The sequence below is a fragment of the Eleutherodactylus coqui genome, chromosome 8 (genome assembly GCF_035609145.1).
Source record: "Eleutherodactylus coqui strain aEleCoq1 chromosome 8, aEleCoq1.hap1, whole genome shotgun sequence".
Taxonomy (NCBI): Eukaryota; Metazoa; Chordata; class Amphibia; order Anura; family Eleutherodactylidae; genus Eleutherodactylus; species Eleutherodactylus coqui.
In genome coordinates this window covers 183,057,415-183,129,503 of record NC_089844.1, presented here as the reverse complement: position 1 = coordinate 183,129,503, position 72,089 = coordinate 183,057,415, and the positions used below count along the sequence as shown (strand labels likewise).

General features: G+C 46.4%; 1 protein-coding gene across 1 annotated transcript; it reads right to left on the bottom strand.

Moving 5' to 3' along the window:
- Positions 1 to 41,389: 41,389 nt before the first annotated feature.
- Positions 41,390 to 42,352, bottom strand: LOC136577412 (olfactory receptor-like protein OLF3). Its single transcript, XM_066577309.1, has one exon. It carries the CDS (start codon positions 42,350 to 42,352, stop codon positions 41,390 to 41,392), a length of 963 nt encoding a protein of 320 aa, XP_066433406.1.
- Positions 42,353 to 72,089: the final 29,737 nt, after the last annotated feature.

Below are 72,089 nucleotides of genomic sequence, written 5' to 3'. Positions count from 1 at the left end.
AAGAGAGGAACACCAGTATCGGGACCTGGGGAGAAGCTGCAGTGGAGTGGGATGGCACCAGAGAGGTGGTGTATACTTTAAAAAAAAAAAAAATTCTGCAGCCAGGGCTGATTTTCAGGGTGGTATTGTGAGCAATATCGCATGGACCAGCGATGCAATATTGCAGCTATGTTCTTGCAGCAATGCTGTGTCACCTGTGTGAACAAGGCCTTACAGTCATGGCGATAGTGAACATTACTGGAAGGTGATATATGATGTGCTTGTGACAGATAAGCCTCAGGCAGAGAAGACATTTGCATCCACTGTCACCATAAATGATTTACCGTAGGTTTCACAAATAGAAAATGTTGGCCACTTTCTGATGGTTTAGTACAAATCCTTTTTGAGCCCATATTACAATCCCGACATTCAATAGAACCAGAGTTGGAACACTCAAATTTTAGTTTTGATGAACAGAAGAGAATATTGCAGCCATAAAAAAAAACAAAAAACACCTGTTTTAGGCCTGGATGGAAGAAGCCTTCTCTAATGCATTACTTTTTGGAATTTACAGAATTAGCTTTTATCGGGGATGGAACATTCTACACCTTTATAATCCACAATTTAATCTGCAAACAAAAACCCATTGGCACATTCCTGTGGTTTTGGCTTTTCTTTATCACACACCTGTGAGCGTATATGTATACGATGTGGAAGGACTCCTCACATCTTACAGTCTTCGCAGAGTACAATATGTTTGTATGAAGGGTCTGTTTGAATACACATTTTAGTAGCCACTAATACAATCTTTAAGCAAAGTTTATAAAAAAAACCCTACGCTTTCATGCCAAATTGCATAGAGATGCCTGCGTGTATAAAGAGCTGCATGGCATTTTGACAATGTGCCAAGTGTCTGCTTTCATAATTTATGTAGTAATGGGTTTAAATTAGTTTTTTTTTTTGTAATTTTAGATTTTATTTTGTAACTAGCTTACCCGTCGCGCGTTGCTGCGAAGACAGACATACATTCATTTATATATATATATATATATATATATAGAGAGAGAGAGAGAGAGAGAGAGAGAGAGAGAGAGAGAGAGAGAGAGAGAGAGAGAGAGAGAGAGAGAGAGAGAGAGAGAGAGATAACAACCAATCACAGCGCAGCTTTCATATTACCTCAGCGGTACAATATATAACAACCAATCGCAGAGCAGCTTACATGTTACCTTAGCTTTATAATATATAAAATCCAATCACAGCACAGATTTCATGTTACATCAGCAGTATAAGAAATAACAACCAATCACAGAGCAGCTTTCATTTTACCTCAGCAGTATAAGAAATAGCAACCAATCACAGCGTAGCTTTCATGCTACCTCAGCAGTTTAGAAAGTAGCAACCAATTGCAGCGCACCTTTCATGTTAACTTAGCAGTATAGGAAATAGCAACCAATCAAAGCACATCTTTCATGTAACCTCATTAGTTTAAGTAGCAACTAGAGATGAGCGAGCACCAAAATGCTCAGGTGCTCGTTACTCGAGTCGTAATTTTCGCGATGCTCGAGGGTTCGTTTCGAGTAACAAACCCCATTGAAGTCAATGGGCGACTCGAGCATTTTTGTATATCGCTGATGCTCGCTAAGGTTTTCATTTGTGAAAATCTGGGAAATTCAAGAAAGTGATGGGAACGACACAGAACGGATAGGGCAGGCGATGGGCTACATGTTGGGCTGCAGCTCAAGTTCCCAGGTCCCACTATTAAGCCACAATAGTGGCAAGAGTGCCCCCCCTCCCAACAATTTTTACTTCTGAAAAAGCCTCATTAGCAAGGCATACCTTAGCTAAGCACCACACTACCTCCAACAAAGCACAATCACTGCCTGCATGACACTCCGCTGCCACTTCTCCTGGGTTACATGCTGCCCAACCCCCCCCCCCCCCGCACGACCCAATATCCACAGCGCACACCAAAGTGTCCCTGCGCAGCCTTCAGCTGCCCTCATGCCACACGCTGGCCTCATAGCCACACCACCCTCATGTCTATTTATAAGTGCGTCTGCCAAGAGGAGGAACCGCAGGTACACACTGCAGAGGGTTGGCACGGCCAGGCAGCGACCCTCTTTAGAAGGGGCGGGGTGATAGCCCACAATGCTGTACAGAAGCAATGAGAAATCCAATCCTGTGCCACCTCCATCAGGAGCTGCACACATGGGCATAACAATGGGGAACCCATGTGCCACACATTATTCATTCTGTCAAGGTGTCTGTATGCCCCAGTCAGACCGGAGTTTTTTATAAATAGTCACAGCCAGGTACAACTCCGCAATGGGAATTCCGTGTGCACCCACAGCATGGGTGGCTCCCTGTAACCCACCGGCTGTACATAAATGTATCCCATTGCAGTGCCCTGGACAGCAAAACTAACGTCAGATTACATGCATGCATGCCCAACCTGACCGGGGTTTTTAATTCATACACACAGGCAGGTAAAAATCCCCAATGTGAAGTCCGTGTGGACCCACAGCATGGTTGGCTCCCAGGAACCCACCGGCGGTACATAAATAAATCCCATTGCAGTGCCCAGCACATCTGAGGTAACGTCAGGTTTAATGCAGGTGGGTTTCGGCCCACACTGCATGCCCCAGTCAGACTGGGGTTCTTTATAAGTAGACACATGCAGTTATAACTCCGTGTGGACCGACAGCATGGGTGGGTCCCAGGAAGCCACCGGCGGTACATAAATATATCCCATTGCAGTGCCCTGGACAGCAAAGCTAACGTCAGATTACATGCAGGTGGGCTTCGGCCCACACTGCATGCCCCAACCTGACCGGGGTTTTTAATTCATAGACACAGGCAGGTACAAATCCCCAATGTGAAATCCCTGTGGACCTACAGCATGGGTATTTCCCAGGAACCCACCGGCGGTACATAAATATATCCCATTGCAGTGCCCTGCTCAGCAGAGCTAATGTCACATACAATACAAATGTGCTTCGGCCCACAGTGCATGCCCCAGTCAGAGTGGTAATATGTACCTTAACAGTAACCGCGTTGGTGGGAATATGGTGGCGACTGCGGACCTAGTAGAGCGGTTTTATTTAGTTGGTTTTCGGAATGTGGCCAGGATTAAGTGGGCCGTGGCGGGGGGATAGTGGGGCTCTCTTGTTGTGTCGGTAAAGGTGAAATTCTTGGACTGCCACCAGACGGACCAATGCAAAGGTATTTGCCAAGAATGTTTTCATTGTTGGAGGAGGAGGGGGATGTTTTTGAGGCACTACGTGTCCTCTCCACGTGTCAGTGGTTATATGCACCTTAACAGTAGGAAATGGCCTCGCCACCATCATGTCTTTGGGAGGCCTCCATTTCCAAACCCCAGTGACATAGCATTAGCAGCGGTATAGGCAGAGCCCAGAATTAGTAACATTTCAGCGGTAGCATTAGGTACAGACCCCAGTAACATATCACTAGCAGCATTATAGGGGGAGCACAGTATTAGTTCCATTTCAGTAGTAGTAGCAGTCCAGACAGGCCCCAGTAACAATGCCGAAGCAGCAGTATAGGGGGAGCACAGTATTAGTTCCATTTCAGTAGTAGTAGCAGTCAAGACAGGCCACAGTAACATTCCCGTTGCAGCAGTTTAGGGAGATAACAGTCTGTTTCACATTTCAGTAGTTGCAGTATAGACAAGGCCCCAGTTACATTTAAGTAGCAAAAGTGTAGGCCAACCCCACACACCTTGCTGTAGCATTAGTGCAGGTGAAGCCCATAAAAATTACTAGGATTACACTGTAGGCGAGGGCCCAAAAAAATTGGTGTACCAACAGTACTAATGTACCTCAGAAAAATTGCCCATGCCCAACCAAGAGGGCAGGTGAAACCCATTAATCGCTTTGGTTAATGTGGCTTAATTTGTAACTAGGCCTGGAGGCAGCCCAGTTAAAATAAAAATTGGTTCAGGTGCAAGTTTCAACGCTTTAATGAGCATTGAAACGTATAAACATTGTTTACAAAAGTAATATGACTGAGCCTTGTGGGCCTAAGAAAAATTGCCCGTTCGGCGTGATTACGTGAGGTTTCAGGAGGAGGAGCAGGAGGAGGATGAATAGAATACACAGATTGATGAAGCTAAAAGGTCCCCGTTTTTTATGGTGATAGAGAACGATGCTTCCATCCGCGGGTGCAGCCTACGTATTGTTTAGGTACCGCTGCTGTCCGCTGGTGGAGAACCGAAGTCTGGGGAAATCCAGGCCTTGTTCATCTTTATGAGTGTAAGCCTGTCGGCACTGTCGGTTGACAGGCGGGTACGCTTATCCGTGATGAATCCCCCAGCCGCACTAAACACCCTCTCTGACAAGACGCTAGCCGCAGGACAAGCAAGCACCTCCAGGGCATACAGCGCGAGTTCAGGCCACGTGTCCAGCTTCGACACCCAGTAGTTGTAGGGGGCAGAGGCATCACGGAGGACGGTCGTGCGATCGGCTACGTACTCCCTCACCATCCTTTTACAGTCCTCCCGCCGACTCAGCCTTGACTGGGGAGCGGTGACACAGTCTTTCTGGGGAGCCATAAAGCTGTCAAAGGCCTTGGAGAGTGTTCCCCTGCCTGCGCTGTACATGCTGCCTGATCTCCGCGCCTCCCCTGCTACCTGGCCCTCGGAACTGCGCCTTCTGCCACTAGCGCTGTCGGATAGGAATTTTACCATCAGTTTGTCCGCCAGGGTCCTGCGGTATAGCATCACTCTAGAACCCCTTTCCTCTTCAGGTATGAGAGTGGAAAGGTTTTCCTTATACCGTGGGTCGAGCAGTGTGTACACCCAGTAATCCGTAGTGGCCAGAATGCGTGTAACGCGAGGGTCACGAGAAAGGCATCCTAACATGAAGTCAGCCATGTGTGCCAGGGTACCTGTACGCAACATATGGCTGTCCTCATTAGGAAGATCACTTTCAGGATCCTTCTCCTCCTCAGGCCAAACACGCTGAAAGGATGTCAGGCAAGCAGCATGGGTACCCTCAGCAGTGGGCCAAGCTGTCTCTTCCCCCTCCTCCTCATGCTCCTCCTCCTCCTCAACGTGCTGAGATGTAGACATGAGGGTGCTCTAACTATCCAGCGACATACTGTCTTCCCCTGCCTCCGTTTCCGAGCGCAAAGTGTCTGCCTTTATGCTTTGCAGGGAACTTCTCAAGAGGCATAGCAGAGGAATGGTGACGCTAATGATTGCAGCATCGCCGCTCACCATCTGGGTAGACTCCTCAAAGTTTCCAAGGACATGGCAGATGTCTGCCAACCAGGCCCACTCTTCTGTAAAGAATTGAGGAGGCTGACTCCCACTACGCCGCCCATGTTGGAGTTGGTATTCCACTATAGCTCTACGCTGCTCATAGAGCCTGGCCAACATGTGGAGCGTAGAGTTCCACCGTGTGGGCACGTCGCACAGCAGTCGGTGCACTGGCAGATTAAACCGATGTTGCAGGGTGCGCAGGGTGGCAGCATCCGTCTTGGACTTGCGGAAATGTGCGCTGAGTCGGCGCACCTTTCCGAGCAGGTCTGACAAGCGTGGGTAGCTTTTCAGAAAGCGCTGAACCACCAAATTAAAGACGTGGCCAGGCATGGCACGTGCGTGAGGCTGCCGAGCTGCAGAGCCGCCACCAGGTTACGGCCGTTGTCACACACGACCATGCCTGGTTGGAGGCTCAGCGGCGCAAGCCAGCGGTCGGTCTGCTCTGTCAGAACCTGCAGCAGTTCGTGGGCCATGTGCCTCTTCTCTCCTAAGCTGAGTAGTTTCAGCACGGCCTGCTGACGCTTGCCCACCGCTGTGCTGGCACACCGCACGACACCGACTGCTGGCGACGTGCTGCTGCTGACACATTTTGATTGCGAGACAGAGGTTGCGTAGGAGGAGGAGGAGGGTGGTTTAGTGGAGGAAGCATACACCGCCGCAGATACCAGCACTGAGCTGGGGCCCGCAATTCTGGGGGTGGGTAGGACGTGAGCGGTCCCAGGCTCTGACTCGGTCCCAGCCTACACTAAATTCACCCAATGTGCCGTCAAGGAGATATAGTGGCCCTGCCCGCCTGTACTTGTCCACGTGTCCGTTGTTAAGTGGACCTTGGCAGTAACCGCGTTGGTGAGGGCGCGTACAATGTTGCGGGAGACGTGGTCGTGCAGGGCTGGGACGGCACATCGGGAAAGTAGTGGCGACTGGGAACCGAGTAGCGCGGGGCCACCGCCGCCATCATGTTTTTGAAAGCCTCCGTTTCCACAAGCCTATACGGCAGCATCTCCAGACTGATGAATCTGGCAATGTGCACGTTTAACGCTTGAGCGTGCGGGCGCGTGGCGGCGTACTTGCACTTGCGCTCATACAGCTGGACGCTGCGCTGAGAGACATTGCTGGATGGGGCCGAGGACAGCGGAGGTGAGGGTATGGGTGCAGGCCGGGAGACGGTCATGCCTGTGTCCTGAGAGGCGGGTTGGATCTCAGTGGCAGGTTGGGGCACAGGGGGAGAGGCAGTGGTGCAAACCAGAGGCGGTGAACGGCCTTCGACCCACCTTGTGGGGTGCTTGGCCATCATATGCCTGCGCATGCTGGTGGTGGTGAGGCTGGTGGTGGTGGCTCCACGGCTGATCTTGGCGCAACAAATCTTGCACACCACAGTTCATCGGTCGTCTGCACTCTCAGTGAAAAACTGCCACACCTTTGAGCACCTCGGCCTCTGCAGGGTGGCATGGCGCGAGGGGGCGCTTTGGGAAACAGTTGGTGGATTATTCGGTCTGGCCCTGCCTCTACCCCTGGCCACCGCACTGCCTCTTCCAACCTGCCCTGCTGCTGCACTTGCCTCCCCCTCTGAAGACTTGTCCTCAGTAGGCGTAGCAAACCAGGTGGGGTCAGTCACCTCATTGTCCTGCTGCTGTTCCTCCGAATCCTCTGTGCGCTCCTCCCTCGGACTTACTGCCCTTACTACTACCTCACTGATAGACAACTGTGTCTCATCGTCATCATCCTCCTCACCCACAGAAAGCTCTTGAGACAGTTGCCGGATGTCCCCAGCCTCATCCCCCGGAACTTTCCAAAGGTTGGGCATCGGTCATGACAAAGTCCTCCAGTGGGAGAGGAACCATTGCTGCCCATTCTGGGCAGGGGCCCGAGAACAGTTCCTGGGAGTCTGCCTGCTCCTCAGAATGTGTCATTTTAATGGAGTGAGGAGGCTGGGAGGAAGGAGGAGCAGCAGCCAGAGGATTCAGAGTTGCAGCAGTGGACGGCGTAGAAGACTGGGTGGTCGATAGATTGGTGGATGCACTTTCTGCCATCCACGACAGGACCTGCTCACACTGCTCAGTTTCTAATAAAGGTCTACCGCGTGGACCCATTAATTGTGAGATGAATCTGGGGACCCCAGAAACTTGCCTCTCTCCTAATCCCGCAGCAGTCGGCTGCGATACACCTGGACCAGGAGCTCGGCCTGTGCCCACACGCTGACTTGGGCCTCCGCGTCCTCGCCCATGTCCACGTCCTCTAGGCCTACCCCTACCCCTCAGCATGGTGTATTACGAGTAGAGCAGAAGCAGAACACTGTAATTAAATGTGCCGCTTATTGGCCTGTGGTTGGAGGCTGACTTCCCTTACGGAACGCACAGCAGAGCCAGGAAACAATTATGCGCAAGCCTGCTGTAACGCTTAGCTGGGTAATAATGAGCGACTACTACCCCCAGCAGACACTTAGTAAACTGAAGACGGTCACAGGCAGCCCAAATATAGTATTTTTTTTACCAATTTTTGTGAAAAAGCACACTCCCTGTGATATAGCCTGTATAAGGATTTCCCTGTTGGAGGATGACTGTGGTTATTTAAAGCACAGTGCAGCCAGAAAAAATTATGCGCAAGGCTGCAGTAACACCTAGCTGGGTAATAGTTAGCGAGTAGCGACTAATACCCCCAGCAGACACTTAGTAAACTGAAGACGGTCACAGTCAGCCCAAATATAGTATTTTTTTACCAATTTTTGTGAAAAAGCACACTGCCTGTGATATAGCCTGTATAAGGATTTCCCTGTTGGAGGGTGACTGTGGTTATTTAAAGCACAGTGCAGGCAGAAAAAATTATGCGCAAGGCTGCAGTAACACCTAGCTGGGTAATAATTAGTGACTACTACCCCCAGCAGACACTTAATAGTAAACTGAACACGGTCACAGGCAGCCCAAAGATTTTTTTTTTAAATTTTTTGGAAAAAGCCCAGTGCCTATATAGCCTGTATACCTCTTTCCCTGCCTCACCAGTACTGCCCCCTATACTCTGTAAAATGACTGCAGCCTGTGGACGCAATGGTCTGCACGCCCGATATACAAAAAAAAACAAAACTGTGCAACACTGCTAAAAGCTGCCTCAACAGTACTGCACACGGTCAGATGTGGCCCTAAGAAGAACCGTTGGGGTTCTTGAAGACGAATATAACACCTAACACTCTCCCTATAGCAGCTACAGCAAGACAGCACTTTCCCTGATCTCTGTCAGAATGCATCTGTGGTGAGCCGCGGGCGGGGCAGATTTTAATACTCAGGTGTCACCTGATCTCCCCAGCCACTCACTGCAGGGGGGTGGTATAGGGCTGGAATGTCACAGGAGGAAGTTGTAATGCCTTCCCTGTCTATTGGCCAGAAAAGCACGCAAATTTCTCAGGGAAGGGAATGAAAGTGACTCGAACATCGCGTGGTGCTCGTCTCGAGTAACGAGCATCTCGAGTACCCTAATACTCGAACGAGTATCAAGCTCAGACGAGTATGCTCGCTCATATCTAATAATTAATGCTTGTGCCAAATTTCAAGTTTCTATGACATGGGAAAGTGAGAGAATTAGATTCCGTAGTAAAATTTGGATGCTAAATCGTTTGTGCTTAGAATTGAATAATCGAGTTGGGACCCATTAGCTTTTCCTATTTATGACATAATCAATGATCGTGCCAAATTTCATGTTTCTACGACATCGGGAAGTGAGAGAATTAGTGGCAATGATGGAAATTGAACGATCTACGTGGGGGGTCGTAACTGTCGATGACGCTCGCACGCGCGCCATTTATCATAGGATAGATGGACTATGCCAGTAATCTCCCCAGGAGTGTACTCAACAACTTCCCAAAGTTTCATGCCAATCAGATGAATGGTATAGTAGCGCATAAAGGACAAACAGACACACACACACAGACACACACGCATACATTCAATTTTATATATATATATATATATACTAGCTTACCCGTCGAACGTTGCTGCGAAGACAGACATACATACATACATTCAATTTTTTATATCTAGATAACAACAAATCACAGCGCAGCTTTCATGTTACCTCAGTGGTATAATAAATAACAACCAATCGCAGCGCAGCTTAAATGTTACCTCAGCTTTATAATATATAACAACCAATCACAGCGCAGCTTTCATGTTACCTCAGCAGTATAATATATTACAACCAACCACAGCGCATCTTTCATGTTACCTCAGCAGAAAGAGAAATAACAACCAATCACAGCGCAACTTTTATTCACCTTAGCAATATAAAAAATAGCAACCAATCACAGCGCAGCATTCATTTTACCTCAGCGGTATAATATATAGCAACCAATCACAGCACAGCTTTCATATAACCTCAGTCGTATAAGAAGTACCAACCAATCACAGCACAGCCTTCATGTTGCCTCAGCAGTATAATATATAGCAACCAATCACAGCACAGCTTTCATGTTACCTCAGCAGTATAAGAAATAGCAACCAAGCACAGCTTTCATTTTACCTGAGCATTCTCAATATCCAGCAATTGTCTTGCGAAACGTTCGGCGGATGCATCATTTTGCAGTTGAACACGCTTGCTCGTAATCCCTTTTGCTTTCGTGCTTGAAATGGAAATCAAGCGATCTTTGTCTGGGGGGGCATAACTGTCAACGATACTCGCACGCGCGCCACCTAACGTAGGATAGATGTACTATGCCAGTAATCCTCCCAGGAGTGTACTCAACTACTTCCCAAAGTTTCATGGCGATCGGATGAATGCTGTAGTAATGCATATAGGACAAACAGACAGACATACATTCATTTTTATATACTGTATATAGATGACATCAGGAAGTGAGAGAATTAGATTCCGTACGTAAAATTTGGATGGTAATTCTTTTGCGCTTAGAATTGAATAATTGAGTTGGGACCCATTAGCGTTTCCTAATTATGACATAATCGATGCTCGTACCAAATTTCAATTTTCTATGATATTGGGAAGAGAAAAAATTAAATTCCGTACGTAAAATTTGGAAGCTAATACTTTGGCGCTTAGAATTAAATAATCAGGTTGGGACACATTAACTTTTCATCTTTATGATATAATCAATGCTTGTGTCAATTTACATCGGGAAGTGAGAGAATTAGATTCAGTAAGTAAAATGTGAACGCTAATTTTTTTGCACTTAGAATTGACTAATCGAGTTGGGACCCATTAGCTTTTCCTATTTTTGACATAATCAATGCTCGTGCAAAATTTCAAGTTTCTATTACATTTGGAAGTGAGAAAATTAGATTCCGTATGTAAAATTTGGACGCCAATTCTTTTGCGCTTAGAATTGAATAATAAAGTTGGGACCCATTAGCTTTTCCTATTTATGACATAATCAATGCTCGTGCCAAATTTCAAGTTTCTATGACATTGGAAAGTGAGATTATTAGATTTCGTACGTAAAATTTGGACGCTAATTCTTTTGCTCTTAGAATTGAATGATCGAGTTGGGACTCATTAGCTTTTCCTTTTTATGAAATAATCAATGCTCGTGCCAAATTTTAAGTTTCTACGACATCAGGAAGTGAGAGAATTAGTGGCAATGATGGAAATCGAACGATCTACGTGGGGGGGCGTAACTGTCGACTACGCTCGCACGCACGCCATTTATCATAAGATAGTTGTACTATGCCAATAATCTTCCCAGGAGTGTACTCAACAACTTCCCAAAGTTTCATGGCGCTCGGATGAATGATGTAGTATCGCATAAAGGACAAACAGACAAATACACACACAGACACGTATGCATTCAATTTTATATATATAGACTAGCTTACCCGTCGCGTGTTGCTGCGAAGACAGACATACATATATACATTTGTTTTTATATATCTAGATAACAACCAATCACAGCGCAGCTTTCAAGTTACCTCAGCGGTATAATATATAACAACCAATCACAGTGCAGCTTTAATGTTACCACAGTGGTATAGTATATAACAACCAATCACAGCACAGCTTTCATGTTACCTCAGCAGTATAAGAAATAGCAACCAATCACAGCACAGCTTTCATTTTACCTCAGCAGTATAAGAAATAGCAACCAATCACAGCACTGCTTTCATTTTACCTCAGCATTCTCAATATCCAGCAATTGTCAAGCAAAACGTTCGGCCGATCAATCATTTTGTAGTTGAACACGCAATGCCTTTTGCTTTCGTGCTTGAGATGAAAATCAAACGATCTCTGTCTGGCGGGCATAACTGTCGACGATGCTCGCACGTGCGCCACCTATCATAGGATAGATGTACTATACCAGTAATCTTTCCAGGAGTGTACTCAACAACTTCCCAAAGTTTCATGGCGATTGGATGAATTGTGTAGTAATGCATAAAGGACAGACAGACATACATTCATTAATTTTGATATATATAGATGACATCAGGAAGTGAGAGAATTAGATTCCGTACGTAATATTTGGACGCTAATTCTTTAGCGCTTAGAATTAAATAATCGAATTGGGACCTATTAACTTTTCCTATTTATGACATAATCAATGCTCGTGCCAAATTATATCGGGAAGTGAGAGAATTAGATTCCGTACGTAAAATTTGGACGCTAATTCTTTTGCTCTTAGAATTGAATAACCGAGTTAGCTTTTCCTTAGCTTTTCCTATTTATGACATAATCAATGCTCATGCCAAATTTCAAGTTTCAATGACAATGGGAAGTGATGGAATTAGATTCCATACGTAAAATTTGGACGCTAACTTTTTTGCGCTTAGAATTGAATAATCGAGTTGGGACCCATTAACTTTTCCTATTTATGACATAATCAATGCTCATGCCAAATTACAACGGGAAGTGAGAGAATTAGATTCCGTACGTAAAATTTGGACGCTAATTCTTTTGCACTTAGAATTGAATAATCGAGTTGGGACTCATTAACCTTTCCTATTTATGACATAATCAATGCTCAGGCCAAATTTCAAGTTTCTATGATATTGGGAAGTGAGAAAATTAGATTCCGTACGTAAAATTTGGACGCTAATTCTTTTGCACTTATAATTGAATAATCGAGTTGGGACCCATTAACTTTTCCTATTTATGACATAATCAATGCTCGTGCCAAATTTAATGTTTCTATGACATCGGGAAGTGAGAGAATTAGTGGCAATGATGGAAATCGAACGATCTACATGGGGGGGGGGGCGTAACAATCGACGACGCTCCAACGCGCACCATTTATCATAGCATAAATGTACTATGCCTATAATCTTCCCAGGAGTGTACTCAACAACTTCCCAAAGTTTAATGGCGATCGGATGAATGGTGTAGTAAAGGACAAACAGACACACAGACAGACAGACACAGAGACACATACATTCAATTTTATATATATAGATATATGTATAAATTGTGTGATAATTGTCATGGTTTCCAGAAATGCAGAATCTTGGTAGAAAAAAGTTAAAAGAAGAAAAGAAACCATGAGCCTGCATGATGTAACTGTACGTCATGGAGAATAAGGGGTTAAGGTTAGTTTATGAAAAATTACACTTTGATGCAAAATGGCATGAAGGTGCCCGTGCTTATAAAAAGAGCAGTGTGCCATCTTTATAATGTAGCAGGTGTCTACTTTCCTAAAATATATGGGTATGGGGTTTGATGTGAGTTTTTTATGTTATAATTTATGTTTTATTTGTGTGTCTAAAATTGCCCTGCTTCCTGGATGTCCAAAAACCCACGGCAGCGGAAGTGATAAAAAAGCAAAGGAAAACATCAGCTTGAGGGTGCCTTCACACTTGCAATCGTGATATTGATGCATTTTTTTTTTTACACAAATGTCAATAGGACTTTTTAATGTTAAAAATGCATCACATGAAAATCACAAAGCACAAACCTGCGATTTCTGGGCGGTGCATTTTTAACATTAGAAAGTCCTATTGACATCTGTGTTAAAAAAAAAGCAAAAAAAACAGCGATATCACGATCACAAGTGTGAAGGCACCCTAAAAAGAATATAAAATTATAATATATAAAACACATTTCTACTCTTAGGGCTTCTACCCACTTGCGTTTTTTTAATCCTGTGATATCGCTGCATTTTATTAATGCGATTGTCAATGGGGCTTTCTAATGTTAACAACAAATCGGGCAAAAATCCCAAAGCATAAACCTGCGATGCATTTTAAACATTGGAAAGTCCCATTGACAATCACTTTAAAAACATGCAAGTGGGTAGGAAGCAGCCCTTAAGCTTTTTCTTTACATTTTCATCATTACTTCTATTTTTCTTACCATAACAAAAAAGGGAAAAATGAATAATAGCATGCCGGTTCCATCCATAATGGCCAACAGGGATGCAGCGATGCTGCGAGGAAAACTGATTGCAGCATGTTCTATCTTAGGACATTCCTGCAGAATGCATCAGTGATTGCTTTTAATGGGACCTTAAAAGACTGTGATGTGCATGCTGTGCGATGTGATGCTTCCTATTGAAATCAGTGGGAAACACTTGCGATACTTTGGCGCACATGAAATGTGCCTGAGGATCACAATTTCACAGAAGTTATGCAATCCATTTTTGAATAAAAGAAAACCCCTTACATCAGCGTGAATAACGCATGTTGCCAAGCGTGATATCAGGACGAGTTTCATGGTCTGAAATCGCGCTCACCCGTGTGATCGTATCCCTAATTAATGTCTGCTTTTGAGCACAGAGGTTTATAGCCATTTCTTATAGATAATGAAACTTGACAAATGATTTTTTGTTATCTTGGGAAACAACAACTTTCTATTCACATCCGTTCCATGACTCCTGGCGGTCTCACCCTGTGTGTACTACTATGTGCACATGTTACACTCATATACAGAGAGACACATAGATGATATCAATATCACATTCAATGAATATTCTATGGCTGACTTTGTCACTCCCTCTGCTTCTGTTTAACCAGGATGTGCTGATGCTATTTCACAATAAAGTATACATTTCACAGTGTGCTAGAGTTAGATCCCACAATGCCATACAACATGTAATACTGGAGGACTACTTGTTGGTAGTGTGAAGCAAACACAAACTGCACCTGAACAATCATAGCAGCAAGAAGTCTTGTAGCCATTAGATTATGTGAAGAAAAGTTACAGTAAATGAGCAATCCTACCTCCAAGCAGACCTGCGTGAATCATGAAAGGATAGAAGATTTATCTTTTTCATTATACCTTTTATAGAATTGCTTGTAGCAGCTACAGTATTCCACACTTGATAATGTACACCCCTGGTTTCAATTATGTCTCCCCTGGTACATCATTAGCAATAAAAAAACAAGCTACATTCAAATATATATATATATATATATATATGCACCTCCAGTTATCCAGAATGTTCCATAAATTAATAGAATAAGTGAAAATAAACTTTGTAATATATGTGATAGGTGATACCAAGACGTTTTGCGCAAACTATACCTATCTGCTTTGCGGTGTGCTGTGTTCATGTTCAAATTTTTAAATGTTTTCATACCGGCAGCAATATCTGTTCCTTGTCCAGCATTATGGACTATCACAAGAAAGCTTTTCCATCTTCATACGTCGTGGAAAGGGGTGTTAACGTGATTGCCAATCTTCTTACAAAAAAAATTAAAAATTGACTGCAAATCACTACAAATGCGGATTTCCCCCGGTTGTCATAACGATGGCCCTGTTTACATATGTAGGTTGCCCTCTGAACTCAGTAGGGACAGGAAGATCCTTTAAAAGCAAGTCACCTGAACCATCTCCTCAGTGTCTTCCTGTTCCTACGGTGGCCGGATGGAGAGCAAGCTTCAGGGGGTACTCACCAAGGGCACTCCGTGCTGTAGATCCCCTGGAGGGAAGGGGTCGGGTCTGCATACAGCTCCAGTCTCTGCATCCCCGCCCTGCGCCACCATGAAGCCGTCAGTCGCCGCGCAGCACAGGTCTGCATGAGTGGGTCAGCATTCCGAGGCACCCGTTGTCTAGTGGCGTGGCATCACGGTATTGCGAGGTTGTCATCTGATGGGCCTGCACCTTGCGGCAGGGCACACAACGATGATGTCACCTGGGACAGTGCGGTGAAGGCTCTACTCCTGCTGGAGGTTATCCTGCAAATTGGAGGAAGTGCTCCAGCATATTAGCTCACGACAGCTCAGCAGTACGTGAAGGAGAGGCAGACCCCCTGCAAACCGTGAGTGGCTATAAGCCAAAAATAAATATGCAATGTCACTGTTGATTTAAATGCATATTTTTCCTTTTTGCCCCATTCTTTGCATGTTTTTCAGACTGATCAAGAGGGCCTGAAGAGCAAAATGGACCCTAAAAAACGGGCCAGAAAATGCGCTATCTGCAATAAAAATTGAAAGATGGTTGCAAAAATCAAAATACATATGCAAAGAATGTACGGGGAAATTCTAGCTGAAGAAAGGGTGGCCTTTAAGACCGATAAGATAAGAAAGGAATTACAAGTCTCCATTGCATCCCTCCCCCATACACAGCCCGGTCCATCAAGATCCTCCAAAAGGTCAAGGTCAGCAGAGTTCTATCTCCGAAGAGTCCTTTGAACCCCTGTCAGAAGGGAAATTAGAGGACCAACTGCCACAAGCCGAAGCCGAGAAAAAAATACTATTTCTCTTCTGACGATATGTAGCATCTCCTCAACGCAGTGAGATAGGCCATGCTGGTCAAAGAGGACTGCCCACCCAGAACCATCCAGGACGAGATGTTTGGTGGGCTCCGGTCCAGAAGGGAAAATATTTTTCCAATAAATAATACCCTGAAGCAAGTCATCTCAGATGAATGGCAAGATTCAGAAAAGAGACTTTCAGTCTTAAAAGAAATCAAGAACAGACTGGAGTTTGCGCCAGAAGATGTCTGCATATACAGGGAAACCCTAAAGGTGGATGTGCAGATAGCCAAAGTAGCTAAAAAAAAACCCTGCTACCCTTTGAGGATGCATCGCAACTTTCAGACCCCATAGATAAGAAGGTTAACGGGCTGATGAAGAAATTGTGGGAAGAGACTTCCTTCACCATAGAAGCCATTATTCCGGCGACGTCAGTAGCAAGGTCCATGGTTCTTTGGCTAAACCAGATGGAGGCCTCAATAAAAGAGTGGGCTCCCAAAATGGAAATAGCTAGCTGCCCTTCCCTCCTAAAGATGGCTACGGGATTCCTAGCAGACACTTAAAGGGGTTGTCCCGCGCCGAAACGGGTTTTTTGTTTTTTTTAACCCCCCCCCCCCCCCCCCGTTCGGCGCGAGACAACCCCGATGCAGGGGTTAAAAAAACAACCCGCACAGCGCTTACCTGAATCCCGGCGGTCCGGCGTCTTCATACTTACCTGCTGAAGATGGCCGCCGGGATCCTCTGTCTCCGTGGACCGCAGGGCTTCTGTGCGGTCCATTGCCGATTCCAGCCTCCTGATTGGCTGGAATCGGCACGTGACGGGGCGGAGCTACACGGAGCCGGCATTCTACACGAGCGGCCCCATAGAAGACTGCAGAAGACCCGGACTGCGCAAGCGCGGCTAATTTGGCCATCGGAGGGCGAAAATTAGTCGGCTCCATGGGAACGAGGACGCCAGCAACGGAGCAGGTAAGTAAAAAACTTTTTATAACTTCTGTATGGCTCATAATTAATGCACAATGTACATTACAAAGTGCATTATTATGGCCATACAGAAGTGTATAGACCCACTTGCTGCCGCGGGACAACCCCTTTAAGCGGAATCGGTGAGATACGGCGCAAAAAACGCAGTTTTGAGTAACACCTCAAGACGGGCACTATGGCTGAAGTCCTGGTCGGCAGATGTAACATCAAAAAGCAAGCTCTGGGCAATACCCTTTCAAGGAGAGTACATGTTTGGCCCTGTCCTGGTTAAAATCCTCGAAAAAGGAGTTCTTATCGCCTGCCCATAAGATGAAGACATCATCTATATATCTTAGCCATAACAAAATCCTCTGTCCAGTGATTGTTGGCCTCCATAAAAAGCAATTTAGCCTCCCAGCAGCCCAGGTACAGGTTAGCATAAGTAGGGGCACACGGGCTCCTCATTGCTATACCTCTGAGCTGGTGGAAGATTTGGCCACTGAACAGGAAGAAATTGTGTGTGAGAATGAATCTCAACAGATTTGCTACAAAGATGTTATTTTTTCAAAGTGCACCCCACGTTGTTGTAAGTAAAGGTCCACAGCTTCCAATTCTCCCGTATGTGGGATAGAACTGTATAGCGCCTCTATATCAAGGCTGGCCAGGAGGACGTGAGGGTCCACATGGATGCCCTCAAGATGTCTAAGGACATCCATAGTGTCCCTCACGTATTATGGCAAAGATAACACAAAGGGGCGCAATACTTTGGCTAGGTATACACTAGCATTCTGTGTAATGCTATCAATACCCTAAATGATTGGGCGATCTTTTAAGGGACTAGTGCCCTTATAGATTTTGGGTAAAGCGTAAAAGATAGCTATGCAGGGATTGGGGGGTAAAATGTAATGAGTTTCATTCTCAGTGGAAACTCCCCATGCAAGACCCACAACTACGATCCTCTTCAAGAATTCTTGATACATAAGGGTGGGATCACCTCCTAAAATTGTGTAGGTGGTATTATGACACAAGAGATTTTTACATAGTTTTACATAGTCATTGTAGATTACAATGTTCCCCCTTTATCAGACGGTTTTAATATGATATCAGGGTCCATTTCCAGTGAGCGCAGGGCCTTAAATTCCGGGGAAGACATATTTGACTGTTTATGGGCTGGCAGAGGGTCCCTTTCTAGTTCTGTAAGGACCATTTTTTCAAATATATCAATTAGGGGGCAGTATAGAGGAGGAGGATTAGCAGTATTCCTAGGTCTTAACTCGGTGAATGGTACCCCATATTCAGGTCTCAGATCCTCAGCCTCAAAATCATTTAACGTCTCCAGGGCCGGAAGATCACCAACTCAAGATCAAACTCTGCCGCTTTGTTTTTGTTTTGAATGGCAAAATATTTCTTCCATCCTAATTTTCGTATGAAGAGGGAGATGCCCTTGGCCCACACAAAGTTGCTGTAACAAGTCATGGGGACAAAGGACAGCCCCATGTCCAAAACGTCCATCTCTGTCTTAGTCAGCTTTGTTGTGAAAGATTCACAATTTGTATCTTATCCTCAATGGAAGGGGAGGGGGGACAGCCTAATCTAGAAATTGGGTGTTCATGTCCTGGGGTATTGTCTCCGGATCCTTAGTTGCTGCAGTAGAATCACTGCACACAGAAATAGCTCTACCACCCCTAATTGGTACAGTAAGGTCACCCATCCATGTACGGGGCCATGGGGTTGGCATAGTAGAGTGTCTTATTCTTTTCGGTTCCTCAAGCTGTACAGACCGATGGGCTGGCATAAAAAACTTTTTCAGGTGATCTTCTTGTGCGACCTCTATTGCGTGGTCTTCCCTGCCCTCTTCTAGTGCTTGGGGCGATCAGATGTCACCCGAGTATAAAAGTCGGCCCCTCCCGCGGCTCGCCTCAGATGCCTTGTGAGTTAGCTGAGGGACAGTGATGCTGCTGGTGCTGCTGTAGGGAGAGTGTTAGGAGTGAGTGTAGGCTTCAAGAACCCCAACGGTCCTTCTCAGGGCCACATCTATCCGTGTGCAGTACTGTGGAGGGTGCTGTTAGCAGTGTTGCACAAATTTTTTTTTTTTCAAAATTGGCAGTCTGCAGAGCATTGCGCCCCGCATTAATAGTCCAGGGACAGAAGTGGTGGTTAGGCAGGGAGAGTGTTAGGAGTGAGTGTAGGCTTCAAGAACCCCAACGGTCCTTCTTAGGGCCACATCTATCCGTGTGCAGTACTGTGCAGGCTGCTGTTAGCAGTGTTGCATATTTTTTTCTTTTCAAAATCGGCTGTCTGCAGAGCATTGCGCCTTGCAGTAATACTACAGGGAGAGAATTGTGTAGGCAGGGCAAGAAGACATATTATTGATTGAATATAGTCAGTGGGCCCTCCGTTTCCCAAAAAGGGAAACATTCTATTTGTCGTGCAGGCTTGCGCCAATTTATTTCCTGCCTGTGAAAAGTCTCTGCTGTGCTGCACTTCATATAACTGCATTTCTGTGCAACACATATCTTATCTGATTGAATATAGTCAGTGGGCCCTCCGTTTCCCAAAAAGGGAAAAATTGTATTTGTCCTGCAGGCTTGCGCCAATTTATTTCCTGCCTGTGAAAAGTCTCCGCTGTGCTGCACTTCATATAACTGCATTTCTGTGCAACACATATCTTATCTGATTGAAGATAGTCAGTGGGCCCTCCGTTTCCCAAAAAGGGAAACATTCTATTTGTCCTGCAGGCTTGCGCCAATTTATTTGCTGCCTGTGAAAAGTAACCGCTCTGCTGCACTTCATATAACTGCATTTCTGTGCAACACATATGTTATCTGATTGAATATAGTCAGTGGGCCTTTTCTTTTTAAAAGAAGGGAAAAATTCTATGTGCCCTGCCTCTGTCAGTCCTCAGCGTTCTGTGTACGTGTGTGGTGGGTGGAGATAGTAAACAAATCATACGCAGCCAGCTACGTTTAACAGCAGGCTTGCGCCAATTTATTTCCTGCCTGGGAAATCAAATCACTGGTAATACACCATGCTGAGGGGTAGGGGTAGGCCTATAGGACGTGGACGCGGGCGAGGACGCGGAGGCCCAAGTCAGGGTGTGGGCACAGGCCGAGCCAGTGTGGTGGCCAGGGGTAGAGGCAGGGCCAGACCGAATAATCCACCAACTGTTTCCCAAAGCGCCCCCTCGCGCCATGCCACCCTGCACAGGTCAAGGTGCTCTACGGTGTGGCAGTTTTTCACAGAGACGCCTGACGACCGACGAACAGTGGTGTGCAACCTTTGTCGCGCCAAGATCAGCTGGGGAGCCACCACCACCAGCATGCGCAGGCATATGATGGCCAAGCACCCCACAAGGTGGGACGAAGGCCGTTCACCGCCTCCGGTTTGCACCACTGCCTCTCCCCCTGTGCCCCAACCTGCCACTGAGATCCAACCCCCCTCTGAGGACACAGGCACTACCGTCTCCTGGCCTGCACCCACACCCTCACCTCCGCTGTCCTCGGCCCCATCCAGCAATGTCTCTCAGCGCAGCGTCCAGACGTCGCTAGCGCCACTGTTTGAGCGCGATCGCAAGTACGCCGCCACGCACCCGCACGCTCAAGCGTTAAACGTGCACATAGCCAAATTGATCAGCCTGGAGATGCTGCCGTATAGGCTTGTGGAAACAGAGGCTTTCAAAAGCATGATGGCGGCGGTAGCCCCGCGCTACTCGGTTCCCAGTCGGCACTGCTTTTCCCGATGTGCCGTCCCAGCCCTGCACGACCACGTCTCCCGCAACATTGTACGCGCCCTCACCAACACGGTTACTGCCAAGGTCCACTTAACAACAGACACGTGGACAAGCACAGGCGGGCAGGACCACCATATCTCCCTGACGGCACATTGGGTGAATTTAGTGGAGGCTGGGACAGAGTCAGAGCCTGGGACCGCTCACGTCCTACCCACCCCCAGAATTGCGTGCCCCAGCTCGGTGGTGGTATCTGCGGCGGTGTATGCTTCCTCCACTAAACCACCCTCCTCCTCCTCCTACGCAACCTCTGTCTCGCAATCAAGATGTGTCAGCAGCAGCAGGACGTCGCCAGCAGTCGGTGTCGCGCGGCGTGGCAGCACAGCGGTGGGCAAGCGTCAGCAGGCCGTGCTGAAACTACTCAGCTTAGGAGAGAAGAGGTGGACGGCCCACGAACTGCTGCAGGGTCTGACAGAGCAGACCGACCGCTGGCTTGTGCCGCTGAGCCTCCAACCGGGCATGGTCGTGTGTGACAACGGCCGTAACCTGGTGGCGGCTCTGCAGCTCGGCAGCCTCATGCACGTGCCATGCCTGGCCCATGTCTTTAATTTGGTGGTTCAGCGCTTTCTGAAAAGCTACCCACACTTGTCATACCTGCTCGGAAAGGTGCGCGGGGTCAGCGCACATTTCCGCAACTCCAAGACGGACGCTGCCACCCTGCGGACCCTGCAACATCGGTTTCATCTGCCAGTGCACCGATTGCTGTGGGACGTGCCCACACAGTGGAACTCTACGCTCCACATGTTGGCCAGACTCTATGAGCAGCGTAGAGCTATTGCGGAATACCAACTCCAACATGGGCAGCGTAGTGGGAGTCAGCCTCCTCAATTATTTACAGAAGAGTGGGCCTGGTTGGCAGCCATCTGCCAGGTCCTTGGAAACTTTGATGAGTCTACCCAGATGCTGAGCAGGGATGCTGCAATCATTAGCGTCACCATTCCTCTGCTATGCCTCTTGAGAAGTTCCCTGCAAAGCATAAAGGCAGACGCTTTGCACTCGGAAACGGAGGCGGGGGAAGACAGTATGTCGCTGGATAGTCAGAGCACCCTCATGTCTATATCTCAGCGCGTTGAGGAGGAGGAGGAGCATGAGGAGGAGGGGGAAGAGACAGCTTGCCCCACTGCTGAGGGTACACATGCTGCTTGCCTGTCATCCTTTCAGCGTGTATGGCCAGAGGAGGAGAAGGAGGGGGAGGAGCATGAGGAGGAGGGGGAAGAGACAGCTTGGCCCACTGCTGAGGGTACACATGCTGCTTGCCTGTCATCCTTTCAGCGTGTATGGCCAGAGGAGGAAGAGGAGGAGGATGAGGAGGAGGATCCTGCAAGTGATCTTCCTAGTGAGGACAGCCATGTGTTGCGTACAGGTACCCTGGCACACATGGCTGACTTCATGTTAGGATGCCTTTCTCGTGACCCTCGCGTTACACGCATTCTGGCCACTACGGTTTACTGGGTGTACACACTGCTCGACCCACGGTATAAGGAGAACCTTTCCACACTCATTCCCGAAGAGGAAAGGGGTTCGAGAATGATGCTATACCACAGGGCGCTGGTGGACAAACTGATGGTAAACTTCCCATCCGACAGCGCTAGTGGCCGAAGGCGCAGTTCCGAGGGGCAGTTAGCAGGGGAGGCGCAGAGATCAGGCAGCATGTACAGCGCAGGCAGGGGACCATTCTCCAAGGCCTTTGCCAGCTTTCTGGCTCCCCAGCAAGACTGTGTCACCGGTCCCCAGTCAAGGCTGAGTTGGCGGGAGCACTGTAAAAGGATGGTGAGGGAGTACGTAGCCGATCGCACGACCGTCCTCGGTGATGCCTCTGCCCCCTACAACTACTGGGTGTCGAAGCTGGACACGTGGCCTGAACTCGCACTGTATGCCCTGGAGGTGCTTGCTTGTCCTGCGGCTAGCGTCTTGTCAGAGAGGGTGTTTAGTGTGGCTGGGGGAATCATCACGGATAAGCGTACCCACCTGTCAACCGACAGTGCCGACAGGCTTACACTCATAAGCGGACAGCAGCGATACCTAAGCAATACGCAGGCTGCACCCGCGGATGGAAGCATCGTTCTCTATCACCATCAAAAACGGGGACCTTTTTGCTTCATCAATCTGTGTATAATATTCCTCCTCCTGCTCCTCCTCCTTCAGGTTTCAACCTCACATAATCACGCCGAACGGGCAATTTTTCTTAGGCCCACAAGGCTCAGTCATATAATTTTTGTAAACAATTTTTATACGTTTCATTGCTCATTAAAGCGTTGAAACTTTCACCTCAACCAATTTTTATTTTAACTGGGCTGCCTCTAGGCCTAGTTACCAATTAAGCCACATTAACCAAAGCGATTAATGGATTTCACCTGCCCTCTTGGTTGGGCATGGGCAATTTTTCTCAGGTACATTAGTACTGTTGCTACACCAATTTTGGGGGCCCTCGCCTACAGTGTAATCAAATTAATTTTTAGCCCACCTGCATTACAGCTGACGTTACATCAGCTGTGTTGGGCACTGCAATGGGATATATTTATGTACCGTTGGTGGGTTCCAGGGAGCCACCCATGCCGTGGGTCCACAGGGAGTTGTAACTGCATGTGTCCAGTTCTAAAGAACCCCAGTCTGACTGGGGCATGCAGTGTGGGCCGAAGCCCACCTGCATTAAGCACAACATTACCTCAGCTGAGTTGGGCACTGCAATGGGATATATTTTTTTACCGCCGGTGGCTTCCTGGCACCCACCCATGCTGTCGGTCCACAGGGAGTTGTAACTGCATGTGTCCACTTCTAAAGAACCCCAGTCTGACTGGGTCATGCAGTGTGGGCCAAAGCCCACCTGCATTAAGCACGACATTACCTCAGCTGTGATGGGCAATGCAATGGGATACATTTATGTACCGCCGGTGGGTTCCAGGGAGCCACCCATGCTGTGGGTGCACACGGAATTCCCATTGCGGAGTTGTACCTGCCTGTGACTATTTATAAAAAAACGCGGTCTGACTGGAGCATGCAGACACCTTGACAGAATGAATAGTGTGTGGCACATAGGTTCCCCATTGCTATGCCCACGTGTGCAGCTCCAGATGGAGGTGGTACAGGATTGAATTTCTCATTTCTTCTGTACAGCATTGTGGACTATCGCCCCGCCCCTTTTAAAGAGGGTCGCTGCCTAGCCGTGCCAACCCTCTGCAGTGTGTGCCTGCGGTTCCTCTGGCACTTATAAATAGACATGAGGGTGGCGTGGCATGAGGGCAGCTGAAGGCTTGGCAGGGACAGTTTGGTGTGCGCTGTGGACACTGGGTCGTGCGGGGGGGGGGGGGGGTGCTTGGTCAGCATGTAACCCAGGAGAAGTGGCAGCGGAGTGTCATTCAGGCAGTGATTGTGCTTTGTTGGAGGTAGTGTGGTGCTTAGCTAAGGTATGCATTGCTAATGAGGGCTTTTCAGAAGTAAAAATTGTTGGGAGGGGGGGGGCCCACTCTTGCCGCTATTGTGGCTTAATAGTGGGACCTGGGAACTTGAGATGCAGCCCAACATGTAGCCCCTCGCCTGCCCTATCCGTTGCTGTGTCATTCCCATCACTTTCTTGAATTGCCCAGATTTTCACAAATGAAAACCTTAGTGAGCATCGGCGATATACAAAAATGCTCGAGTCGCCCATTGACTTCAATGGGGTTCGTTACTCGAAACGAACCGTCAAGCATCGCGATAATTTCGTCCCGAGTAACGAGCACCCAAGCATTTTGGTGCTCGCTCATCTCTAGCTATAACTAAAATGATTACCATAAGTTTACACCTTTTAACCCATTATGGACCTAGCTCTTTTGTACCTTAAGGACCAGACACTTTTTGGGGATTTTACCCATGTGGCGGTTTTACTATTTTGTTTCCTTTAACTACCAAAATTATTTTTACTGTGTTTTTTTTCCGTGACATATAGGGTGATTTTTAAAATATCTTTTTCACTGACTTTTTTTCCCGTTTTTCTAGTTTTATTGTGAGTAAAATGCTTAAAAAAATGATTATTTTAACATTTATAGTTATTTTTTTAGTATATTTATGCTAAAATAAAGTATGGTAATGGATTCCTCTATTTATTTTAGACATTTTGATTTATAATATGTATGGTTTTTGATTACAGGGCACATACGGCAACGGTTTTAGTTGGCGTCGGCTTTGTTTTATTTTCTTTCTTATGTATGTATTGTTTTATTCTGTAATTTTGTGTTATTTGTGTATGCAATTATGTTTTTTACTATCTATGTCCCCCATGGCGTCATGTAAGACCTCTGGGGAACATTCATTCATTTTTTTTTTATTTAACACTTTCCAGCTGTAGCTGGGACATCCATAGGAGCCCCAGTTACAGGGAAAAGCAATCTCTGTAGTGACTAGAGATGAGCGAACGTACTCGTTACGAGTACATACGCACCCGAGCACCGCCATTTTCGAGTACAGCAGTACTCGCGCGTAAAGATTCGGGGGGCGCCGTGGCGGCACGGGGGGTAGCAGTGGGGAGTGGGGGGGAGAGGGAGAGAGGGCTCCCCCCTGTTCCCCGCTGCTACCCCCCGCACCGCCACGCCTCTCCCCGCCCCCCGGCGCCCCCCGAATCTTTACGCCCGAGTACTGAAGTACTCGAAAATGGCGGTACTCGGGTGCGTAAGTACTCATTACGAGTACGTTCGCTCATCTCTAGTAGTGACATTAGTCACTTGCACAGCTGGCCAGGGTCAAGTATGACCCTCCAGCTCTGTTGTAGCAGGGAACCCCCAGCAGTCACATGACCCCTGGGCTCCTGTAGTAAAAGTAAACATCACTTTCACTTTCTAGTACACAGTGCTCATTGAGCACTGTGTACTCGAAGAAGCAGAAGGCAGGAAGCGTTAAATACCCCTCCTGCCTTCTCCTCCAGGTTTCAGCTGTCACTAACAGCTGATAACCCGTTCTGCCTCTGATTAATTGCAGAGCAGAAGCCTTAAAGCGCTGCCGTTTTTTTTCTATCGGCGGTGCTTTAAGCCCAGGACCAGATGCTGTATATTTACCGCGCCTGGTCCTTGATGGGTTAAGGTGTAACTATAACAAAGAAACCGTTATTACTTCATTAGGAATGAATGAAAGGGAGAGGGTCTGGAGGACTATCCTATCTTCTGTCTTACCCATTACCACTCACTGGTATATAGAAATGGTTATATTTAACCCCTTCACTACTTATACTAGCAGGATGCTATATCTTTTTAGTCTACAATCTAATAGCAAAGGCAATTAACCGATATATTGATCTACAATTTTCTTAACAACACACAGGGATGAGTGTCGGCCATCGTTTGCCCTACATTCGCCCAATCTAAATGGGACTTTAGTGAGTCTCCTGAGCAGAAATAATATTGCACTTTTGTTTGTTAATTTCATTCCACACAAAGGCCCATTTATATAGAGCGATGATCTCTCCAAAATCACTAAAAAGCGATAGTTTGAGTGATAATTGTTGCGTCTAAACGCACGCCCATCGTGCACGTTTCTTGCACTGCTAGCTGATCATTAAATTCAGGCCAACCTAAAAATCGTCCTATGGTCTTATCAGGACTGCACGCTAAGTTCTCCGCGGGTAGTGCTGATTCCGGACGAAGAACAAAGAAGCTGAATGGAGATAAGAGCCTTAAGGCTTTTAACTGCATTCAGCTAAAGGCTTCATTTGCACGCTAATAAGTCATTAAGTAGCTGAGTAGCTATTTAATAGTTTATGCAAAAATGATTGCTCAAAGCTGTCACTCAAACTGTCGTTTGACCGATCTTTGAGCGATCATCGCTCCGTGTAAATGGGCCTTAAGAGAGCACTTAAATAGGCTGCTTAGGTCCTTTATCTTTAAATAACATATTTTGAATACTATCTTAACAAAAAGTTTGAGCTTGGAATTGTTTGTGTAGAGTGCGTGGAGACCCAGTCAAACGTTGCACAAGTCACCATAAGCCACCAGCATCTTACAGTAAAAAAACTTGTAGAATTTAATAATAAGGTTGTCAAAACATTTTTCAACAGTCCTGGTTCTACGAGAACCGTAATAAGGAATTTAGAGAGGTAACAAAAGTACCTGTATTTGGGGGGTGAAAACTGACTGATACATGATCCTCAGTCTTGCTATAAGGAAATCCTTAGGCCACCGTGCCGCCACATAAGATTTTAAAGTTAGGAAGAATAAGAGAATAGAATATCGGAGCACAAATAGTATTGATGGATTAATCCAACTACAGAATGAACCATAAAAGGACCAACCTCTAAAGGAGGGGGACAGACAGAGAGAGAGCAGGACCTAAAAGTTCAAATCGGAGCTTTAGGAGAGTGATTTTGGGTTACCAAGGTCCATTCTTTGTTGAGTGAGGCAAATCCTTTCTTGGGCGAGGTTGTTTGGTCTTCTTGTTGAGTCTCCAGGCATCATTTGCTGAACAAACTTTCTGCTTCTTTAGGAGATGTAATGACATGTGTGGTATCATTTTTGAAGATCAACAATTTTACTGGAAAGCCCTATTTGTAAGGAATCTTCTTCCTTCTCAAGACTCCGGTATATTTGGCATATTCTCTTCTTTTGGCCAATGTAGTAGGTGAAAGATCGGAGAAGAGGGATATTTACTGGTGTTTTGAGTTTTGTGACAAAGCTCTTAGTATCGTGTCCTTAAAATGATAGAAGTAGAGTCTAGATAGTACATCTGTCAGAGCATTTACTGATAGGCTTTTGGGCTTAGGTACTCTGTGAGCTATGTCAATCAAGAGGTCAGACTCATGAGTATCCAGGATGATAGCTACGCAGAGGTCCCTGAGGAAATCTTTGATCTGAGAGTTGTTGACAGATTCAGGGATATTTCTAAAACGAATGCTGATCTATCTTCTAAGTCTGCCAGTTTTAATTTTATGGCAGCCACATCATCCTCTATTTCGTTGTGGCCACCCACTAATGAATTATGGACCACTACAAATTCCTCCATCTTTTCTTCCAGTTGAGAAGTGTGATTTCCTATTGCTATAATATCTGCCTGTCTAGATGAAACTGCTTGTGTGGCGCAGAGTGTAGAGCAGCAGATATGTAGTCCTAAGCTCTTGCTCATGACCTGAAGGTTGTGGGTTTAATCCCCACTTGGTTCAGGTAGCCGGCTCAAGGTTGACTCAGCCTTCCATCCTTCCAAGGTTAGCAAAATGAGTACCTAGCCTGCTGGGGGGTAAAAGATGACTTGCGATGGCAATGGCAAGCCACCCTGCAAAAACAGTCTGCCAAGAAAACATTACAATGTGACGTCACCCTAGGAGTCAGTCATGACTCGGTACTTGCACCAGGGGACTTTACCTTTTACTGGCTTCCTTGAAGTATTTTTTATTGTTTCCTTTTGGTCTTTAAAGAGAGTTTTCAGATAATCTGGGGGAGTATGGTTAGAAACCATCTTAGGAACACAGATTCAGGAAGCTTCTTTTGGAGGTGCTTTGTGTTGAGGAAGGGAAGTATTGCGATTGAATGAAGCAGTTGCATTCTGACATTTACCGTCCTTCTTGGGTGAGATCATGGGAGATTTATGAGAGCTTTTTGGTGCATCTAAAGTAGCAGAATCTGTAGTGTCCATTTTGGAAAAAGCACGTCAATTTTGTTGGACTGACTCCCTTTCTTCTGCCCTTCATCATGCTTTGAATTCTGGAGAAGTAGTGCACCTCTATTCAGAATGTTTAAGGTCACAGTTATTCTTGGATAACTGTGATATCAGAAGTGAGGTATACATATCATTAGGCTAGCATGCCCGAATACATTGAGTAGCAAGCGGAGGTTCCTAGTACAGATGTTAGGTAGACTTAGGAGGAAGCATAATTCCAGCATTGAGGCTTTAGTAATATGTCAGGCTAATGGTGTTAACAGTAGTATTAATATTGTGCTCCCAGACCTTTTTTTGGATATTAACTTTGCTTTGCATGGGTCATGCAGGCAGAGGGTGTATATTAGGTATAAGAAAGTGCAGCCAGAAGTGAAGGCATTACCTGGACAGAGCTATTGTAGTATAATGGGGGAGTCCTATGAGAATTTTATTTATTTACTACATTTCAAGAATATTTGATATAGCCGAGTGCAAACTGTACAACATTACGCGTCCGTCACATCAGCTGCAGTCAAGTACTTGGTTTATAGTTTCAAATTCAAAGTTCTATTAGCAAGAGTCTAAAATAGGGCTGTATCTTCAGTAGAGATGAGCGAGCACCAAAATGCTCGGGTGCTCGTTACTCGGGACGAACTTTTCGCGATGCTCGAGGGTTCGTTTCAAGTAACGAACCCCATTGAAGTCAATGGGCGACCCGAGCATTTTTGTATATCGCCGAAGCTCGCTAAGGTTTTCGTTTGTGAAAATCGGGGCAATTCAAGAAAGTGATGGGAACGACACAGCAACAGATAGGGCAGGCGAGGGGCTTCATGTTGGGCTGCATCTCAAGTTCCCAGGTCCCACTATTAAGCCACAATAGCGGCAAGAGTGCCCCCCCCCCCCGCACTGTCAGCATAAAGATCGTTCTCCTCTGCCATAGCTGTAACAGCTGTGGCAGAGAAGAACGATGTTTGCCCATTGAATTCAATGGAGCCAGCAATACAGCAGGTTCCACTAAAAGCAATGGGCTGCCGGCGATCGCGGGATGAATTGTCGGGAAGGGCTTACATATATAAGCCCTTCCCTGCAATTCATCCAGAAATGTGTTACAATAAAAATATATACCGGCGTATAAGGCGACGGGGCGTATAAGACGACCCCCCAACTGTCACCTTATACGCCGGTAATACAGCAGAGCAAAGAATAAAAAATCATTACTCACTTCACCGGGCGTTCTGCGGTGCTCCTGCAGGCTGTCGCTCCCTCCTGGTCCCCGGCAGAGCATTGCTTTCTCTACGAAGGGCTTTAAATCCCCGCCTCCAGAAACACACGTGCCTTCAGCCAATCACAGCCAATGACAATGATGTCATTGAATGGCTGTGATTGGCTGAAGGCACGTGTGTTTCTGGAGGCAGGGATTTCAACCACTGCATCCAGAAAGCAATGCTCTGCCGGGGACCAGGAGGGAGCGACAGCCTGCAGCAGCACTGCAGAACGCCAGGGGAAGTGAGTAATGAATTTTATTCTTTGCTCCGCTGTATTACCGGCGTATAAGGTGACAGTTGGGGGGTCGTCTTATACGCCCCGTCGCCTAATACGCCGGTATATATTTTTCTGGATGAATTGCAGGGAAGGGCTTATATATGTAAGCCCTTCCCGACAATTCATCCCGCGATCGCCGGCAGCCCATTGCTTTCAGTGGAAACTGCTGTATTGCTGGCTCCATTGAATTCAATGGGCAAACATCGTTCTTCTCTGCCACAGCCTGCAGCAGCATCGCAGAACGCCAGGGGAAGTGAGTAATGAATTTTATTCTTTGCTCCGCTGTATTACCGACGTATAAGGTGACAGTTGGGGGGTCGTCTTATACGCCCCGTCGCCTTATACGCCGGTATATATTTTTCTGGATGAATTGCAGGGAAGGGCTTATATATGTAAGCCCTTCCCGACAATTCATCCCGCAATCGCCGGCAGCCCATTGCTTTCAGTGGAATCTGCTGTATTGCTGGCTCCATTGAATTCAATGAGCAAACATCGTTCTTCTCTGCCACAGCTGTTACAGCTGTGGCAGAGAAGAATGATTTGTCTTCTATATGTTCTCAATGGGGTCGGCGCTGCTGCCGCCGGCCCCATTGAGCGCATATAGAGAAGAGAACAGAAATCGCAGATCGCACATAGGTGCGATCTGCGATTTCTATGGCCTAAGAAGGACCGTTGGGGTTCTTGAAGCCTAAAATAACTCCTAACGCTCTCCTTAGCAGCTCCGGCATCAACAGCACTTTCCCTGAACTATGTCAGAATGCATCTGTGGTGAGCCGCGGGAGGGGCAGATTTTAATACTCGGGTGACACCTAATCTCGCCAGCCACTCACTGCAGGGGGGTGGTATAGGGCTTGAACGTCGCAGGGGGAAGTTGTAATGCCTTCCCTGTCTTTCTATTGGCCAGAAAAGCGCGCAAATTTCTCAGGGAAGAAAATGAAAGTAACCCGAACATCGCGTGGTACTCGTCACGAGTAACGAGCATCTCGAACACCCTAATACTCGAACGAGTATGCTCGCTCATCTCTAATCTTCAGTAAAAGACTACCTGGTGGCAGAGTTCCTATTTCTGCAGATTAACAGTTTCACTTCTTCTACTCCCTTCACCTATGGGTCTGAGTTTCTCTCACTCCCCAGCCCACAGGCTTCACTCAGTCATGCAGTTAATAGATTTTACTCCTGGAGGTAAGGGTCTGGATGAGTTGGAGCAATGCTCTGCAGCTCCACCAAAGCAAGGTATGCGATTTCTCCCTTTTAGGGCCACCATTACCTTTGTATTGTGTGCTGCTGGTGGAGAGGGAGGGGAACTGCTGTGCAAGGTGGGGGCTGTTTTCCTAAGTCCAGGCTCAGCGGTAAAAAGCGGTGTGTGTGAAAGTGGCCTGCGGGGCTACAAATAAATTTTCATGTTCAGGAAATGCATCATGTTTGGCAAGATTACGCCAGGGGGCTAGATCATGTTTGCAGCACGATCTAGGTATGGGTACGGGGAAGTGTAGGGTGGAGGCCCAAGGGGGGGGGGGCCCGAACTAAACATTTGCACCCAGGCCCCTGAGCCCTTAGGTACGCCCCTGACCCAAGGGAATGGGAAAGGAAAAAAAAATACATATTTTTATTTAATTTTACTAGATTGACCCGGTGTTCCCTATGCGGTCATAAAATGTTTGCCTGTAGTGGTCATGGCTCCATTCAGTTTGAAAGTGTAGTGCCTTACAGTGCTGGAAAATATTGTCCATGGATCCCAGAGTTTGAACTTAAGTGTGGCGTGATGTTGACCTACTGGAGACACGCATTCGCTTGCGATTATCGTTTTTATATAGTGGAGCCGAGGATTCGGCTTGAACTGTTCGCCATGCACGGCTTGGTCTTCCAAGTTTTGGGAACATGGCAGCCCTCAAACTGGTAAGCACTGCACTTCATATATGAATGTTGCTTAGGAACGCTTGACTGACCCTAGCGGCGCTGTTGGCTTAACAGAGGAACTTTGACTTTGCCTGACAATTCACTGAATGTATCAAACTCAAATTTTATAATTTTACAGCGATGGTGAGGATGTCACACATGTAATAACAATAAAATCATCCACCGGGCAAAGGGGTCTAAATGTGGTGCAAGAAAAGCCTGTAGACGTTTTTATATTAGCTTCCAATCTTTAATTTTTTATTTCACATAGCTACAGGAGGGCTTTTGCTTTCTGGAAGATCATTTCCTGGTTACGGGATTCCTAAATCCAATTCCACAACATGATGGCTGTGATTGGTTCATCGAGCACTGCATTGATTGGCTGAGTAGCACGAAGAACCAACCACAGCCATCGTGTGTTGGAGGCGGGATTTATGAATTGGCTCAGCCACGGTGTGATGGCTGTGATTTGGTACATCGAGGGCTACATTTATTGGCTGAGCAGCACTTGATGAACAAACCACAGCCATTGTGTTGATGGATTTATAAATTGGCTGAGCTGCAGCCTCAGTTCTTAGGAGCCATGGTTACTGCTTTATGTAGTCTGGCAGGAATGTCATCCCCAACACCACCACATTTCCAGTGGCTTTAGGAACAGCTAGTAACAAGCTGCCTTGGTAGGAGGGTGCGGAGGCAGTTGTCAAGGAGGGCTTACAGGGCACAAGGCACAGCGCCACTCTGGAGGCAGGGTCTTAATTACAGGGAGGAGTTTTATTTTCAGATAAGCCGCTAGCTTCTGGCCTGGGGGGGGGGGGGAGGCGGCCGATGATTGGTGTGGCCACCACACCCCATTGTATCCTCTTGTGTCGGGAGTTGCCTTCATTCTCAAGAGCTGCCATAGACCAAATAGAGACAGAAGTGCTCCAGCCTCAACTCTGTGCATTACCCTTGGTAAGGAGCACAATACAGCTCTATGCCCGATGCCGTTTCTCTTTGTATCTTTCTTTTTTCTTTATTTCTCTCTCGTTCTTTATCTCTTTCTCTTCTCTCTCGGCGCTGCTGGATGAAGCACCGCTATACTTAACATTTTAACTTTGACGTGGCCTGACAGGTCACTCAATGTATCTAACTGAGATTTTAGGATTTTAAAGAGGTGGTGAGGATCTAACAATTCATTTGACACCAAAATCATCCTCCAAAGGTCAGGCAAATGGTCAAAGTGTGGTGCAAGAAAAAGCCTGTAGGCTTTTTATATATTAGATATGTCCTAGAGTTTCATTAAAACCCACTGGACAGAATGTATTTAACCTGTAGATGCAAAACCTTTCTTTCTTAATTCATGGAATTTACCTTCTTCTATCTGGTTTATAGGAGTTAATTGCATTTTGATGGGATCTCAATTACGAAATTTGTCACAATGCCTGGACACACGATGCTTATGATAATCACTGTAAATATTAAATATATGGTGATTTGCCCAGGTCCATAAGGTGTTAATAGTCCTTCCCCCATATCTTAAACCCCATAGACATTCCAAAAAGTATATACTGTATTTAGACCTACATGTTAGGCGTTGAGTTAGCTCATATGGTGTTTTTTCTCCCATGATATCAAGCATTGTTCTTCCATGGACTACGTTCGTACAGCACATACAATAGAATACCAAACATTTAAAGGCACCATTCTTTTAATAAGTTGGTTTTAGTGAGTGAATATTTTCCTCCAAAGGAATTGCATCTCTGGTGAGGATCAATCAAAGTTTCTTAAAGATCTTTCTTATGTCTGCATGATGTTTGCTCTACCCTGTGGTAACAGATACAGTAGGCATTACCTTGGTAGCATTCTCTTGCAGACTGATTGATCTATACATTTACATCTGTCTCTTTCTATTCAAAGTGAATAGGTGACCTGTGATTGGTCAGGAACATTATTTCTCCTTTGGCAAACAGATATTCCTGCAACTCACGGGGACTGCCATGGGCAGTAAAATGGCACCGCAATATGCCAACCTTTTTATGGTAAAACTGGAGTGTGACTTTCTGGCCTCCTGCCCCAGCAAACCATTGGCCTATTTCTACTACATTGATGACATCATGATCCTCTGGACCCACACCAAACAAGAATTAATAAAATTCTATGAAAGATTCAATGCATTCCACCCCCGCCATAAACCTGACATTAAGCTACTCACATACAGAAATCAACTTTTTGGACACCACCATAAAGATTTTAAGCAACTCAATACAGACATCCCTGTACCGAAAACCGATTGATCGGCCTACATACCTCAGATGGGACAGTTTCCATCCTAAACACATCAAAATGTTCATTGTCTACAGCCAGGCCATCAGGGATAACCGGATCTGCTCCAACTCAACAGACAGAGAGGAATATTTGTACCATCTTAAAAGGACATTTATAAATCAGGGCTACCATCCCATCTCAATTGATGACCAAATCACCAGAGCCACCAGGATACCCAGGAATCAACTACTCCAATACAAGGAGAAGGAAAGAAACAATCGTGTGCCTCTAGTAGTGACCTACAATCTGCAACTAGAGGTACTAAGAAAAACCGCAAAGAAACTCCACCATACCCTGCACAAGGATGACCTTCTGAAAACCATATTCCTGGACCCTCCCCTTCTGTGTTACAGGCAACCTCCTAACTTGAGGAACTTTATAATCAGGAGTGCATTACCCTCTGACACACAAAAAGGAACTTATCCATGTAATGTAAGGAGCTGTAAGACCTGCTCACATATACTGACTGCGGACAGGATACGGATCCCCAACACACAGCAGGACTATAAGATCCCAGGGACATTCACATGTTCCACGTCCAATGTTGTGTACCTGATCATGTGCAGTAAATGTCCTGTTGGGGGTCTTTATGTTGGAGAAACAGGACAGAAACTGAAAGCAAGGATGAGATCTCACATGATTAAACACAGAAAAAGAAAATTGCCTGGGGCCAAGCACTTCTCTAACCATGGACATGACATAGGAGATATGAGAGTTTTGATACCGAAGGATGGTTTCAAGTCACAAAACTACAGAATAATTTGGGAATATAAATTGATAACAACTTTGGACACACTGAATAATGGGTTAAATTGTTCCCCAGGATTTATGGGTGAATGGGAAGTGTGAGACATTTATTATACAGATAAGACCCCCATCAACAGTAATTCGGGGACCATAAACTTTCACTCCCTTATCAGTGTTTAGCTAAAAACGTCTGTGAACCTCTTGTAGCTTTTTTAGCCTGCCAACCTCCCCCCCCCCAACAGTAATTCATGGACCATAAAACTTTCACTCCGCTATCAGTGCCTAGACCAAAAAAGTTTGTTTGCTGTTGCAGAATTCCTTTTAAGTGCGAACCAATCACATCCATATCTGTGCCTTGTCATAAGTATGTATGTTATAAGTGTGTATAAATATCCATGCCTCTTCAGATTCAATCCATTTAAGCCTGAAGAAGAACCCTGCTTTGGTTCGGAAGCTCGCTATTACATCAAGTATTTTTGTTAGCCATTAAAAGGTATCATATCTACAAGATTATGTGGTTTCTCTTGCTGGGAACAATCACATTTGGCTCTACTGGTTAACACGGTACCAGATTTTTGTTTTAATCCTGACAGCATATATGGAGGTTGCTCCGCCTGTGTTCTCTGGGACAGGAAGAAGAGAGTTCTTAAGGCCACCTCTCATATCCATCTCCAGTGTTTTTTCCTGTCCCAATGGACACAGGAGTTCCTATGTGCTGGAGGAAGGATGCGAGGGAAAAGCTGCGGGATCCACTCACCGAGGCAGGTCTTCTTCCAACCGGGGGTAGGAGCTCCTCAGCGGCAGCGGGTTGTCCAGCACCATCAGAGTAGTCAGGAGACCGTGGGACCCGCACCAGGTACCTCTGTGCCTTGCACCTAGGTCCCGGCATCTAGCGGCGGCGCAGCGACCACCTCGTTTTGATACGCGCGGCGCTGCATCACACGCGATTACATCACGGCGTGATGACGTCACACGCAACGCGGCAATCCCCTTCAAAAGGCGGCAGATTCAAACTGCTAAAGGCTTTCACAGCGTTTGGGACTCCATTACACCTCCTGGTAATATGGAAAGCGCAGAGGCCGAAAAGGGGAGCATGACAAATGTAAGTAGTCCACTTAGACACAAAAATGAAAAAATGTTTTGTGATGTGTTGGTAAAAATGGCTTCTCCTATTATAGGAGGAAGCATTAAAAACCAAGGCAGATAAACGCATAAGATGGTGCGTCTTGTGCGCAAAGAGATTGGAAGAGAATGTTAAGAAACCTATTTGCCCTGACTGTACAGCTAAAGTAGTAAAAGAGGAACAAAATTTACTGCAAGGGATCCATTCTATGGTACGGGAAGAGGTACAGGCCTTACGGTCAGAATAAAACAGCCGACCCACAGCAGGGATCTTCCATACAAAAGAAAAAATTGTGCACAAGCGAATACGTGATTTCTTACCCTGAAGTGTTCAACTTGGACGATTGGTCAGAAACTTCAGTGCCAATCTGTGGGGAAGACGATGACAGGAAATATTATTTCTCCAACCACTGTTTGGATGATCTTATATCCGCAGTCCGTAACACTATGGAAGTCATAGATGTTCCTCAAGCGAGATCAGTGCTGGATGATATGTTTGGGGGACTTTGAACTAGACGAAAGAAAAATTTCCCGATTTAACGAAAATCTAAAGAAAATGGTGACAGACGAATGGCAAAAAGCAAAAAAGAGTCAGGCCATTCCCAGGGAATTTAAGGAACGTCTCCTATTTGCACCTGAAGATACAACTCTGTGGCAGACAGTGCCAAGTTAGTTAAGAAGACATCACTACCCTTCGAAGATGGGTCACAGCTAAAAGATCCAATGGACCGTAAGATAGAGGGGTTCCTTAAAGTAGCCTGGCAGTCAGCATTAACAATAATTGAAGCAAATGTCGCAGCAACCTCCATGGCAAGATTAATGTATATATGGCTAGATCAGCTGGAATTGCATCCCCAGTAAACAACTTCCAGAGACGAGATCCTAGATTGCATCCCACTGATCAGGAATGCAACAGCTTTTCTAGCAGATGCCTCAGCAGTCAATAAGATTTGCAGCAAGGAATCCAGGACTAGGCAATTCTGCCAGAAGAGCCCTATGGCTCTGAGCCTGGTCAAGGGATACAGCTTCCAAAAACAGCTTATGCTCAATCCCTTTTCAGGGAGAATATTTATTCGGACCAGTCCTGGATAAGATTCCAAAAAGAGCCGCAGATAAGAAAAAAGGTTTTCCAATGATTTTTTTTCCAGAAAAGAACCTCTTCCTTCCGGAAGAAGCCTGAACAACCCAGAGCAAGAAATAAAGGGAAATCGGGCAGATTGTCCCACCCGAAATGAGGGAAAGGTAAAAGCTCCGGCTTTTCTGTTAAACCCGAACCCAGATAAAGAGATCATAGTGGGGGGTAGACTCTCTCAGCATCCAGGGAGATGGAGCCAGATTTCTGGTAATCCCTGGGTACTGAGATTTATCACGTCGGGATATAAGATAGAGCGAGCATCTATTCCCCCTAGGAAATATGTAGTCACCCCGACTCAATCACCTTCCCTCCAAAGAAGATTGGAGGAAGGGATTATTAATTTATTAAAGTTAAAAGGGATTAAACCCGTCCCCGTGCAGGAACGAGGTCAGGGTTATTAATTAACCTTATTTCTAGTCCCGAAACCCAGCGGAACATTTAGAGTTATTATAAATTTAAAGTCCTTAAATAACTTTATTGAAAATCCCACTTTTAAGATGGAAACCATCAGGTCTACAGTTCCGTTAATACGGTGGGGCCATGTTATGTGCACAATTGATTTAAGAGATGCCTATTATCATATACTGATACATGCCGCATCCCAAAAATATTTGAGATTTGCAGTAAGGATGTGAGGGGATATCCTCCATTTTCAGTTTGTTTGTTTGCCGTTTGGCATTTCTTCCACCCTGAGAGTATTCACTAAGGTCATAATTGAACCAATTAGCTACTTTCGTGGAAAATGCATTAATATTATCCCCTATTTGGATGATTTTTTGTTAATAGCAAAGGATCTGGAGTCCATGCAGTCTCACTTACACCAGACACTTAGTCTCTTCTAATTAGGCTGGTTAGTGAACCTCCAAAAATCTAGTTTCCTCCCCGATACTAGGAAAATTTTCCTGGGGGTACTTTTAGATTCTGTAAATGAAGTCTCCTTTCTCCCAGAACCTAAAAAGTTCCCTGCAGAAAATTAAAAAGAAAAAGTATGTTTCTATTAGAGAGGCGATGAAAATCCTGGGGCATATGATATCTTTTATACCCACAGAACCCTGGGCACAATTCCATTCCCGTGTTCTTCAACAAACTATCTTGTCAAAGTGGGATAAGACTCAGGCCTCCTTAGATAAAAAAATTCAGAGTATCTGGGGGCGGAAGACAGTCATTGAATTGGTGGTTGTCACCATCCAAACTTAGAAAAGGGGCAAAATGGGCACCATCCCCCTGTGTGACAGTCACCACAGACGCCAGGAAGATTGGTTGAGGGGCCCAGGTGGCCGATAGATTTCTACAAGGTTCCTGGTCAACCCACTTCCGTGCCCAGTCATCGAATTATAAAGAACTCCAGGCGATCTGGGAAGCATTAGCCTGATCGGAAGGCTTTTGAAAGGGAAAACATGTAAGGGTGTTATCTGACAATATAACTGCCATTTCTTTTATCCGTCACCAGGGAGGTACCCGATATCCGCACCTGCGGGGAATGGCACAAAGAATTTTATCCTGGGCAGAAAACAAACTCCGGTCACTATCAGCGGTCCACCTAAAGGGGTCCCAAAACCAGATAGCAGATTTCCTAAGGAAATTGGGCCCTCAATATAGAGGTCTTACTCCATCTTACGAAATAGTGGGGCCGTCCACAGGTCGATCTATTTACCGAGAGGAGAAATACAAAATGCCAAAAATTCTTTTCACTAAAACCTACAGATTATCCGATAGCATTAGGTGCCCTATCTCAAGACTGGGACATGACCTTAGCATACGCCTTCCCTCCTCTCCCGCTAATCTCCCATTGTCTAAAGAAAATACAAGCAAGCCGAACCACAGTGATTTCATCACCCCAGCCTGGACAAAGAGACCTTGGTTCCCAATGCTAACCTCCTTGGCAATACAATCTCCCATAACATTTCCTCTCAGAGAGGACCTCTTATCCCAGGGTCCGGTACTCTGCCAGAGAATCCAGTGGCTAAAATTGACGGCCTGGCTATTGAGAGGCAAAGGCTAAAAACACAAGGGTTATCTCAGAAAGTAATCGATACCCTATTAAAAAGCAGTAAGACTATTACCTCAAAGATTTATGCCAGGTTTTGGGATAGATTCTATGCATGGTATAGACCAGATTGTCCAGATACGGGTAAACCAGATTATTCAAAAATCCTAGATTTTTCTCAAGCCGGGTTAGACAAGGGACTTAATCCTAGGACCCTGCGAGTTCAAGTAACGGTCCTGAGTGCATTATTTGATGTTCATCTTATCGAGAACAGATGGATCAAGAGGTTTTTCAAAGGAGCAAAAAGATAAAACCTTTTCTGAGAGATCCGGTCCCTTCTTGGCACCTCAATATCATACTAGAGGGATTATGTGATCCCCTTTTGAGCCCAGTCATGATATCTCATTAAAGTACTTGTCTATAAAAGTTGCTTTTCTAGTCGCCATAACGTCCACGAGACGGGTCGGGGAATGACAGGCATTATCCTGTAAGGAACCATATCTAAATTCTAGACGACAGAGTAATATTTAGAATCTCTCTGGATTTTCTCAAAAGGTTGTTTCCTCTTTTCACATACAGCAGGAGATAACCCTACTTTCCTTTTGCCAAAATTATAGAAATATAAAAAGAACGACGCCTACATAACTTAGATGTGCGTTGGGCCATAATATGTTATCTACAATCCTCTCAGTCATTTTGGTCAGTCGGAAAAATTGTTTCTTCAATTTAAGGGTCCCAACAAGGGTAAAATAGCATCAAAAGATACTATTGCAAGATGGATAAAACTATCCAAGAATGCTACAAAAATAGGGACCTTCTGGTTCCAAAAGGGATTAGGGCCCACTCCACTAGGGCCCTTGCCTCCTCTTGGGCCGAACGCGGAGGCGCGTCAATAAATCAGATCTGCAAAACAGCGACCAGGTCGAACATGCATACATTTACAAAACATTACCGAGTAAATCTTCACTCTAACTCAGAGCTGGCCTTCGGACGAAAAGTCCTCCAGGCAGTTGCCCACCCCTAGGGTAATGGTGATCTGGTATTGCCTCCATGTGTGCTGTCAGGATGGACGCTATAGAAATACAAGAATTATTTTCTTACCGATAATTCCTTTTCCATGAGTCCATCTTGACAGCACATACTTTCCCACCCAGAGAAAAGAAATAAAAAGAGTGAGTCAGATAAAGCTCCCTTTTTATGATGTTATATATAACCATAACGTGCTATTAACGTATTTTGCAGCAAAGCAATGATTGAGGCCTCAGGATCCGTGGTGATGATTTAAAAGTCCCTGGAGATGGATATGGGAGGTGGCCTTAAGAACTCTCCTGTCCCAGAGAACACAGGCGGAGCAACCACCATGTGTGTTGTCATGATGGACTCAAGGAAAAGGAATTATTGGTAAGAAAATAATTCTTGTATTTCAGATAGTACAAAACTAAGTAGAGTGATTGACAGAAGAGAGGACTGGTTGCAAATGGTTCTGGTTAATTTGGGGGCTCAGGCAAAATAGTGGCAAATGAGATTAAACACTTATAAATGTAAGGTTATACACATGGGCAGGGGAAGTTCATGTCACGCTTACACACTAAATGAGAAACCACTGGGCAAAACTGATATGGAAAAGGAGTGGGGGACTTCAGTTAACTGGAGCAACAAGTGTCACGCAGCTGCTGCCAAAGCAAGCAGGATTATGGGGAGCATCAAGAGGCATATAGGTACATGGCGACAACATTGTTCTTCCTCTTTACAAAATTACTGGTCAGACCACACATGGAACATTGTTCACAGTTTTAGGCACCAGTACTTAAGAAAGACATATCAGAGCTTGAACTGGTTCAGAGGCAGGGGACTGAAGTTCTAAATAGGATGGGTGGATATTAGTGCTCAGAAAGGTTATCAAAGTTGGGGTTAATAACTTTAGCAAAAAGACGGCTGAGGGGCAACCTAATAACTTTGTATAACTAGATCAAGGGTCAATGCAGAAATCTCTCCCATCATTTATTTATACCAATGACTGGAACTGTAACAAGGCGGCATCATCTACTTCTATAGGAAAAAGGTTTCTACACGAACATCGAAGGAGGTCTTTTTTTGTAAGAGCAGTGAGACTATGGAACTCTCTGCCTGAGGATGCGGTGATTACAAATTTGAGTGTAAGAGGGGCCGGACACCTTTCTTGAGTGTTACAATAGTATATGTTCTAGTCACTAATTACTTCAGAAGAGTCAGTGATCCAGGGATTGTTCCGATTGCCAGACTTGGAGTCAGGAAGAATTTTTAATTTTTTTTGCCTTCCACTAGATCAACATTGGGAGGAAGTAACAGGCTGAACTGGACGGACATGTCTTTTTTTGAGCCTAACATACTATGTGACTATGAAGCTATAGTGGCTAAAACTACATTTGAAACATATATAATAGTAGCAATATAAGTCAATTATTATTATTTCCAGACACAACAATATCAGAATTTATTTTTTTAATCAATTTCATAAATGCAGCTTTTACATCATTGTTTTTCAGTGTATAAATCATGGGATTTAACATTGGTGTGACAATTCCATAGAATATGGAAATCACTTTATCAGTGCCAGGAAGAGAACTCGATCTAGGCTTCATGTAGGAAGCCATTGCTGATCCATAAAAGATTGCCACAACCATCATGTGAGAACCACATGTGGAAAAAGCCTTCCTCCGCCCGGATGATGATGCAATTTTTAAGATACTTAGAATGATATTAACATAAGATATTACAATAAAGGTTACAGGAGTCAGGAGAATAATTATACTTAAAATATAATTGATTAATTCCATAGATATTAGGTTCCCACACCCCAGTGACAATATTGCTGGCCCTTCACATAAAAAGTGATTTATTTTGTTGTGTCCACATAGGTGAAGATTAAATGTCACTATAACACTGGGAATGTTCAGAAGAAATCCACACATCCATGTACCGACTGCCAGTCTAACACAGACCATCTTACTCATAATAGTGGTGTAATGGAGTGGATAACATATAGCCACATAACGATCATATGCCATAACAACAAGCAGAGCACATTCACATACTCCTAAAGACAGGGAAATGTACATTTGTGCTACACATTCACCATAAGGGATGACTTTATTTACTGACAAGAAATCCTTCAACATTCTCGGTAGAGTAGAAGTAGAGTAACAAAGGTCCAGAAAAGACAGGTTGGTAAGGAAGAAATACATAGGAGTGTGAAGGTTGGCATCTGTCAGGACTAGAACAATGATGAGAAAGTTTCCAATCAAAATAATTGTATACATTGATGTAAAGACAATGAAAAGTGCAACTTGTGTCTTTGGGTCACTGGAAAGTCCAAGAAGAACAAATTCTCTGAGTATGGTCTCATTTTTCCAGAACATTCTGAAAAAAAAGGAAAAAAAGGTAACTAAGTGAAAGATTAACTGAAGTTGGCTGTTTACATAATGTTTTTGACACTTTTTATGTGAAGGGAATGGAATTTTACTGGAATGAATGAAACATGCATGAAGAAAAAACTGATACTTTTCCTTTCCTTTGTATTCACTCCTGTGTTTAGCTTGTAAGAGGCTGACTCTGCTCTTTTAAGACTTTTATACTGCCACCCTTGTCTTTTCTACATACGGTATAATGGTACTGTTTATTTTTGCCTGCTATGCTACATTTGGTGACTTTAAAGCCAAATGACTGGCACCTGCAGCTTACAGAAGAATGCCCTGTAATTGCAGTCTGTTCCTGAGGCAGCCGTTCGGCAGCGTATTCCTGAGAGATACATGTGCGCAGGGCAGAAAGAGAGAGATCCAGGGTTTGCACAGTGCAGTGATGTGATCTGACTACTGAGTATCTCTTGCAGCATTCAGACAAAAGTACTAGTAAAAAGGCTTCCAGCGTCGGTGTGTGGCAATAAGTTTCAGTTCTAGTACTGCAGACCCTGGGCCATCCAATGCTGGAGGCCTCATCACTGCACTGCCCCAGAGTGAGCACGGCGCCAGAGAAAAAACAACATTGAGAGGGTTCCCAATGTCACCTGGTATATATAACTATACACCTTTTTTGTTAGATTTGCATCTCAGAATCACTAGAGAGCGCCTCAGGAAATAAATTCTTTGAACAGATGAAAAAATATATAAAAGCAGCAGTCAGTGTGGACAGTTGTAGAAAAACCCTTTGCTAGTACTCAATCTTCATCGATCCTTCTTGATGCAAGGGGAGCTGCAGAAAAAAGCTGGGGGGTTCTGAATAATCAGTTCTTCCCCAAATAAAACATAGAATAATGTCAAGAAAAAGGAATTTCTGCGCTCGTATGAAGAGAGTAAAAAGGAAAAAGGAGTGAACAACTCCCATATGAGTAATAACAAATGGACACTTACTTGAAAAGGAGGGGGATGTGATCAACAGAAGCCCCCTCCTCTGAGTGTCATCCACAAGCATCCAAAGTACACAGACCTCCACGTGTACACTGAAGGAAAAAACTTTATTTGGTGGCAACGCGTTTCGGTGCATAAACACGCACCTTTCTCAAGCCATGAACATAACATATATATATATATATTATACCTAATACCTATAAGCATATACCTTTCACCTGGGAGCCCAGAATGTGACTGCAGCGGTACTGGATCATTAAGTTTGATCCTATGAATCCAGATATTAGTTTATCAGTTTAGATCATTATAGATGCTATGGTTCCTTCTAATAAGTGCTAGTATGGGATCTTGTAGGTCCGCAGGACCTGTGCCATGTGACGTCATGACGTCACGGGCGTAACCACACCCCCACACAGACGCTGCACTCACATTCTTTTCAAGTAAGTGTCCATTTGTCATTCATATGGGAGTTGCTTACTCCTTTTTCCTTTTTACTCTCTTCATATGAGCGCAGAAATTCCTTTTTCTTGACATTATTCTAGTGATTCTGAGAGATACAGAGATCTTGCCTTACCCAACCTGAAGAAATTCAGAGACAGTTAAAGGGGTCGTCTGGTTACAAATTTACATTTTAAAATTATTTCCAAATGAATTCTAACAGTAAAACAAACTTACCTGTCCACTTACTTGAGGAGAAATCTCCTGGTATGCAGACTAGAGATGAGCGAACGTACTCATCCGAGCTTGATATTCGTGCGAATATTAGGGTGTTCGGGATGCTCGTTACTCGTAACGAGTACCACGCGGTGTTCCGGTTACTTTCAGTTTCCTCTCTGAGACGTTAGCGCGCTTTTCTGGCCAATTGAAAGACAGGGAAGGCATTACAACTTCCCCCTGTGACGTTCAAGCCCTATACCACCCCCCTGCTGTGAGTGGCTGGGGCGATCAGATGTCACCCGAGTATAAAAATCGGCCCCTCCCGCGGCTCGGCTCAGATGCCTTGTGAGTTAGCTGAGGGACAGTGGTATTGTGCTGGAGCTGCTTTAGGGAGAGCGTTAGGAGTTAGTGTAGGCTTCAAGAACCCCAACGGTCCTTCTCAGGGCCACATCTAATAGTGTGCAGTACTGTGTTAGCACTGTATTTATTTATTTATTTTTTCAAAATTGGATCTGCAGAGCATTGCGCCCTGCAATAGGGACAAAAGTGGTGGTTAGGCAGGGAGAGTGTTAGCAGTGAGTGTAGGCTTCAAGAACCCCAACGGTCCTTTCTAGGGCCACATCTATCCGTGTGCAGTACTGTCCAGGCTGCTGTTAGCAGTGTTGCATATTTTTTTTTTTCTCAAAACTGGCTGTGCAGACCATTGCACCTGGCATTAATACTACAGGGATAGAATTGTGTAGGCAGGGCCAGAAGACATACATTATTCATTGAATAGACGCAGTGTGGCTTTTCCTTTGAAAAACAAGGGAAAAAATTATATTTCGCCTGCCTCTGACAGTCCTCAGGGCTCTGGGTACGTGTGTGCTGCGTGCAGAACGTTAAAAAAATCAGACGCAGCCAGCTACGTTTTACTGCAGGCTTGCGCCAATTTTTTTCCTGCATGGGAAATCCCTGATCTGCTGTAGCGAATAACTTTGCATCACTGCAGTTCTGTGACACATTTGCAGGGCCACAACACAGTTATTAAACTTAGTAGTATTCATTGAATACACGCAGTGTGGCTTTTCCTTTGAAAAACAAGGGAAAAAATTCTATTTCGCCTGCCTCTGACAGTCCTCAGGGCTCTGGGTACGTGTGTGCTGCGTGCAGAACGTTAAAAAAATCAGACGCAGCCAGCTACGTTTTACTGCAGGCTTGCGCCAATTTTTTTCCTGCATGGGAAATCCCTGATCTGCTGTAGCGAATAACTTTGCATCACTGCAGTTCTGTGACACATTTGCAGGGCCACAACACAGTTGTTAAACTTAGTAGTATTCATTGAATTCACGCAGTGTGGCTTGTCCTTTGAAAAACAAGGGAAAAAATTCTATTTCGCCTGCCTCTGACAGTCCTCAGGGCTCTGGGTACGTGTGTGCTGCGTGCAGAACGTTAAAAAAAATCAGACGCAGCCAGCTACGTTTTACTGCAGGCTTGCGCCAATTTTTTTCCTGCATGGGAAATCCCTGATCTGCTGTAGCGAATAACTTTGCATCACTGCAGTTCTGTGACACATTTGCAGGGCCACAACACAGTTATTAAACTTAGTACTATTCATTGAATACACGCAGTGTGGCTTGTCCTTTGAAAAACAAGGGAAAAAATTCTATTTCGCCTGCCTCTGACAGTCCTCAGGGCTCTGGGTACGTGTGTGCTGCGTGCAGAACGTTAAAAAAAATCAGACGCAGCCAGCTACGTTTTACTGCAGGCTTGCGCCAATTTTTTTCCTGCATGGGAAATCCCTCATCTGCTGTAGCGAATAACTTTGCATCACTGCAGTTCTGTGACACATTTGCAGGGCCACAACACAGTTATTAAAGGGGTTGTCTCGCAAAACCAAGTGGGGGTATATACTTCCGTATGGCCATATTAATGCACTTTGTAATATACATCGTGCATTAAATATGAGCCATACAAAAGTTATTCCACTTACCTGTTCCGTTGCTAGCGTCCTCGTCTCCATGGTTCCGTCTAAATTCGCTGGCAGCTTGCTTTTTTAGACGCGCTTGCGCAGTCCGGTCTTCTCCTTTCAGCACGAGCCGCTTCAGTGTGCTCCCCGCTACAGCTCTTCTGCGCATGCGCAGACGAGCTGTCACTGCTCGGGAGCGCACTGGAGCGGCCATTCTGTACCTTCCTCTGTTAGAGGAAGGTGCAGAAACTGGAGCTGCCCAGCGGAGAAGCCCAGCCCAGCAGCCCAGCTGTCCAGCTGTCCCGAGAAGCCGCCCAGGTAAGTGATGGGTCGGGGGGTGATCTTCACTAACAGGTGAAGGTCCCGGGCCACAGCGGTAGGCCCCGGAGCCCAGCGCTGGGCTCCGGAACCTAGCGCTAGGCTCCGGAACCTAGCGCTGGGCTCCGGAACCTAGCGCTGGGCTCCGGAACCTAGCACTGGGCTCCGGGGCCTAGCGCTGGGCTCCGGGGCCTTCACCTGGGCTCCGGGGCCTAGCGCTGGGCTCCGGAGCCTTCGTCTGTTGTCATGGTCTAGCGCTGGGGAGCCGGGAGCGTAGCACTGGGGAGCCGGGAGCGTAGCGCTGGGGAGCCGGGAGCATAGCGCTGGGGAGCCAGGAGCGTAGCGCTGGGGAGCCGGGGGCTAGCGCCGGTTACCTGCTGCCTGGCGGTGGGTGACTGCTCGGCGGCTGCGGTGGGTCCGGTCGGCGGCTGCGGGGCATCTGGTTGCCATGGAGACACAGCGGGTAGCGTCTCGGGAGCGCGCACGTCGGGCTGCAGCAAGCGAAGGGAAAAGAGCCGGCGGCCATCTTGGGGAAACTTTTATAAGTTGCTGAAACGCTAGAACGGTAAGTACAAACCAGCTAGAAAAGTCATTTACAGGGGGGCTTAGTAATGTATGCTTAATTAGGGGGATTGGGCAAAAAAAAAAATTCACTGCTTTCTCGAGACATCTCCTTTAAACTTAGTAGTATTCATTGAATACACGCAGTGTGGCTTGTTCTTTGAAAAACAAGGGAAAAAATTCTATTTCGCCTGCCTCTGACAGTCCTCAGGGCTCTGGGTATGTGTGTGCTGCGTGCAGAACGTTAAAAAAAATCAGACGCAGCCAGCTACGTTTTACTGCAGGCTTGCGCCAATTTTTTTCCTGCATGGGAAATCCCTGATCTGCTGGAGCGAATAACTTTGCATCACTGCAGTTCTCTGACACATTTGCAGGGCCACAACACAGTTATTAAACTTAGTAGTATTCATTGAATACACGCAGTGTGGCTTGTCCTTTGAAAAACAAGGGAAAAAATTCTATTTTGGCTGCAGGCTTGCGCCAATTTCTTTCCTGCATGGGAAATCCCTGATCTGCTGGAGCGAATAACTTTGCATCACTGCAGTTCTCTGACACATTTGCAGGGCCACAACACAGTTATTAAACTTAGTAGTATTCATTGAATACACGCAGTGTGGCTTGTCCTTTGAAAAACAAGGGAAAAAATTCTATTTTGGCTGCAGGCTTGCGCCAATTTCTTTCCTGCATGGGAAATCCCTGATCTGCTGGAGCGAATAACTTTGCATCACTGCAGTTCTCTGACACATTTGCAGGGCCACAACACAGTTAGTAGTATTCATTGAATACACGCAGTGTGGCTTGTCCTTTGAAAAACAAGAGAAAAAATTCTATTTTGGCTGCAGGCTTGCGCCAATTTCTTTCCTGGCTTGGAAATCACTGGTAATACAGCATGCTGAGGGGTAGGGGTAGGCTTAGAGGACGTGGACTCGGTCGAGGACGCGTAGGCCCAAGTGAGGGTGTGGGCACAGGCCGAGCTCCTGATCCAGGTGTGTCGCAGCCGACTGCTGCGCGATTAGGAGAAAGGCACGTTTCTGGCGTCCCCACATTCATCGCCCAATGAATGGGTCCACGCGGGAGACCTTTATTAGAAAATGAGCAGTGTGAGCAGGTCCTGTCGTGGATGGCAGAAAGTGCTTCGAGCAAGCTATCATCCACCCAGAGTTCTGCGCCGTCCAATGCTGCAAATTCGAATCCTCTGTCTGCTGCTCCTCCTTCCTACCAGCCTCCTCACTCCACTACAATGACACATGCTCAGGAGCGGGAAGACTCCCAGGAACTGTTCTCGGGCCCCTGCTCAGATTGGGCAGCAGTGGTTCCTCTCCCACCAGAGGAGTTTATCGTCACTGATGCACAACCATTGAAAAGTTCCCGGGGTCCGGGGGATGAGGCTGGGGACTTCCGGCAACTGTCTCAAGACCTTTCAGTGGGTGAGGAGGACGATGACGATGAGACACAGTTGTCTTGCAGTGAGGTAGTAGTAAGGGCAGTAAGTCCGAGGGAGGAGTGCACAGAGGATTCGGAGGAAGAGCAGCAGGACGATGAGGTGACTGACCCCACCTGGTGTGCAACGCCTACTCAGGACAGGTCTTCAGAGGGGCAGGCAAGGGCAGCAGCAGGGCAGGTTGCAAGAGGCAGTGCGGTGGCCAGGGGTGGAGGCAGGGCCAGACCGAATAATCCACCAACTGTTTCCCAAAGTGCACCCTCGCGCCATGCCACCCTGCAGAGGCCGAGGTGCTCTAAGGTCTGGCAGTTTTTCACAGAGACGCCTGACGACCGACGAACAGTGGTGTGCAACCTTTGCCGCGCCAAGATCAGCCGTGGAGCCACCACCGACAGCCTCACCACCACCAGCATGCGCAGACATATGATGGCCAAGCACCCCACAAGGTGGGACGAAGGCCGTTCACCGCCTCCGGTTTGCACCGCTGCCTCTCCCCCTGTGCCCCAACCTGCCACTGAGATCCAACCCCCCTCTCAGGACACAGGCACTACCGTCTCCTGGCCTGCACCCACACCCTCACCTCCGCTGTCCTCGGCCCCATCCACCAATGTCTCACACCGCACAGTCCAGCCATCGCTAGCGCAAGTGTTGGAGCGCAAGCGCAAGTACGCCGCCACGCACCCGCACTCTCAATCGTTAACAGTCCACATAGCCAAATTTATCAGCCTTGAGATGCTGCCGTATAGGGTTGTGGAAACGGAGGCTTTCAAAGCTATGACGGCGGCGGCGGCCCCGCGCTACTCAGTTCCCAGTCGCCACTACTTTTCCCGATGTGCCGTCCCAGCCCTGCACGACCACGTCTCCCGCAACATTGTACGCGCCCTCACCAATGCGGTTAGTGGCAAGGTCCACTTAACTACGGACACGTGGACAAGCACAGGCGGGCAGGGCCACTACATCTCCCTGACGGCAAATTGTAGAATTTAGTGGAGGCTGGGACAGAGTCAGAGCCTGGGACCGCTCACGTCCTACCCACCCCCAGAATTGCGGGCCCCAGCTCGGTGGTGGTATGTTCGGCGGTGTATGCTTCCTCCACTAAAGCACCCTCCTCCTCCTCCTCAACCTCTGTCTCGCAATCTAGATGTGTCAGCAGCAGCAGGACGTCGCCAGCAGTCGGTGTCGCGCGGCGTGGCAGCACAGCGGTGGGCAAGCGTCAGCAGGCCATGCTGAAACTACTCAGCTTACGAGATAGGAGACACACGGCCCACGAACTGCTGCAGGGTCTGACAGAGCAGACCAACCGTTGGCTTTCGCCGCTGAGCCTCCAACCGGGCATGGTCGTGTGTGACAACGGCCGTAACCTGGTGGCGGCTCTGCAGCTCGGCAGCCTCACGCACGTGCCATGCCTGGCCCACGTCTTTAATTTGGTGGTTCAGCGCTTTCTGAAAAGCTACCCACGCTTGTCAGACCTGCTCGTAAAGGTGCGCCGGCTCTGCGCACATTTCCGCAAGTCCCACACGGACGCTGCCACCCTGCAACATCGGTTTAATCTGCCAGTGCATCGACTGCTGTGCGACGTGCCCACACGTTGGAACTCTACGCTCCACATGTTGGCCAGGTTCTATGAGCAGCGTAGAGCTATAGTGGAATACCAACTCCAACATGGGCGGCGCAGTGGGAGTCAGCCTCCTCAATTCTTTTCAGAAGAGTGGGCCTGGTTGGCAGCCATCTGCCAGGTCCTTCGAAACTTTGAGCAGTCTACCCAGGTGGTGAGCGGCGATGCTGCAATCATTAGCGTCACCATTCCTCTGCTATGCATCTTGAGAAGTTCCCTGCAAAGCATAAAGGCAGCCGCTTTGCGCTCGGAAACAGAGCCGGGGGAAGACAGTATGTCGGTGGATAGTCAGAGCACCCTCCTGTCTATATCTCAGCGCGTTCAGGAGGAGGAGGAGGAGCATGAGGATGAGGAGGAGGGGGAAGCGACAGCTTGGCCCACTGCTGACGGTACCCATGCTGCTTGCCTGTCATCCTTTCAGCGTGTATGGCCTGAGGAGGAGGAGGAGGAGGAGGAGGAGGAGGAGGAGGAGGATCCTGAAAGTGATCTTCCTAGTGCGGACTGCCATGTGTTGCGTACAGGTACCCTGGCACACATGGCTGACTTCATGTTAGGATGCCTTTCTCGTGACCCTCGCGTTACACGCATTCTGGCCACTACGGATTACTGGGTGTACACACTGCTCGACCCACGCTATAAGGAGAACCTTCCCACTCTCATTCCCGAAGAGGAAAGGGGTTCGAGAGTGTTGATATACCACAGGACCCTGGCGGACAAGCTGATGGTAAAATTCCCATCCGACAGCGCTAGTGGCAGAAGGCGCAGTTCCGAGGGCCAGGTAGCAGGGGACGTGCGGAGATCGAGCAGCATGTACAGCCCAGGCAGTGCAACAGTCTTTAAGGGCCTGGACAGCTTTATGGCTCCCCAGCAAGACTGTGTCACCGCTCCCCAGTCAAGGCTGAGTCGGCGGGAGCACTGTAAAAGGATGGTGAGGGAGTACGTAGCTGATCGCACGACCGTCCTCCGTGACGCCTCTGCCACCTACAACTACTGGGTGTTGAAGCTGGACACGTGGCCTGAACTCGCGCTGTATGCCCTGGAGGTGCTTGCTTGTCCTGCGGCTAGCGTCTTGTCGGAAAGGGTGTTTAGTGCGGCTGGGGGAATCCTCACAGATAAGCGTACCCGCCTGTCAACCGACAGTGCCGACAGGCTAACACTCATCAAGATGAACAAAGCCTGGATTTCCCCAGACTTCTCTTCTCCACCAGCGGACAGCAGCGATACGTAAGCAATACGTAGGCTGCACCCGCGGATGGAAGCTACGTTCTCTCTCACCATCCAAAACGGGGACATTTCTGCTTCATCAATCTGTGTCTAATATTCCTCCTCCTCCTCCTGCTCCTCCTCCTGAAACCTCACGTAATCACGCTGAACGGGCAATTTTTCTTAGGGCCACAAGGCTCACTCATCTAATTTTTCTAAACAATTTTTATATGTTTCAATGCTCTTAAAAGCGTTGAAACTTTAACTTGAACCAATTTTTAGTTAAACTGGGCTGCCTCCAGGCCTAGTTACCACTTAAGCCACATTAACCAAAGCGATTAATGGGTTTCACCTGCCATCTTGGTTGGGCATGGCCAATTTTTACTGAGGTACATTAGTACTGTTGGTACACCAATGTTTTGTGGCCCTCACCTACAGTGTAATCATAGCAATTTGTATGTTCTTCGCCTGCACTCATGGTACAGAAGTGTGTGTGGGGTTGGCCTACACTTTAGCTACATTAATGTAACTTGGGCCTTGGCTATACTGCAGCTACTGAAATGGAACTAAGACTGCGCTCCCACTATACTGCTGCTTCGGAATTGTTCCTGGGGCCTGTGTAGGCTGCTACAATGACTTAAATGGAACTAAGACTATGCTCCTCCTATACTGTTGCTTCGGAATTGTTCCTGGGGCCTGTGTAGGCTGCTACTATTACTGAAATGGAACGAAGACTACGCTCCCACTATACTGCTGCTTCGGAATTGTTACTGGGGCCTGTGTAGGCTGCTACTATTACTGAAATGGAATTAAGACTGTGCTCCCCCTATAATGCTGCTAGTGATATGCTAGTGGGGCCTGTCGCTAATGCTACGGCTGAAATGTTACTAATTCTGGGCTCTGCCTATACCGCTGCTAATGGTATGTCTCTGGGGTGTGGAAACAGAGGCTTCCCAAAGACATGATGGCGGTAAAGCCATTTCCCACCAACGCTGTTACTGTTAAGGTGCATATAACCACGGACACGTGGAGAGGACACGTAGTGCCTCCAAAACATCCCCCGCCACGGCCCAGTTAATCCTGGCCACTTTCCGAAAACCAGCAAAATAAAACCGCGCTACTAGGTCCGCAGTCACCACCACATTACCACTAACGCGGTTACTGTTAAGGTACATATTACCAGTCTGACTGCGGCATGCAGTATTGGCCGGAGCCCACCTGCATTAAGCATGACATTACTACCTCAGCTGTGTTGGTCAATGCAATGGGATATTTCTATGTACCGCCGGTGGCTTCCTGGCACCCACCCATGCTGTGGGTCCACAGGGAATTATAAATGCATCTGTTTCCACTTGTAAAGAACCCCAGTCTGACTGGGGCATGCAGTGTGGGCCGAAGCCCACCTGCATTAAGCACGACATTACTACCTCAGCTGTGTTGGTCAATGCAATGGGATATTTCTATGTACCGCCAGTGGCTTCCTGGCACCCACCCATGCTGTGGGTCCACAGGGAATTATAAATGCATCTGTTTCCACTTGTAAAGAACCCCAGTCAGACTGGGGCATGCAGTGTGGGCCGAAGCCCACCTGCATTAAGTACGACATTACTACCTCAGCTGTGTTGGGCAATGCAATGGGATATTTTTGTGTATCGCCGGTGGGTTCCAGGGAGCCACCCATGCTGTAGGTGCACACGGAGTTTAACCTACATGTGTCCACTTGTAAAGAACCCCAGTCTGACTGGGGCATGCAGTGTGGGCCGAAGCCCACCTGCATTAAGCACGACATTACTACCTCAGCTGTGTTGGGCAATGCAATGGGATATTTCTATGTACCGCCGGTGGCTTCCTGGCACCCACCCATGCTGTGGGTCCACAGGGAATTATAAATGCATCTGTTTCCACTTGTAAAGAACCCCAGTCAGACTGGGGCATGCAGTGTGGGCCGAAGCCCACCTGCATTAAGTACGACATTACTACCTCAGCTGTGTTGGGCAATGCAATGGGATATTTTTGTGTATCGCCGGTGGGTTCCAGGGAGCCACCCATGCTGTAGGTGCACACGGAGTTTAACCTACATGTGTCCACTTGTAAAGAACCCCAGTCTGACTGGGGCATGCAGTGTGGGCCGAAGCCCACCTGCATTAAGCACGACATTACTACCTCAGCTGTGTTGGGCAATGCAATGGGATATTTCTATGTACCGCCGGTGGCTTCCTGGCACCCACCCATGCTGTGGGTCCACAGGGAATTATAAATGCATCTGTTTCCACTTGTAAAGAACCCCAGTCAGACTGGGGCATGCAGTGTGGCCTGAAGTCCACCTGCATTAAGCACGACATTACTACCTCAGCTGTGTTGGTCTATGCAATGGGATATTTCTATGTACCGCCGATGGCTTCCTGGCACCCACCCATGCTGTGGGTCCACAGGGAATTATAAATGCATCTGTTTCCACTTGTAAAGAACCCCAGTCTGACTGAGGCATGCAGTGTGGGCCCGAAGCCCACCTGCATTAAGCACGACATTACTACCTCAGCTGTGTTGGGCAATGCAATGGGATATTTTTGTGTATCGCCGGTGGGTTCCAGGGAGCCACCCATGCTGTAGGTGCACACGGAGTTTAACCTACATGTGTCCACTTGTAAAGAACCCCAGTCTGACTGGGGCATGCAGTGTGGGCCGAAGCCCACCTGCATTAAGCACGACATTACTACCTCAGCTGTGTTGGGCAATGCAATGGGATATTTCTATGTACCGCCAGTGGCTTCCTGGCACCCACCCATGCTGTGGGTCCACAGGGAATTATAAATGCATCTGTTTCCACTTGTAAAGAACCCCAGTCAGACTGGGGCATGCAGTGTGGGCCGAAGCCCACCTGCATTAAGTACGACATTACTACCTCAGCTGTGTTGGGCAATGCAATGGGATATTTTTGTGTATCGCCGGTGGGTTCCAGGGAGCCACCCATGCTGTAGGTGCACACGGAGTTTAACCTACATGTGTCCACTTGTAAAGAACCCCAGTCTGACTGGGGCATGCAGTGTGGGCCGAAGCCCACCTGCATTAAGCACGACATTACTACCTCAGCTGTGTTGGGCAATGCAATGGGATATTTCTATGTACCGCCGGTGGCTTCCTGGCACCCACCCATGCTGTGGGTCCACAGGGAATTATAAATGCATCTGTTTCCACTTGTAAAGAACCCCAGTCAGACTGGGGCATGCAGTGTGGCCTGAAGTCCACCTGCATTAAGCACGACATTACTACCTCAGCTGTGTTGGTCTATGCAATGGGATATTTCTATGTACCGCCGATGGCTTCCTGGCACCCACCCATGCTGTGGGTCCACAGGGAATTATAAATGCATCTGTTTCCACTTGTAAAGAACCCCAGTCTGACTGAGGCATGCAGTGTGGGCCGAAGCCCACCTGCATTAAGCACGACATTACTACCTCAGCTGTGTTGGGCAATGCAATGGGATATTTTTGTGTATCGCCGGTGGGTTCCAGGGAGCCACCCATGCTGTAGGTGCACACGGAGTTTAACCTACATGTGTCCACTTGTAAAGAACCCCAGTCTGACTGGGGCATGCAGTGTGGGTCAAAGCCCACCTGCATTAAGCACGACATTACTACCTCAGCTGTGTTGGGCAATGCAATGGGATATTTCTATGTACCGCCGGTGGCTTCCTGGCACCCACCCATGCTGTGGGTCCACAGGGAATTATAAATGCATCTGTTTCCACTTGTAAAGAACCCCTGTCAGACTGGGGCATGCAGTGTGGCCTGAAGCCCACCTGCATTAAGCACGACATTACTACCTGAGCTGTGTTGGTCTATGCAATGGGATATTTCTATGTACCGCCGATGGCTTCCTGGCACCCACCCATGCTGTGGGTCCACAGGGAATTATAAATGCATCTGTTTCCACTTGTAAAGAACCCCAGTCTGACTGAGGCATGCAGTGTGGGCCGAAGCCCACCTGCATTAAGCACGACATTACTACCTCAGCTGTGTTGGGCAATGCAATGGGATATTTTTGTTTATCGCCGGTGGGTTCCAGGGAGCCACCCATGCTGTAGGTGCACACGGAGTTTAACCTACATGTGTCCACTTGTAAAGAACCCCAGTCTGACTGGGGCATGCAGTGTGGGCCGAAGCCCACCTGCATTAAGCACGACATTACTACCTCAGCTGTGTTGGGCAATGCAATGGGATATTTCTATGTACCGCCGGTGGCTTCCTGGCACCCACCCATGCTGTGGGTCCACAGGGAATTATAAATGCATCTGTTTCCACTTGTAAAGAACCCCAGTCAGACTGGGGCATGCAGTGTGGGCCGAAGCCCACCTGCATTAAGCACGACATTACTACCTCAGCTGTGTTGGGCAATGCAATGGGATATTTTTGTGTATCGCCGGTGGGTTCCAGGGAGCCACCCATGCTGTCGGTCGACAGGGACTTCACAATAGAGAGTTGTACCTGCCTGTGTCTATGAATTAAAAAGCCCGGTCTGACTGGGGTATGCAGAGACACCTTGACAGAATGAATAGTGTGTGGCACATAGGTTCCCCATTGCTATGCCCTCGTGTGCAGCTCCTGATGGCGGTGGCACCGGATTATATTTCTCATTGCTACTGTACAGCATTGTGGGCTATCGCCCCGCCCCTTTTAAAGAGGGTCGCTGCCTAGCCGTGCCAACCCTCTGCAGTGTGTGCCTGTGGTTCCTCCTCATGGCAGACGCACTTCTAAATAGACATGAGGGTGGTGTGGCATGAGGGCAGCTGAAGGCTGCGCAGGGACACTTTGGTGTGTGCTGTGGGGGGAAGGGGGGGGCGGTTGGGCAGCATGTAACCCAGGAGAAGTGGCAGTGTAGTGTCATGCAGGCAGTGATTGTGCTTTGTTGGAGGTAGTGTGGTGCTTAGCAAAGGTATGCCATGCTAATGAGGGCTTTTCAGAAGTAAAAGTTGTTGGGAGGGGGGGGGCACTCTTGCCGCTATTGTGGCTTAATAGTGGGACCTGTGAACTTGAGATGCAGCCCAACATGTAGCCCCTCGCCTGCCCTATCCGTTGCTGTGTCGTTCCCATCACTTTCTTGAATTGCCCAGATTTTCACACAAGGAAACCTTAGCGAGCATCGGCGAAATACAAAAATGCTCGGGTCGCCCATTGACTTCAATGGGGTTCGTTACTCGAAACGAACCCTCGAGCATCGCGAAAAGTTCGTCCCGAGTTCTTTACACTTATTGTGTCACTGTTGCTTGTGGGGTACCACAAGGGTCAGTATTGGAGGGATCACTGTTACTAGTGGTGTATTATAGGGGGAAGTATTGGACTTTATTTATTTAATATATTTATTAAAAACCCTGTAGTTGGATTGTAAAGCAAAATATAAATATCAATTTAACTGCTCTTAAATAATTCTATATTTGAAATGTGGTTTTAATTACGGTAACACAAATCACAAATTTATTATCACTTTTTTAAATGTGATTTATAATGTCCCTTACATGGAATATTTTGCACTTAATTGCAATATGCACTATGATTGTTATAATATAATACTATATATATTATATAATGATATAATACTATAGTCAGTTTGTATACAATATTGGGATGTCTATATAATATCACTTGACATTGAGATATACAATCATTGTCCAAAAAAATCAAGCACCTAGAAGGAATTGTTGGAATGCAAACTTTATATGTGTGATTGTAACATTGATATAAGTGAGTGATTACAATATCAGAGCACAATGATAATTTATTGCAGAAAACTGAACACTTGAATGAAGGCTATAGTACCTTGTTCCCTCTAGCTTGGATGCAATATTTGATATGTGAGGGCATGGAGGTGTACAGGTTCAATATGGTATTCTGCGGCATGTGAGCCAAAATTTGCTTTAATAGAGCTTCTAGATCGTTCAAACCTGTAGGCTGTTGAATTTGGCATCTCAGATGGTCCTATGCATGTTCTATTGCCAATACATCTGGCGACTAGGCAGCCATGGAAGTGTGACAGTGTTGTGGAGGCATTCCTGTGACATCCTTGCTGTGTGTGGCCAATAATCATCCTGCTAGAAAATGCCTCTTGGAAGTCCTGCCATGAGAGGCATTACATGTGGCTGCAGGATGTCCTGAACATATCACTGAGTTTTCATTGTCCCTTGAACTACTACTAGAGGTGACTGTTTTATGCAATGGGCCCCCAGACCATCACACCAGCAGTGGGGGCAGTATGCCACTCAACAGCAAAGACAGGATTGAGGCGCTCAACGCTAGGTCTCCAGACATGAACATAGCCATCATCAGTGCCAAAATGAATCCTGGATTCGTTGCAAAAGAAAACCGAGTTCCATTCCACAGCAGTCCAGTATCGTTGTTTACGACAATTCTGGAAATGAAGCCAACGGTGGGTGGGTGTCAAAGGCAGTACATTTAATGGGCGCTGTGAGACCAAATGCTAAGCACCTGAAAATGGTTCTTACAGACACAAGGTCTTGGAAAAGTGCATTCAAATGTCTCTTGAAGGTGGACAATGAAACAGTTGAAGCTGCTTGTGCTTGTCGGACGATCGGGGAATCCTCTCTACTAGTGGACTGTTGAGGCCATCCTGAGCCCGGTTGCCCGGTGCGCGTGCCCTCATGCAGCCCATCTTCTCACATTCCAACTATGTTAAGTAGTCAAAATACCTTTTGATTGCATTGTAAAGGCATGCCTAATAGTCAAGAAGCTCTACAGAAGTGGAAAAAAAAGTCCACTACACACAAATAGCCTTTTTATAAGCCAAGGGTGGAACCACTTTTAGGGCCTCAAGTGCCAAGCCCATTTATCTAATCCTGACACAAGTCTAATCTTTTGCATATTTGCTTGGGATGTAACTGCATGCCAAGTTTTGCAGCAAAACAACTATTCCTTCTAGGTGCTTGTTTTTTTTTTTGGGACAGATTGTATATACTTGTGGTGTTTGCTCTTACGCTATTGATTGCTTGAGAACGTTTCAAGAAAACTAAAATCTTGCTATGAGTGACTAAACAGTTCAAGTTACACTTATGTACTGTCTCTGCAAGTTTTCCTTTCTAATTGATTGTATCTGAAGTCAGACTTCTTTGGAGATGTGCAACTATATATATTTTGATTCCTGTGCTGTATTAAAATTATATCTAGGCGAGGAAAATATATGTCACCATTACGTGCTACATGGGAACCCACTGGGGAACACTGACATGGAAAAGGACTTGGGGATTTTAGTTAACTGTGAACGTAAGTGGAGCAAACCGTGTCAGGTGGCTGCTGCCAAGGCAAATAGGATCATGGGGTGTATCAAAAGAGCATTGCTAGTTAATGGAGGTAGAGCAGGCCAAGGATTATCGGGGCCCTCTCACATCCATTCACAGTAAGCAGGCAGTGGTTCATAAGTGATATCGCTTGTTTATGAATTCTCGTTCAGTGGGGGCATGCATTTACACTGAATGATAATTGGTCAGATTCCCTCTAGATATTTATTATTATGTAACCCTCCATGTAGATGTCTGAGGTCTTGTTTTTTTGCGGGAAAAGTTTTATTTATTAATGGTACTATATAATGTACTGAAAAACTTTTAAAGATTCTAAGTGTAGTGCAATGAAAAAAAACCCTTAATTCTGCCATCTCTGGGTGTGACTTGTTTCTACAGCGTACACACTGCGACATAAATGACATTAAAACTATATTCTATGGGTCACTATGATTAATACAATATCAAATTTATATAGTGTTTTGTTTTTTTTTTTGCTGTACTACTGTTTAATTTTTTTCTTATTTTCTACCGTTATCTTTTGACTGCATTAATTTTTTCTGTCAACATAGTTGTGCCAGGGCTTATTTTTTGCCGGATGCCCTGTAGTTTCTAGTAATACTAGAGATGAGCGAACGTACTCGTCCGAGCTTGATGCTCGCTCGAGTATTAGGGTACTCGAGATGCTGGTTACTCGAGACCAGCACCACGTGGTACCCGAGTCAATTCCATTTCCTTCCCTGCATGTTTGCTCCATTTTCTGGCCAATAGTCATGCAGGGAAGGCATTACAACTTCCTCTTGTGACGTTCTAGCCCTATCCCACCCCCCTGCAGTGAGTGGCTGGCAAGATCAAGTGTCCGCTGAGTATATAAAGCAGTCCCGCCCGCTGCTCGCCTCAGACACATGCTGGCAGAGATTAGGGAGAGTGCTGCTGCTATAGGGAGAATGTTAGCGTCTTCAAGAACCCCAATGGTCCGTTTAGGGCCACATCTGACCGTGTGCATTACTGTTGTGGCTGCTGGGAGCAGTTTTGCACAATTTTTTTGTTTTCATCTTGGGCTCTGCAGACTATTGCATTCTCAGTCTGCAGACAATTATACAGAGTACAGGGGCAGTACTGGTCAGGCAGGGACAGTGGTAGTGTAGAATCCTGTCAACAAGTACCCCAAAAAAGCTCCTTCTTAGGGCTACCTCTGACCGTGTGCATTACTGTTGTGGCAGCTAGGAGCAGTTTTGCACTTTTTTTTTTTATCGTGGGCTCTGCAGACTATTGCGCTCTCAGTCTGCAGCCAATTATACAGAGTATAGGGGCAGTACTGGTCAGGCAGGGACAGTGGTAGTGTAGAATCCTGTCAACAAGTACCCCAAAAAAGCTCCTCCTTAGGGCTACCTGTGAGCGTGTGCATTACTGTTGTAGTGGCTCACTATTAGCCAGCTAGGCCTTTCTGCAGCCCAGTGTATATTTTTTCAGCCTACAGTGTGTGTTACATAACCGCTGTGACCCTCCAAGTGCAGGCCAATAATTGCCTAATTTTTTACACCGCTCTGTGCGTCCCATCAACTTCACGCACAGGATACGCCCACAGCCGCTGATAGAGGGAAAGACATATACACACTATGTAGGCTGCTGTTTTTTTTAAAGAAAAACTGAAAAAACACTCCTCCTTAGGGCTATCTGTGAGCGTGTGCTTTACTGTTGTAGTGGCTCACTATTAGCCAGCTAGGCCTTTCTGCAGCCGAGCGTATAATTTTTTCGGCCTATAATTTTTTTGGACGTGGCGTGGACGCGGGCGAGGACGCGGAGGTCCAAGTAAGGGTGTGGGCACAGGCCGAGTTCCTGGTCCAGGTGAATCGCAGCCGGCTGATGCGGGATTAGGAGAGAGGCAAGTTTCTGGGGTCCCCAGCTTCATATCACAATTTTTGGGTCCACGTGGTAGAACTTTGTTACAAAATGAGCAGTGTGAGCAGGTCCTGTCGTGGATGGCAGAAAATGCATCCAGCAATGTATCGACCACCCAGTCTTCTACGCTGTCCACTGCTGCAACTCTGAATCCTCTCACTGCTGCTTCTCCTTCCTCCCAGCCCCCTCACTCCATGAAAATGACACATTCTGATGAGCAGACAGACTCCCAGGAACTGTTCTCGGGCCCCTGCCTTGATTGGGAAAAAATGGTTCCTCTCCCACCTGAGGAGTTTGTCGTGACCGATGCCCAATCTTTGGAAAGTTCCCGGGGTCTGGGTGATGAGGCTGGGGACTTCCGGCAACTGTCTCAAGAGCTTTCTGTGGGGGAGGAGGTCGATGATGATGAGACAGTTCTTTATCTGTGAGGTAGTAGTAACATTGTAACATAGTAACATAGTTTGTTAGGCTGAATGAAGACAATGTCCATCTAGTCCAGCCCGTCTATCCTCCTGTGTTGATCCAGAGGAAGGCAAAAAAAACAAGAGCAGAAGCCAATTAGCCCTTTTGGGCAAAAAATTCCTTCCCAACTCCCTAATGGCAATCAGACTGTTTCCTGGATCAACCCCTAATAGTTCCTACCTGCCTGTATACCTGGATTAGCAATTAACCTAAGATTTATAACCTATAATATCCTTCCTCTCCAGAAAGACATCAGGTCCCCTTTTAAACTCCTCTATTGATTTTGCCATCACCACTTCCTCCGGCAGAGAGTTCCACAGTCTAACTGCTCTTACAGTAAATAATCCCTTTCTATGTTGGTGATGAAACCTGCTTTCCTCTAAATGTAGCAGATGCCCTCTTGTTACCGTCGTAGTCCTGGGTATAAACAGATCATGGGAGAGATCCTTGTATTATCCCCTCATGTATTTATACATAGTTATTTGATTACCCCTTAGCCGTCTTTTTCTAGAGTAAATAATCCCAATTTGGATAGCCTCTCTGGGTATTCCAGTCCCGTCATTCCATGTATCAGTTTAGTTGCTCTTCTTTGAACCCTCTCCAGTACTGTAGCATCTTTTCTGAGCACCGTTGACCAGAACTGTGCACAGTATTCCATGTGAAGCCTGACTAGTGCCTTGTATAATGGAAGGATAATGTTCTCCTCCCTCGCCCCTATACCTCTTTTAATACACCCCTAGACTTTATTTGCCTTTGCAGCAGCTGACTGGCATTGGTTACTCCAGTTTAGTCTACTATCCAGTAGTACCCCCAGGTCCTTTTCCATATCACTTTTCCCTAGCGGTACCCTGTTAAGTGTATATTGGTGATATCCGTTTTTGCTGCCCATGTGCAAAATCTTACATTTTTCAATATTTTTCTGCCCAAGCCCCCAGTTTATCTAGGTCCGTTTGTAGCCGCACATTGTCCTCCGTTGCATTAATTTTGTGTCATCTGCAAATATTGATATTTTGCTCTGCAGTCCCTCTATCAGGTCGTTGATAAATATATTGAACAGAATGGGGCCTAATACTGAACCCTGTGGCACCCCACTAGTGACGGTGGTCCAATCAGAGTACGAACCATTTATTACCACCCTCTGCTTTCTATCATTGAGCCAATTCTTTACCCAATTACATACGTTTTCATCCAATCCGAACTGCCTCATTTTGTATATTAGCCTATTATGTGGCACAGTGTTAAAGGCTTTAGAGAAGTCCAGATATACGAGATCAATAGATTCTCCCAGGTCCAGCTTAGAGCTTATTTCATCGTAGAAACTGATCAGATTTGTCTGACATGAGCGACCCTTCATGAATCCATGCTGGTGAGAAGTTATTCCCTTGTTCTCCTTAAGGTACTCATCGATGGCGTCTCTCAGAATCCCCTCGAAAAGTTTTCCCGTTATGGAAGTGAGACTTACTGGCCTGTAGTTACCAGACTCACTTTTGCTCCTGTTTTTGTAAATTGGAACCACGTTGGCAATGCGCCAATCCAATGGTACAACCCCGGTCTTGATAGTGTCTAGAAATATTAGATATAGCAGCCTAGCTATCTCGTCACTTAGTTCCATTAGTATCTTTGGGTGTATTCCATCTGGGCCAGGTGATTTGTCAATTTTAGTCTTCTTTAATCGCTTCCGCCTTTCCTCTTGTGTTAGGTATGACATATTTTGTGAGGGGTTCATTTTATTCCCCTGAATCTCGTGTGGCATTTCCTTTTCGTTTGTGAATACACTTGAAAAGAAACTGTTTAATAGATTTGCCTTCCCTCCATCATCTTCAATGATTTCCCCTGCATTATTTGTTAAAGGGCCAGTGCTCTCCCTGCAAATCCTTTTGCTGTTAACATAATTGAAAAATAGCTTCGGGTTGTTTTTGCTATCTTTGGCGATCAGTCTTTCTGCCTCCTCCTTGACAATTTTGATCCTATCTTTGCATAATTTGTTTTTTTCCCTGTATGATTTTAGCGCTTCTTCACTGCCTTCCTGCTTTAGTAGTTTGAACGCTTTCTTTTTTTCGTTTATTTCCCCTCTTACAGTCTTGTCGAGCCACATTGGTTTCCTTTTAGTTGAGATTCTTTTATTTTTAAAGGGAATGAACTGCTCACAAGAGGTGATTAGGATCCTTTTGAACTTTTCCCATTTGTCCTCTGTATTGTAATTTTTGAGGATGTTATCCCAATTAATGTTATCGATAGTAGTTCTAAGCTCATCAAATTTTGCTTTACTAAAGTTTAGTTTTTTTGTCGCTCCCTGATAAGGCTTCCTATTGAATGACAGCTGGAAGTTGATTATATTGTGGTCACTGTTCCCCAAGTGTCCCTCAACCTGCACCCCCTTTATTCGGTCCGGTTTGTTAATTAGTACTAGGTCCAGAATGGCCCTCCCTCTTGTTGGTTCCTGCACAAGTTGGTTCAGGTAATTATCTTTAATTACTCTCAAGAACTTATCACCCCTATGAGATTTTCAGGTTTCGTTCTCCCATGTTATATCTGGATAATTGAAGTCCCCCATGATAATTACTTCATTGCGGTTTGACACCTCTTCTATCTGCCTTAATAGTAAGTTTTCAGTTTCTTCTGTTGCTTTTGGTGGTCTATAGAAAACCCCTATCAGGATTTTGTTATTTTATTCTCCCTGTATTTCTACCCACAGAGATTCCACCCGTTCTTCTCCTACACCTATATCCTCCCGTAGCCTCGGCTTTAAGTTAGATTTGACGTACAGTCATACCCCTCCCCCTTTCTGGTTTCTTCGGTCTCTTCTGAAGAGATTGTACCCCTGCAAATTCGCCGCCCAATCGTACTTATCATCAAGCCATGTTTCCGCTATTCTGACTATATCATAATTTTCATCGGCCATTCTCGCTTCAAGCTCACCCACTTTACCAATCAGACTTCTTGCATTCGTGGTCCTACAGATTATATAGGTTTTTTTTTGTTTTTTAAATTTGTTTTGTTGTTATTCGTACTAATGGCTGATCTAACAGTTCTAACTGTACTAACCCACCCCCTGCTCGACCCCCATTCCCCTTGCTTGGACCCGGGTCGCTAGTTACACTGGCTACCCCACTATTTCTCATTTTACCCTCCCCCCCCCCAGTTCCTAGTTTAAACACTCCTCCAGCGTTCTAGCCATCTTTTCTCCCAGCACAGCTGCACCATCCCCATTAAGATGCAGCCCGTCCCTACGGTAGAGCCTGTAGCCGACAGCAAAGTCAGCCCAGTTCTCCAGAAACCCAAATCCCTCCTTCTTACACCAACTCCGGAGCCACTTGTTCACCTCCCGAAGATCCTGCTGCCTTTCTAGTGTGGCTTTAGGTGCAGGTAGTATTTCCAAGAAAACTACCCTGGAGGACCGCGCCCTAAACTTGGACCCTAGGTCCCTGAAATCATTTTTAAGGGCCCTCCATTGACCTCTAGTTTGTTCATTGGTGCACCAACGTGTACCGTGTACCATGACCGCTGGATCCTCACCAGCCCCTCCCAGTAATCTGTCAATCCAATCCGCGATGTGTCGAACTCGAGCGCCAGGAAGACAACGCACCGTTCGATGATCCCGGTCTTTATGGCAGATTGCCCTATCTGTCCCCCTTATAGTTGAGTCCCCCACCACTAGGACCTGTCTAGCCTGCCCTACGCTCCCCGTCCCCTTCTCACTGGAGCAGTCATCCCCCTGGCGTTCAGAGGGCATGCCGTGCTGCAGCTGTGCTGGCTCTATAATGGCATCCCCCTCATCTGCCAACTTTGCAAACTTATTGGGTTGTGCCATTTCAGGACTAGCCTCCCTGGTTCTCTTCCCTCTATCCCTCCTTCTTTCTGTCACCCAGCTTCTTGCCTGCTCCCCCTGCTCTTCCGTACTACCATCCGCCCCCGCCTCTACCCCAGCGAGTGCTTGCTCAGGTAGCACCAAACTCCTTTCCATGATGTCAATGGCTCTCAGTATTGCCAGTTGCCCATTTAGATCCAGGACTAAGTGCAGTAAGTCTGAGGGAGGAGCGCACAGAGGATTCGGAGGAAGAGCTGCTGGACGATGAGGTGACGGACCCCACCTGGTTCGCTAAGCCAATTGAGGAGAGGTTTTCAGAGTGGGAGGCAAGTGCAGCAGCAGGACAGGTTGGAAGAGGCAGTGGGGTGGGCAGGGGTAGAGGCAGGGCCAGAGTGAAGACTCCCCCAACTGTTTTCCAAAGCACCCCCTCACGCCAAGGCACCCTGCAGAGGCCTAGTTTTTCAAAGGTGTGGATGTTTTTCAGTGAGAGCGCGGACGACTGACAAACAGTGGTGTGCAACCTTTGTCACGCCAAGATCAGCCGGGGAGCCACCAGTACCAGCCTCACCACCACCAGCATGCACAGGCATATGATGGCCAAGCACCCCACAAGGTGGGACGAAGGCCGTTCCCCGCCTCCGGGTCGCACCACTGCCTCTCCCCCTGTGCCACAACCTGCCACTCAGATCCAACCCCCCTCTCAGGACACAGGCACGAGCGCCTCCCGGCCTGCACCCACACCCTCACCTCCACTGTCCTCGCCACATCCAGCAATGTCTCTCAGCGCAGCATCGTGCTGTTGCTAGCGCAAGCGCAAATACGCCGCCACGCACCAGCACGCTCAAGCTTTAAACATGCACATTGTGAAATTGCTCAGCCTGGAGATGCTGCCGTACAGGCTTGTGGAAACGGTGGCTTTCAAAAACATGATGGTGGCGGCGGTCCCACGCTACCCGGTCCCCAGTCGCCACTATTTTTCCCGGTGTGCCGTCCCAGCCCTACACGAGCACGTCTCCCGCAACATCAATCGTACCATCACCAATGCAGTTACTGGGAAGGTCCACTTAACCACGGACACATGGACAAGCACTGGCGGGCAGGGCCACTATATCTCCCTGACGGTACATTGGGTGAATTTGGTGGAGGCTGGGACCGAGTCAGAGCCTGGGACCGCACACGTCCTACCCACACCCAGAATTGCGGGTCCTTCCTCGGTTCTGGTATTTGCGGCGGTCTATGGCACCTCCTCTAAACTCTCCCCTCCTCTTCCTACTCTACCTCTTAATTAAGAAAAAATGTGAGCAGCACGTCGCCAGCAGTCCGTGTGGCACGGCGCGGCAGCACAGCAGTGGGCAAGCGTCAGCAGGCCGTGCTGAAACTACTCAGCCTAGGTGACAAGAGGCACACGGCCCCCGAGCTGTTGCAGGGTCTGACTGAGCAGACCAACATCTGGCTTTTGCCGCTGAGCCTCCAACGAGGCATGGTCGTGTGTGACAACGGCCGTAAAACCCAGAATGTCTAGGGCATGGTGTGTGGGCTGCAGCCAACATGTATTCCCTCTCACGTAACCTCAGCTATCCGGGGCACTGCAATGGGATTTCTTTCTGTACCGTCTGTGTGTTCCTGCTAGCCACCCATGCTGCGGGTGCACACAGACTTGCCATAGCGGAGTCGTACCTGCCTGGCACTTTTTAAAAGACCCTGAATGTCTAGGGCATGGTGTGTGAGCCGCAGCCAACATGTATTTCCTCTCATGTAACCTCAGCTATCCGGGGCACTGCAATGGGATTTCTTTATGTAACGTCAGTGTGTTTCTGCTAGTCACCCATGCTGCGGGTGCACACAGACTTGCCATAGCGGAGTTGTACCTGTCTGTCCCCAAAACACTGACAGACTTGGGTAGGGTGCAGAGTGCAGATGGTTTACCCCTTGCCTTGTCGACGAGGTATCCGACATTCAAACAGAATAAGTAGTGTGTTGACACATGGAGTCCCCATTGCTATGTCACTCGCAGCACCTTGGGCCACACAAGGTGTTTGCTGGGACAGAGGCTGACCCAGGGCCCGCTCACATACTTCCCACACCGAGTATTGCTGCATTGCAGAGATGTGTTGAAGTGCTGGGCTGGCAGCGGACTCCCCTTTATGCCCACGTTTGCAGCTCCTGACGGAGGTGGCAAAGGATTGGAATGGAGATGGAACGTCACTCTATTATCAATTCTCAACAGCATTGTGGGCTATCGCCTACACTTTCAAAGAGGGTCGCTGCCTGGCCCTGCCAACCCTCTGCAGTGTGTGCCTCCGGTTCCTCCTCATGGCAGACGTACTTATAAATAGACATGAGGGTGGTGTGGCTATGAGGCCAGTCTGTGGCATGAGGGCAGCTGAGGGCTGCGCAGGGGCACTTTTGTGTGCGCTGTGGATGCAGGGTCATGCAGGGGGGGGGGGGGTTGGGCAGCATGTAACCCAGGAGAAGAGGCAGCGGTGTGTCCCGCAAGTAGTGATTGTGCTTGGTTGGAGGTAGTGTGGTGCTAAGGTAAGGTGTGCCTTGCTAATGAGGGTTTGTCCGAAATAAAAATTGTTAGGGGGGGGGGGGGGGTTACTGTTGCCGCTATTGTGGCTTAATAATGAGACCTAGGAACCTGAGATGCAGCCCTGCATGTTGCCCCTCGCCTGCCCTATCCGTTTCTGTGTCGTTTCCATCACTTTCGTAGGTTTTGCAGATTTGCACAAATGAAAACCTTAGCGAGCATCGGTCATATCCAAAAATGCTCGAGTCGCCCATTGACTTCAATGGGGTTCGTTACTTGAAACGAACCCTCGAGCATTGCGGAAAGCTCGACTCGAGCAACGAGCACCCGAGCATTTTGGTGCTCGCTCATCTCTAAGTGATACCATTTTGGAGTACATATGACTTTTTTATTTTTATTTTTCTTTGAGACAGGGTGACCAAAAAAAAATGCAATTTTGGAGTTGTTTATTTTTCTCTATGACTTGCAGGATAAATAATGCGTTATGTTGATCTGACTTTTACGGATGCAGTGATACTAAATGTTTTCTTTTATTTTAAATTCTTCTATTATAAATATGGCAAAAGTGTTTTTTTAATTTTTTTTAAGCTTTAATTATTTTTTTTTTAAATAATACTAATATACTAATTTTTACAGTTTTCCTTGCAATGCTTTGTTCGCTCCTGCAGTATAATGTAATGCCATGGCAATACATTTAGCCCGATCTTTCAGAAGGCCCCAGCTGCCATGGCAACCGCACGGGGGCAATGCAATACCCCCAAACATTGGTCAGGGCATTTAAATGGTAACGGCTCTGAGTGGCACAGCTTATCAGAGCTGTTGTGGGCAGGTGTCGGCTGTAAGAAAAAGCCGGCACCTGCATTGTATGGCGCAAGATCGACCTGCGAAGCCTCCATACAAACCCCTATCCGGCAGCACGTAACTGTAAGTCGTGTATAGTTAAGGAGACCTACTATATTCCCTAATCTAACTCTTCTCCATTTACCTCTCTTCTACATTTCCCTTTCTTTAATGTTGGTTGTCCTCAACCATGAACATGGTAAAACTTTCACTAGTATATAATATTTAAGTTTCTGTCAACTAACTCATATTCAATCCCAAACAAATTCCTCAGCTGCGTACCACTGTAGTGGAACATTTGCACTCTGACATGTTGATCTATGGGGAAATGAATTTGGCTGTTCTTTCATGAATACAGAATTTTCTGGAAGAGTTACTTTCCCTTGTGAAACCTCAGTATCATGGTTTGCAGTGCTTCCGGAAGTTGCAGGTCCTACCCATTAATTGGCAGTGATGTTAACTTCTCTTGCCTGCTCAGCCTCTTTGTTTTCTTACTAAGGAGAAGAGGCTAGAATTACAAAGCCTCAGCATATTGCGGTGCAGTACTTTCAGATATCCATCTCTGCGTTCAAGGTGCATTTCGTACACAGGGCCATATGGAAAGGATTTTTTATGACCATGAAGTTGGGAGTAGATTCCCAGCAGTTGTCAGGTTTTCCCTCTGGTCTTTTAGCTCTCACCAGAACTTTTTCTCTTGGAGTCAAGGAAACCTCTTGAACTGGCATCCTTCTGACATGGACCTTATCTTGCATTTGCTGGTTCACTACTCAGTGAATCATCTGAAACTTGTTCCAGTGCTCTTGTACCCATGAATTTGTAGATCAACTCTTGATCTCCTTGGGAGGTTCCAGATTTCATTCCTCTACTTCTCTGCCAGATTGCCCAAATATCATTGTATAGAGTGAGCAGCCAGTAGATAAGTGTTGTTATAGAAACCATAACAATTTAGGCCTAATTCTCGGCTCAGTCTCGAGTTTGCAGCATCTGTAGCATCGCATGGTTGAATTTCTCGCAGGCTCTATTCCCTTGAGAATGGTACGATGTAGTGCGTGATATCTTAATATCCTAATTTTTTTTACAGCTGTTCGTTCAACTTTTCCTGAGAGCAAGCACTTTGATTACAGCTGCTCTTGCAGCTGTTTTGGCCATTTGGTTTTTGGTGGGTGTTATAAGAACGAACTTTGTAAAATGATCTGTCATCATAAGGTAGCACTGGTGCCCACTCAGACGGTCCCCATAAGATGTAAATCATTAGAACTCTAGAGGCTCTTTGGTGTGTGTTATCTGCATCAGAGCTCTCTCTTCAGGAGTCTTATCGAATTTGCATTCTCTGTAAGTCTCACAATAGTCTTCTTAGATTCTTTCCAGTATGGGGCACTAGATCAGTTGTTGCAACCATTGAAATGTTAAGCGCTGTGGAATAAGTTGGCGCTATACAAATAAAGATTATTATTATTATTATAAATGTCTTGGCTGGCCTGAAATGTGCTCCTCTTTTATGCATGTGCTGGGATAGTTTCTTTACTAACCTGGCAGGGACTACAATCTGCCACCTCATGTTGACTTCTCTTGGCAGATATATTGCTCTGTACAGTAGATTATTCTTTACTCTTAGTCAATCCCACTGTCACTACAGCTGGGACCCCTACAGAGGTAGGGTATTTATGTCTGACTCATTTGGCTTTTGATGTTGAGCCATATAACACATAATTTTTGACAAGGTATCATCATTTTTTTTTTCATTTGTTGTCTTTATTGGTCTTGCGAAACAATACTAAGGATTCCGATGCCAATCCCCATGACCTTGCTTTAGTTGCTGAATAGGATACTTTCTGGAGATCAGGAATTTCATCCTTTTAAAATGTTTTATCCACTTTTCCAATGGCTATTTCTAGGATAACTGTCATGTCTGCACAGGACGCACTGAATACGTAACCTTAAAATACTACGCTACTACACACCAAACAGTTCAAAATAATAAAGTTACCCACATAAAAGAAACAAACTCTTCCTAGTAAACTAAAACAGGGAAAGGACCTGCCTAACCCACAGATTAACCTTCCTGACAAGGATAAACCTGACCTTGTACCTTCACCACTAGTTAACCCTATGAGAGGTAGGGGAATAACACAGAAAACAAGAAAGAAATGTAAACTACTGAACTCAGCATGCGTAGTCACTGATAACAGAGGAACCAACTCCAAGCTTCTGGCTTCCTCCACAGTCAGGGAATGACTGAAAATAAACTGCACCCGAGCTGAGCCCCATGTCTGGCTAAATAGCCCTGACAAAATACCCAAGGGTGAAATCAAGTATGACTCCTCTAATACCACTCCTACCAGAGTCAGTAGCCAGAAACACACACAAAACCTGCACCAGACTATCTAACAAGGAAGCGATCCCAGAACTGCCACAACAGTATCTTCCCTTTTAGAAAGGGCCCCGGGACCCTTAGGACCAGGTAGATTCAGTCTATGAAAATTTTTTATAAGCTGATCTGCATGAACATTTGCAGCCAGCGCCCATCTCCTGTCCTCAGGACCATAACCATGCCAATGCACTGGATACTATAGAAAATTCCTAAGCCAATGAGAGTCCACTATCTCCATCAATGAGAACTGGGACAGGAGGATATCTAGCATTTCAAGAATCAACCACCTTTTTTAAAAGAGATTTGTGAAACACATTAGTTATCCTCATAGAGCTGGGAATCTTCAAATAAAATGACACATGAATAATTTTCTTCAATGATTTTAAAAGGACTGATAAATTGTGGACCTGACTTGAAGGGCTGTTTGAGTCTTATGTTCTTAGTCGACAACTAAACCAAGTCTCCCACCACGAATTCTATCCCCTCGGAACTTCTTTTATCAGCCACCCGCTTGAAATTTTGAAACGTCCTTTGATGTGTCTTCTTAATATTTTCCCAAGCCACCTAAATGTTAGAGGAGAACTAATTCTCCTCTGGCACCTCCAAGACTTTTTTGAAAAAGGAACCAAAACATAGATGGAACCCAAAATTACAAAAAAAAAGGTGATGTCCCTGTAGATTCCAATAATCTAATATTCAAAGCAAATTCAGCTAAAGACAAAAACCCTGACCAAGTATTGTTCCAGATTCGGGTTACATCTCTGTCTGGCCATTAGTCACTAAATGATATGCCAAGGAAAAAGAGAGCTAAATTCCTAACCGAGAGCAAACAAAATGTCAGTATCTAGAAAAATGTGATTGTTCTCAGCAAGAGAAACGACGTAATCTTGTAGATATGATACCTTTTAATGGCTAACAAAAATACATGATGTAATAATAGCGAGCTTTCGTACCAACGCAGGGTACTTCTTCCGGCTTAAATGGATTGGATCTGAAGAGGCATGCATATTTATACACACTTATAACATACATACTTATGACAAGGCACAGATATGGATGTGATTGGTTCGCACTTAAAAGGAATTATGCAAACCAGAAAACAAACTTTTTTTGTCTAGGCACTGATAGCGGAGTGAAAGTTTTATGGTCTCTAAATTACTGTTGGGGGGGGGGAAAGGTCAACAGGCTCGAATTGTTATAAGAGATACACAAACATTTTTAGCTAAATACTGATAAGGGAGTGAAAGTTTATGGTCCCTGAATTACTGTTGATGGGGGTCTTATCTGTGCAATCAAGTCTCACACTTCCCATTCACGCATAAATCCTGGGGAATAATTTAACCCAGTATTCAGCGTGTCAAAGGTTGTTATCAATTTATACTCCCAAATTCTTCTGTGGTTTTGTGACTTGAAACCACCCTTCAATATCAAAACTCTCATATCTCCTATGTCATGTCCATGGCTAGAGAAGTGTTCGGCCACAGGTAATTCTCTTCTTCTGTGTTCAATCGTGTGGCGATGAGATCTCATCCTGGCTTTGAGTTTCTGTCCTGTTTCTCCTGTTTCTCCTGTTTACTGGCTAACACGGTACCAGATCTTTGTTTTCATAGTATCTAGAAACAAACTGAACCGCATGATCGGACACTATATTCGTTGGTAAACCATGTAATCTCAGAATATGAATAATGAAAATCTAAGCAAGGTTTTATCATTAGGAATACCTGGTAGAGCCATAAAATTACACATTTTGCTAAACCAATCAACTAAAACCCAGATGACAGCATTGCCCTCAGAAGGCGGCAAATCTATAAT

Excerpts from the sequence above, each read along its gene's own strand:
- LOC136577412 (XM_066577309.1), bottom strand. The coding sequence starts at position 42,352 with ATGTTCTGGAAAAATGAGACCATACTCAGAGAATTTGTTCTTCTTGGA.